This window comes from Vicia villosa, linkage group LG2, assembly GCF_029867415.1.
Source record: "Vicia villosa cultivar HV-30 ecotype Madison, WI linkage group LG2, Vvil1.0, whole genome shotgun sequence".
NCBI lineage: Eukaryota > Viridiplantae > Streptophyta > Magnoliopsida > Fabales > Fabaceae > Vicia > Vicia villosa.
In genome coordinates this window covers 33560161-33632249 of record NC_081181.1, presented here as the reverse complement: position 1 = coordinate 33632249, position 72089 = coordinate 33560161, and the positions used below count along the sequence as shown (strand labels likewise).

Below are 72089 nucleotides of genomic sequence, written 5' to 3'. Positions count from 1 at the left end.
AATATTTTTTTTTATTGCCCCCTTGAAATATGAAAAGCTCTATGATTTACCCCCTAGGACCCCCCCTGTAAACTTGTTTTTTTTATTTACCCCCCTGGTTTTTCACTGTTTTTTACACGCTTAGGGGGGTACCCTAAAAATACAGGGGGGTAATCCAAAAAAAAAATTAATAGGGGGGTAAACCGAATCTCGCCTATATGACAGGGGGGAAATGTCTATTAACCCTTTTTTAATGCATGTAAAAACATGTAAATTTTGTCACACTACTTATTTGAGTCCTAAATGAACATGGATATCATGAGATATTTTAGGTTTATTGTAACGCCCAGAAATTCGATTATTCGCTTAATCTAGACGTTCAGAGTGTTCAGTGAAGTTTTCGTATTTTGAGACGATTTAGTCGGTATTAGTTCGGGATAGCGAATTGATATTTAATCAAGAGTTTTGATATTTTCAACATTAGAAATATTATTGGAATAATATTTGAAGTTTTGGGAATTTTCTAAGTAATATAATTAAGATTAGACCAGAAATATGATATGTTGGTCGAATTTGGATTGTCGGTGTTATTTAAGGGCACATTTGGAATTATTAAATTGAAGTCGGGAAATACTATTAAGAATAATATTATTTATAAGTCGGAATTATTATATCGGTGGAATTTTAGTAAATGAGGTATTGGTTATTTAGAGTTATTTATCTTATTGGGCCTAATTAATTTGTGAAGAATAATAAAAAGGAAGTGAAAGACTAAGCCCAATTAGAATGATAAAATTAGGGTTTTAGAGATGAGAAAGAGTGGTTGTCATTTTTGGAGAAAACAAGAATAGAAGAGAAAGAGGCATGTTTTGGAGAAGATGAACAAAGCTTGAAGATTTCCATCTATGGTGCCCAATCAGAAGTGTGAATCGGAGACCCATTGAGTTGCTTCAATTGATAAGGTAAGGGTGGGGTTCTCTTCCTATAATGGGGCTTATGAACAATTGTATGTGGGAACTTGGGTATGTAGATTTATTGCATTATCTTGTGTTGATTGTTGCTGGAAAAAGAAAAATGAAATTTGTTTAAGATAATCTGGAAATTGAGTTGTTATGTGTTTATGGATGTTATGAATGTTATGAATGTTGAAATTGATGGATGATTGGTTATGCAATTGATGTAAATGATATGTGTATTTGAATATTTATTTGATACCAATGTTAGACTTGAGAAATTGTGACTTAAAATGAGGTTTTGATGTTTGAGAAATGGGGTTTTGAAGGTTTAAGGAGAGGGAATTCGTAGCAGCAAGAAATATGGGTTTTTGGGGTTCTGCAACAGTGGGAACAGGTTCCCAGTTTGGAGGAACCGGGTTCATGGGTGTTCTGTTGCATAAAAAATGCATTTTAATGGATGGGAACCGGTTCCCAGTTTTAAGGAACCGGGTTCCACTGTTCGAAGTTGTTTCAAAACTTCAAAAAGCCATAACTTTTGACTCGGGTGTCCGTTTGACGCACCGTTTGGACCGTTGGAAAACTAAAATAAATTCCTATCTTATAAGAATGGATTTAGGACCATTAGAATATTATTTAATATGAATTATACTTTGGTATGTGCTTGATATGTATGAAATGATAATGATGTTGTATATTATATGCAATTATTTGTACATCTTGATAGGTATGAGTTGGTAATGTTGCCTTGGGATGAATTAACAATAAATATGTTTTTATTAAGAAGTTGAATATGTCACATTATGATGTTAATTGAATTGTGGAATATGATGATTGTGTTGATGTTGTTATTAATAAGATAAATTGTTAATGTTTATTGTTAATATGATGAATGTGATAATGTTGTTGTTAATAAGATGAACTGTTGATGTTTGTTGTTAATGTGATTAATGTGTCGATTTGTTGTGATGACTTTGTTAATTCGTGAAGCGGAGTAATTGTGCCGATGTGTCGAAACATGATGATGTTTGTGATGAATTGTAATACGCGATGTTATATATATATATATATATATATATATATATATATATATATATATATATATTTGTGATGATGATTTTGTGACTAAATGAAGGTGAAATATTATGGTGGTGTGAATTACCTCAAATAAATGGTAATGTGATTGTGATATAGGCTTATGCCTCGTGACGATATGTGATTTTGATGAGTATGTTGTGTTGTCTTGTTTGTCGAGTCACATTCCATATGCATACTCTATGACGGCCTGAAAACTATGGCAAACATAACGGACCAAATAGCAATTGGTGACGGGGGCTGAAGCTCTGATTGGTACCACATGCATATACATGAGTCATGTCCCATGTGTCTTATGTGATTCATATTTGTGACATTTTGTGACTATATCGTGATTGTATTCCGTGACATGTTAAATGAATGAGATTTATATGTAATTGATGTGAATATGATCTATGGTGACTTGTTGTGAGATGCAAAGTATGTGATATTTGTAAATTAATGAAAGCATGAAGTATATAGCAATATTAATACTTGAGATGTGATGACTATATATGTCTGGATCCTAATATAAAATTTATCATGCACTCACTTATATGATTTGATATCTCACTCTTTTCTCTTGTTTGAAGTTGCCTTTATATTGGTAACGTGCAGGTGTTCGAGTATGAAGATTTAGTTGTCGCTAATCGAGTCGGTTGTCGCTCTGATACGTAGCACTCGGGGGGTAATTTATGATTTTTATGATTGTTGTTGTTTATTGTTTTATCTTAGCTGAATACCATGTTATTTGATTCAAAGATTAAGAATTATGATTCCTCTATATTCCAATAAAAGAAGTTACCTTGTTTTGAAGAGTATTATATGTCGAGTATTTGTTTTATTGATCAAAGAAAGTGTTATGTATCCGCTAAATGCGATTATGTGATTTGTTATTAAGTGAATATGTGACGCCTCATTTATTTGTTGAGAAATTTTTAAATACTCTGATATTTTCCGCATTATATTTGTCGGGTATAAATGGGGTGTTACATTTATTAGACTTGCTTTGAGTTCCTGTTCTTAGTGTTTCACTTGGAACTAATCTTCAAGCTACACTAATGATGCTTGGAAGGTGAGTATTTTAGTTTTGATCAATTTGCTTTTCATAGCTATTTTAATTGATGCATATACTCATCCCCAGTTTATCTTTGATGTGATGAAACCGCTACTTATCAAATAGTTGATGGACCAAGATGTAACACCCTTCTAAACCCCCACAGCAATTAAAATAAAAATCAGAGTAAACATAAAACAAGGGTGCCACAATTAAGAAAATAATGAAACCATAAGTCGTTCGTCATGCTTTATTAGGAACGGTTCACAAAAATTATCAAAATACATCATCGACACAGCGGAATGTCATTCAACGGTATCGTAAGACATCACCAAAACATAAACCAAACGATACATAATCCAAACAGTAAAATAGAGTATCATAAGTAACTCTTAAGTTTATCGTTCCCCAGTGTTACAAATCAGAGCATGACTCGACACGGACTACAGACTAGCCTATGAGCTATCCTCACCAAACCAAGATGCCGCTACTCCTTAATCTGAAAATATCAACATGTAAGGGTGAGTCTCATTCGAATTAACAAGTATTATACAATCATAAGTAATAAAACATCATAGGATTATCATTCACCCAATCACAACATGTATTCAGATTTATAACAACTGATCAAGCACCAAACACAAACACATCACCAAGTATAATGCACAATCATTTGATCATACTATATTATCATGCACATGAATGAACTGACACTATGCATATGGTACCATACATGGGCTAAACCCATCCAACTGATCTTTTCCTCATCAAGATACAGTCCAACCGACACAAATTCCGCACAATGGGAATTATGCCCACCATTTGATCCACAACATCACCGGGATCCATCACCAAAATGAGTATGAATGAATGAACACATATGACATACTTACAACATCACCGATCCGATGAATAACATCGTCTCACATAACTCCACATAGTTATCACCAACAAGTATGTACATGTATTATGCATCATTCAAAACAAATCAAACATCATACGATCAAAACAATCACCACAGGTTCATGTTATACACACATTATCAACATTATAATCATATTGTCACAACATCACCACTGTACCAAAATGAACAATGTCATCATCAATAACTCACCAAAAGCAACACCGAATGATATATTCGATTTCAACACCATCCACAATTATATCACACATAATAATATCAACATGTATTCAATTCTAGCATCATCATTATTCAATTATATCACATATATTCATGTCAAAACACCACCCAATCACAATGAATTCAAAGTGGTTACATCACCATACAACACATTGTTACTTTCACACATATATGTACACAATGCTACAATTCATCAACTAAATTAAATCAACATTTAAAATAAAATAGGGCCACTGCCCATTCATCAATTCATCACATAAAGCTTTAAATTAGCTTCGCAACGCTCAAAACGGCACTCAAAACGAATTTACGGTTTGAAAGTTATGCCCTTCAGAAAATTTGTCAAAAATTGGCTGCCATGCGTCGACGCAAACCCCCTTCAGGTCGACGCATTGGATTTTCTGTCCCCCTCGGGTATGCGCACGCTGACCCTATAGGTCGACGCATACTGTCACCCAGGTCGACGCAAACTGATACTTAGGTCGACGCGTCTGACGCTTAGGTCGACGCATTCTTCACAGATGCAGAATTTTTCTGCGATTTAAACATATTTCTTCTCCCAATCTCATCCAAATCGCACCAAAACGGTCTCATACCAAAAACTCCTCAATTAACATAACATAACAAAAATATAACACGTTTTAGAAGTCATCTAACACCAAACCATTCATCAAATTCATCAATTGCATCAAATCAACATAAACAACCTAAATTCCTCAAAACCCCAAAAACCAAAACATGCAATCGAACCAAACAACAATCCCAATCAGTTCACTACTCCTGATTATATAATAATCACTAACCCGAAGAGTCCCCCCTTACACCACTTGGAAATGGGTATGATCACACCGTGAGTCACCTTTTGATGGCCAGCGTGAACAGGCGCCATATCAAGATTACATTTGTAGTCAACACGAATAGACCAAGCAATAGTTCCATTGGTTTCGAATGCGAGAAAGGTTTTATGAGAACAAACATAGATTCTTCCATCGTCTCCAATGAGAGGTTTTGAAAGCCAATGACGTGTGGAAGAAGAACGCAGAGAAGGAATAGATTGTAACAATGCGAGGAGAAGAAGTAACAGAATCTTTGACATCGTGGTAATAAAGAACCGAAAATTTTCATCTCAGGGGAGAAATAATAGTTATGAAGCAGTTTCATAACTGGAAAAAAACGGTTGAAGAGAAAAATTCAAATATTTAAATAAATGGGTAAAAAAGGAAGGAAAAAAATGTAAACCTTGTTTTGAATGGGTATGATCACACCGCTCAGTCTGCTGAAGCAGAAGAAGATGGTCTGAGTGTTGCAAAGACTGTGGTTGGTAAATCAAGACCTACCACAAGCCAACTCAAGCTTAAAGTGCCAGATTACATAGTGCCCAAAGCAACAGAGTTTTTTTATAGGGTCTTTGTTTCAAGAAGTGACTGTCGACAAATAAAAATGTCATTTTGTTCCTTCGTTAGTTTTCCCCTTTTCTTTTTTCAGAAATTGGTAATCCTAAAAAAACACCCTTAAAAAAACATCAAAACATTCCATTAACTGCATACACCGAGTATTCCCTCGTTGTCTAAATAAAATTCACACATATGCAGATTAATCATAAAAAAAACCCATTGAAATGTGCAATCACATGACTTCTCCAAACTTTGAGTTTCCTGTATTTGAGGCAGAGGAAGAAGAAGCCAAAGAATTAGCAAAAGATATTTCTCGCTTACTTCAACAAAGGGAAGAGGACATTGAGCCATACTACGAGCCTTTGGAGATCATTAACTTTGGTTCGGATAGAAACAGAAAAGATGTTAAGATTGAAGCTTCGCTCAGTTCAGAAATCAGAGAACATTTGATACAACTGCTCAAAGAATTCTCAGATGTGTTCGCTTGGTCCTATCAAAATATGCTAGAGTTGGATACCAGTACAGTGGAACGCCACTTACCATTGAAACCAGAGTGCCCTCCAGTCAAGCAAAAATTGAGAAGAACTCACCCGGAGATGGCCATGAAAATCAAAGAGGAAGTTCAAAAGCAAACCAATGTTGGTTTCCTCGTCAATTCAGAATACCCTCAGTGGTTAGCCAACATTGTTCTCGTTCCCAAGAGAGACTGAAAAGTCCGCGTATGCACCGACTATAGAGATTTGAATAAAGCTATCCCCAAGGATGACTTTCCTTTACCACATAGTGACATGTTGGTTGACAGTACAGCAAAATCCAACATTTTCTCGTTCATGGACGGATTTTCAGGATACAACCAAATCAAAATGGAAGCTAAAGATATGGAGAAAACAACTTTCATTACCCCTAGGGAACAACTTTCATGACTACATTTTTCCACGACATGATGCATAAGGAAGTGGAAGTCTATGTGGATGACATGATTGCCAAATCAAAAAATGAGGAAGATCATATACAAAATCTGACAAAGCTATTTCAACGCTTACGGAAGTTTCAGCTTTGCCTGAACCCCAACAAATGTACCTTTGGTGTTTACTCTGGAAAACTCCTTGGTTTCATCGTCAGCAAGCGAGGAATTGAAGTATATCCAGACAAAGTCAAGGCAATTCAAGAAATTCCTTCACCCAGAACCAATAAATAAGTTAGAGGATTTCTTGGACGTCTAAATTACATCTCGAGATTCATATATCTCAAGACCGCAACTTGCGCCCCAATTTTCAAGCTTCTAGAGAAAATTAAAGTTGCGTTTGGACAAACGATTGTCAGAAAGAGTTCGATAACATTAAGGAATATCTGCTCAAACCACCCATCTTGTCTCCTCCAATAGAAGGAAGACCTTTGATAATGTACTTAACCATCTTAGAAGATTCCATGGGTTGTGTCCTTGGGCAGCAAGACGAGACAAAAAGAAAAGAGTAGACCATTTATTACCTGAGCAAGAAATTCACTGACTGTGAATCCCGCTACTCCATGCTCGAGAAAAGCTGTTGTGCTTTGGCCTGAGCTGCCAAGCGTCTCTGCTAATACATGATTCGACATACTACTTGGTTGATCTTCAAGATGGATCTAATTAAGTACATCTTTGAAAATCCTGCCTTAACCAGAAGAATTGCCCGCTGAGAGATGTTGTTATCAGAATACGACATTAAGTATCACGCTCAGAAAGCCGTGAAACGGAGCATCCTAGTTAAGCACTTGACTCACCATCCACTCAATGATCATGAATAAATTAGATTTGATTTTCCGGACGAGGGCGTCATGTACCTCAAGATAAGATTACGACGAACCACTACCAGACGAAGGACCTGAGATAGGATCCCAGTGGGGCTTAATCTTGGACAGAGCTTTCAATGCTTATGGACGAGGAATTGGGGCAATCATAGTTACACCTCATGGAACCCATATTCCGTTCACCGTCAGATTAACTTTCACATGCACAAACAATGAGCCCGAATATGAAGCATGTATCATGGGTCTCAAAGAAGCCATGGATCTAATAATCAACACTTGGATGTATACGGAGATTCTGCTTTGGTCATCAATCAAATCAAAGGAGAATGGGAAACATGCCAACCTGGGCTAATCCCTTACCAAGACTACGCGAGAAGATTGTTACCATTCTTCGACAGGGTAGATTTTCATCACATTCCTCATGAAGAAAACAATTTGGTTGATGCACACTCTCCTCCATGATTAGGATAAATCATTGGAACGACATTCCTCAGATTGATGTTATGCGCTTGGATAGGCCCGCTCATGTTTTCACAGCAGAAGCGATCATCGAAGACAAATCGTGGTATCACGACATCAAAAACTTTCTTCAAAGGCAAGAGTACCCTCTTGGGGCATCAAAGAAAGATAGAAAAACTTTGAGAAAGTTACCTGGCAGATTCTTCCTGAATGAAGATGTTCTGTACAAGAGAAATTTCGACATGGTTCTGCTTAGATGCGTTGATAAAAACAAAGCAGAAACACTAATGAGAGAAATATATGAAGGTTCCTTTGGTACTCACACCAACGGATACACCATGTCAAGGAAAATACTGAGAGTAGGATATTATTGGCTGACAATGGAGTCAGATTGCTACCAGTATGCAAAGAGGTGCCACAAATGTCAAATCTACGCCGATAGAATTCACGTGCCACCATTTCTTCTCAACATACTCTCTTCCCCTTGGCCTTTTTCCATGTGGGGAATCGACATGATCAAAATGATTGAGCCAAAAGCGTCCAACGGACATCGCTTCATCTTGGTAGCCATAGACTATTTCATCAAGTGGGTCAAAACAGCTTTATATCCAAACGTCACAAGACAAGTTGTCATCATATTTATCAAGAATCATATCATTTGTCGCTACGACATTCCTAGCAAGATAATCACTGACAATGGGTCAAATTTGAACAACAAAATGATGAAGGAAATTTATGAAGAACTCAAGATTGAACATCACAACTCATCTCCTTACAGACCGAAGATGAATGGAGCTGTAGAAGCAGCTAGCAAAAACATTTAGAAGATCATTCAGAAAATGGTCACCACTTACAAAATTGGCATGAAATTCTCCTGTTCGCTCTTCATGGTTACCGTACGTCTGTACGTACTTCGACTAGAGTAACTCCTTTCTCCCTTGTATATGGCATGGAGGCAGTCCTCCCCATGGAGGTTGAGATCCCATCAATGAGAGTCTTGATGGAGGCAAAATTAACAGAAGTCAGTGGTGTCAAAACAGATTTGATGAGTTGAATTTAATCGAAGAAAAGCGAATGACATCTTTATGCCACGGACAACTATATCAACAAAGAATAAAGAAAGCTTTCGGGAAAAAAGTCCGACCTCACACAATTAAAGAAGGCAACCTTGTGCTCAAAAAGATTCAATCTTTTCTCACAGATTCGAGGGAAAAATGGACTCCCAATTATGATGGCCCATACGTGGTCAAGAGAGCTTTCTCGGGAGGTGCCTTAATACTCATGACTATGGATGGAGAAGAATTTACCCGTCCTGTAAATGTCGATGCAGTTTGTTGCACCCCAATTTTTGACCACTTAGATCCCACCATACCCCAAGTATTAGGATAATCATTTTCATCATAATCATCATGCATTTATCATTTGCTAACCAAAAATACAAAAAAAATTGTTGTTTGTTGCTTGTGTCCTAAGACAGGAGACTGGTCAAGGAGAAGTTGAGCAAATTAGGGTTTTGAGGCCCACAAAGAAATTCAACATTCCTCTATGATTCAATCAACAAGGCCCAAGGATAGGTCAATGCAAGATCAATCACCTTCAAGTTCGTCAGAAGCTCCAATTAGGGTTTTTGACCTAATTTCTCTATAGGGTTGAGTTTTAATCAGGAGATGGTTCTAAGACTCAAAATATGATTCAAGGGCATCCAAATCAAAATTATAGTCCATTCACATCATTCATTTGAAGAGGAGAGCTTGATTCATTTGGAAATTACAAGACAAATTCATTTGGAAAAAATCAACTGTGCAAGTCAACCTTTGACTTTTGAGGAAAATAGTAAACCATGGACTTTTAAGGATCCAAATCATCATCATATGGATATTGAAGATATTTGATCACAGAAAATTCAAAGAATTCATCAAGGATCAAAAAGTCAACAAAAAGTCAAACTAGAGTTTTTAAGTGTATTTTGACCTAGTTCATGGATCTCAAAATTTTACCTACACAACTCAAAAAACTCCCAACATAAAAGTTGTAGATTTTGGCAAAACAAACAACTTATCATATTGGAACTTTTTTCAAAAAGTGATTATTTTGAGAGATATGGAATTAAGAAGATAACTTTAAAAGGACTTGGAAATTTTTTCAAGTGTTTTACTTGGATTTTTTCTTAACTTTATGGCCAAATTTTCTCAATGATCCAAAAGGAGTTTGAGGAAACTTTCAACTACTCATTTGAAGTATGTAGCAAGGGTTTCCCAAAGAGCTAAGTAGCATGAAAATCCATGGCTCCAATAATGAGATATGATTTTGTCAACATGGCACCATGAACACCTGAAATAAAAAAGTTTTATGAAGAAAGTGAAGAACAAAGACTAAAACCCCTGCAAATCTGTGGGAAACTCTCAAGTAAAGCCATTTTAACTTGTTCAAATGGCCAAACTCAGATGATTTCACTTGCTTTTGAGCTATGGACCAAGTGTTTTAAGCATTGTCCAAGTTTCATGCCATTTTTGGAACTAAAGTTCACACTTCCATTCTTGTAAAGAGGCTTTATGCATAAAGTCCACTCTCCTTGAGCCTCTCCCATGTCTCCTCTGCAGAAAAAGCAATACAAATCCAACAAGCAAGCCTCTAAGATCATATAAAGCATGCTTAAAGTTTGTACTCGCCATGAGAACCATAACTTTCTCATTTCTTCACAAAGAAACAACATGGTACGAGATCACATGTGAGCTTCAAACTTATGAGTTTTACCCTCCCACAAACCCTAAATCTTGCCTATAAATAGAGGGCATTTCTCATTGGATCACTTAAACCAGAATTCTCCAAGTGACCTATCAACTTGAAATTCTCCTTTTCTTATCTTTGCACTTTTATAGTGATTCTGAGTTCTAAGAATTCTAGGTGTCAAACAAGGGTTTGAACAACTTCTAAATACCATTTAGAAGCTGTCCATACCTTCCTTAACCTCTCTAAGGGTCCATAACCAAAAATCACCGTTTTTGGTTCATTTTCAAAGCTTTTAAGCACATAACTTGTCCAAACTCAAACCAAACACTTAGCCACTCAAATAACCTTTCAAATAGCTTCTATATTACATATAGAAACTGTCCATAACACTCAAACACCTACCAAAGGCCTTGAACCAGAAATTACCATTTCAAAACTCCATTAAAGGACCTTTGAACTCAAACTTGCCAAAACTAAATCTACTCGTGCATTTTCAGGCCTTTTGTGTTTGTTAGCTTCTAAACATCATATAGAAGCTAACCAAACAACTTTTGTGGATCTGTAACATCATTTTCATAGCACACTAACCATAATTTTTTCTCTTTCAAGTGGAAACCGAATTTTTATTTTCAAGAAAAAATAATATTAGAAACATTAGAAGACATAATAGAAATTTTTTTTGAAGAACATGAATTGAAATGTCTAGTCAATAATTTAAATGAATTCACTTCCACTTCACTTCATTTAGATTTTTTTGAAGGACATTTTTATGGAGATCATTCACAAGTATACTACAGAATGAGAAACCATAAAAAAATTCAACCAAGAATAACTATAAATTTTAGAAGGTTTAATCCAACAAATCCTAACGGTTCTATAAATTTTGATGAAGATGGATATGAAACAGACTAAATTCCCTGCACATAACTCTGATCACATTTATAACTTGTCACACTTAAACTTTTACTCACTTTACATTTGCACCCTCCATTTTTATTGGTATCAGAGCCTGAGATCTGAGCCATAAATGGAATCCAATATAAATTACCTCAAAACTTGTTTAGATAAACAAGAAAAGAAATTATAAATTTTAGAACAATTATTAAGAGAAAATATAAATTATAATAAATTTTTTTTAATGATTTTAAAGGAGTGGGTAAATAATAAAACTCCAATTAATGGGTCAGAAGAGTTAAAAGTATCTATAGATTCTTTAGCTGAAAAATTCTCACAAATAAGTATTGAAAGATTAACAAGGATTACCAGAACCAAAAACTTCTTAACTTATAACACAGAAGAAGTTAAAAAACATTTGAAAATATGAATCCTTTTACTGGCCGACCTAGAACAATAATGGATGAGGAGACTAGGTCATCTATGACTGCCACTTTAAGACAAACTCAAAACACTTCCCACTTAAATAAACTTTTAGATAGGAAAGAAAATAAAAATGCTTATCAAATAGAACAAACTGTGGACACTAATAAAGACTTAGAAATTATGACAAATGACCACATTAATCTCGTAAGATCAACTCAACTATATAGGTCTGGATTTCTTGAAAATAATTCAAGCCTAATTAGAACACATAGGTCAGAAATGCTAGAATTACTAGATGGTCATATTGAAGAAATTGGATTATTAATAAATGACAGTATAAATCAATAATATATGCTTTTCAACATGCTTAGTCTCAATTTCCCACACTAAATTCCTTATTCGTGATTCCTATTGCTCTCAAAAGGTATGAGTTTTTAAGCAATTAGTTAAACTTGTTTATGTATGTTTATTTTTATTACTAGTATTAATTCATGTTTATCTCACAATCAAAATACGTAAATCTTGCTTGAACCGAATGTGTTCTAGTCTAAAGAAATAATCCGATAGGGAAAATCCATAAGAAAAAATAGTACCGCTAGGATGAAGTTCTTAGACGATAAGGAACATTGACACAGAGGTTGTCTCTGGAAGAAACTCTGTGGAAGTAGGTTAGGGATGAAAATGTGAGATTCTTAGATAAACAAGGACTATTTACTAGTAATTAGAATAAACATAAATAAATAATTTTAATAAATGTGAAGAATCCATACCTCAAGAGAAACAAGCAGTAGGAAGAAGGAATATTAATATAAAACAAAAACACATTTCACTCAAAAGAAAATAAACTTACATTATGGAACCCAAAAATAAAAATTCTAATTTCACAACACAGAGCTGATCTAGTTATAATTATTCTATGGAAATTAAAATTTTCTTATTAGCAAGAAAAAATAACATTAGAAACATTAGAAGACATAATAGAAAAAGATTTTGAAGAACATGAATTGAAATGTCTAGTCAGTAATTTAAATGAATTCACTTCCACTTCACTTCATTTAGATTTTTTTGAAGGACATTTTTATGGAGATCAATCACAAGTATACTACAGAATGAGAAACCATAAAAAAATTCAACCAAGAATAACTATAAATTTTAGGAGGTTTAATCGAACAAATTCTGATGGTTCTATAAATTTTGATGAAGATGGATATGAAACAGACTAAATTCCCTGGCACATAACTCCGATCACAACTCTCCACTCCGTGTCCTGATAATAAAATCCACAATGGTAAGGTGAGAAGTGTTTTCCTAATACACCCCCTCACGCCCAACACTCTTTTTGGACTTGGTGCGTGAATATTAATGGTGGGTGGCCCATGGTCCGATCGATAGGGTCTGATACCATATTAGAGTTTGACCTAATTCATTCTTACAAAACCAGTTGGTAAGGTGGGGAGTGTTCCTCTATATATATTCTTTCAATGCTCTATCTCCAACCAATGTGGGACTTTAGGATCTTCCTAATATTTTCATATCAATAAAAAAATCATTTAATATGTTAAAAAGAATGATCAAAATTAACGATTTTTATGAAGTTTTGTAAGAGATTAATTTTTATGCATCTTGTTAATATGTCAGATGATTTCCAATTGATGTTAAATTGTATAGACATGATTTAAATGATAATAACTTCCACTGCAACAATGAATTTTAGTATACAAATATATGAAAAAGAATTATAGGATATTTCATCTTACTATGACACCTTGTATTATTTAATTCTGTTATATATTACATGACTGATTTTTTTTTTCTAGTAAATTAAAATCAAACGACATGTTGTATCAGTATAGATGGGATAATCTAGGCCATTCAAATAAACAGACGCTGCCAAATCGTTTATTTCTTTCTAGAACCATCCGCCATATCTCTCCATAAACCCTTCTCTCGCTTTCCACTCTCCAAAGGGTTTTTTCATTTCCAATTACCACTCAACAGATAACGTTAACAATAATGGCTCCTGTGCTTAGCAGAAGCATGGCAACCGCCTCCCTCGCCACCCTCCCTTCCTCCTCCTTTACTCTCTCCAGATCTTCTCCCTCTCTCAGAACCGCTTTTCTCCCCCCTCTACCTCCCAGGAAGTGTTCTTCTTCCAACGCAACCGCGTTGAAGTGTAAGCACCATGATAGAAGACGAAACGGCAGACTCTCCGTGCGTTGCGAGGCTGCTGTTGCTGAGCCAGAAGAGGCCACCGGTGAGAAGTTTGAGTACCAAGCCGAGGTGGGTTTTGAGTTCTCAAGTGATTTATTAGCTTATGTACTTTTTAGTCCTTATGGGTCGCGGTTTTTGGGTTGTTAGTTGGTTAAAGTTTCATTTTTAGTCAATTGTTCAAATTTCTACAAATGAAAGGGTTATTCTATAAAGCTTTGGTGATTTTTGCTTGGGAATTCAATGAAAGTTTGTTTTTTTTTTCTTCCAGGTGAGCCGGTTGATGGATTTGATTGTTCACAGTCTTTATAGTCATAAGGAAGTTTTTCTTCGAGAACTTGTGAGGTAATTTGAAATTTTACAACCTAATCCATTTCATTCTTACACTGATTTGAAGAATGTTATGGTTGACTTAATTGTTTACTGCTTTTAGTTTATGAATTCTCTGTCTTTGTTGTGTGGAACTTCATTTGTGTTTGTTTGTTACTCTTGTTTATTTCCTCTCTATCTAGCATCCACGGGCACTTGTGATTGCTGTTTAATTTGTTATTTTTTTCAAATTATTACCAAAGTCGCAGTGTCAGTGTTGTGTTTGAAGTGTCTGTGCTTCATAGTTTCCTCTTTGACTTTGTCTCTTCCGTATTTGACTTTTGCACCAATGTTTCACTATAATTACATGTGTGTGCAGTGCAATGCAGCATTTTGATTCTGTTTTATTGTTTTTTTTTCTTCTTCTTGAGTTCAGCAATGCTAGTGATGCTTTGGACAAGTTGAGGTTTTTAAGTGTGACAGAGCCATCTTTGCTTGGAGAGGCTGGTGAACTAGAGATACGCATCAAGGCTGATCCGGATAATGGAACTATTACTATAACGTATGTGTGTTTATTCTTGTGGTTTCTATTTTGCTTTATTTTTCTGGGATCGTGTAAGGTTAATTTAACTGTGATTTCGCAGAGATACTGGTATTGGAATGACCAAAGAAGAGCTCATTGATTGTCTAGGAACTATTGCACAGAGTGGTACCTCAAAGTTTTTGAAGGCTCTTAAGGTAATTTGGTGTTGATGAGAAAGGTCATTCTGTATGGTACTTTGATGATTCAAATCTTTAACACTGTTTTGATTTTTCTCCCATTTGTTCAGGAAAACAAGGATCTAGGAGCAGATAATGGTTTGATTGGTCAATTTGGTGTTGGATTCTACTCTGCATTTCTTGTTGCTGATAAGGTATGGCGTGGATTTCACAAGTGTTTTTCACTATGGTTGATTTTTCTGATTTCAATACTAAATTTTATTGTTATTGATTTGGTATATATATGAAACTGTCAATGGCATTCAGGTTGTTGTTTCTACAAAGAGCCCTAGATCAGATAAGCAATATGTATGGGAAGCTGTAGCTGACAGCAGCTCTTATGTGATAAAGGAAGAAACTGATCCAGAAAAGCTTCTGCGCCGTGGTACACAGATTACACTTCACTTAAGAGTGAGTGATATTTTTTTTTTATTTTTTCATTTTTCTAGTAGACAGTTTCTGTGTAATTTAAGATTACTATCATCTCAAATTCATGTGTTAGATATGGTGTTAAATTACTCGATCACTCAAATTCTTGGTTTATTGGCCCAGTGAATGATAATTGATAAGAATGCATTTTCAAATGTTATATTTAGTTATATATAAGTTATTATATTCATTAATTGTTGAACCTTTTTTATTTTGTTGCTGTCCAGCCGGATGACAAGTATGAATTCTCAGAGCCAACCAAAATTCAGAGTTTGGTGAAGAATTATTCGCAGTTTGTTTCCTTCCCCATCTATACATGGCAAGAAAAATCTAGAACTGTGGAGGTAAGAAACTTTCTTGTTACAGATTCCTGTCACGCTATTGGTTGGGATAATTATTTTGCTAATTTTTGCATGTGCTAGTCGTTGTAACAACACACACACACATCTATATCAGTATTAAAAGTATGAATACATACACACACATCTATATAGATATTAAAAATACAAAAACCTAAGCCACTTATCATAAAAATAATGAAGTTCACAAAAAAGTACTAAAAACTCGAAACTAATAAATCCTCACAAGAAAACATTCCAAGCCTAAAGGCTAGACCAAATCATGAATGTGCCAATTATATCAATATTTTTTTTGTAATGTACTGGTGAATGGGTGCACTTCCCTGTAATTTTCCGTCCAGATGTATATGATGTTTAATAGCAAAATGTGTTCTTTTAGAAATTTGTTTCCAACTTTAATGTGAGCATGCTTTTTTCCCTTCTTATATACAACCTTTACGTACGATGATGGAATGGCACTTGAATCATCTCTTAGTTACCATTAATTAATTTGAAAATTACCAGGTGGAAGAGGAAGAAGAACCTAAAGAAGGGGAAGAACCAAAAGCAGAGGTAGCTAGTGTGGTATTTCTGGATATCTGTGTTGTACTTTCTTTTTTCAACTGTCATTAATACCAAATCTATTTTTTTTTTTTGTTGCCGTTTTATCAGGGTGATGCAAAGAAGACAAAAAAGACTAAAACTGAGAAGTATTGGGACTGGGAGTTAGGCAACGAGACAAAGCCAATATGGGTGAGTTTGAGCTATATTATTGGAGTGTCAACACGCACTTTTCGACTATGCCTAAAATTAATTTTTAGTGCCTCTATGATTGACCCACTTTTGCCTCTCAATTGTAGATGCGTAATTCAAAGGATACTCAGAAGGAAGAGTATGATGAGTTTTACAAGAAGGCTTTTAATGAATTCTTAGAACCACTTGCATATACCCACTTCACTACTGAGGTAAGTTGATAACTTTCGCTCTTAGTAAAGATCATATCCACTGGGTGTTGGTCAAATTGACTGAGTTTCAAATTGTGCAGGGTGAAGTTGAGTTCAGAAGCATTCTATATATTCCAAGCATGGGACCTCTCAACAATGAGGAAGTAGCAGAAATCATGCACCATAATAAAAGTAAAACGGCCACCAAGGCCGACAACATTACATAATAAGGATTACGGCCACAAGGACCGATTTGTTCGAAGGTTACATAGAAAAAGCAATCCAAAAGCCTTAAAGTTGTTTTTCAAGTTATCGGGTATATTGAACAGGATTCTTCTTCCTTTCAGAATACCTTCTAGCTGGAGCTGGAGGCACAACAGTCTTGTTACCTGTAGTTGGACCTGGAGGCACAACAGTCTTGTTACCTGTAGTTGGACCTAAATCCTAAACCCTAGGTAACAACTACAGGTAACAAGACTGTTGTGCCTCCAGGTCCAACTACAGGTAACAAGACTGTTGTGCCTCCAGCTCCAGCTAGAAGGTATTCTGAAAGGAAGAAGAATCCTGTTCAATATACCCGATAACTTGAAAAACAACTTTAAGGCTTTTGGATTGCTTTTTTTATGTAACCTTCGAACAAATCGGTCCTTGTGGCCGTAATCCTTATTATGTAATGTTGTCGGCCTTGGTGGCCGTTTTACTTTTATTATGGTGCATGATTTTTGCTTATTGTTTGCATGTTTTATTTTCTGCTCGTCTGATGGGGACGTTTTATTTATTTTATAGCCAAGTATTTTGTATGATGCTTGTGTATAGGGGTGTGTAAAATATCCGGTTCTGAGGACTAAATCTAAATCCGTTTTAAATATTCGGATATAATTGAATGATTATTAGTTGGTTTAGTTTATTGAATAATAATATAATTTTAAAAATTAAGTATATAAAATACATGATTAAGATTCTATCATAGAGACATAGAAGTGGAACATTTTTCCCAATAAAATTTTTCCTAATAAATTTTTTCCTAAACTAACAAAAACAATAGTAGATTGAACAATTTGAAAAGCTATCGATCCAATCAGATATATATAAAGACCAGGCCTCATCTATAATAGAATCCACTGGGTCTCATTTTTAAATATTTTTGTAGCAATCAAGCCAAGTCACAATTATTTTAAGAAATAAGTATATTAATAATTATTAAGTTACATATCTAAAAGAAACAGAATTAGAATATAAATTGTACATGATTATTTAACTAGGAGGGGTTATGACTCTAGTTACCGTGAACTGTTTTTAAAATAAAATTAATTGACAAGCATTTTGAACTTAATTTCTAGGTTTGAAATTTATTTTCATCTTTTTCCTCATTTTAATTTAATTAATCATGCATTAATCATAATTAAAATAAGTCATAAAAAATCCAAAAACATTTCTTTATTTTCTTGCAATTTAAATTCCTAGATAAATGTATAGGTTGTCAAATTCATGTAAATAGCGTAGTTTACATTTCCTGCACAATCGATGTAATAGCGTAGATTTACTTTCCGCATTTTACATTTCCGCATTTTAAATTCCAGCACATATAAACTGCGTGTATGTCAAAATAAAATTGAACCGTTAGATCACTAACTCCAAAAGATAAAATATCTGAATTCAAACACAATCACACTTGCACCTCTTAAGGTAATCTTTTCTCATTCTTTCAAAAAATTAAAAAAAAATCAAATTCTACTGTTCGAGTACAAAATCGAACCTTTTGTTTATATCCGATGAAAGGATAGATTTTTAAAGGAAATAGGATAAAGACCTTATAACTCAGGGTAGACCTCCTAATTTGCTTGCTCAAATTAAAACAAACAAAATTCTCATACACTGTTGTGTTTCAAAATAAACTTTCCAAAAAGACAATACTTTGTATATATCCAAACAAGGATCATTACGAAGTTAACGTTCTTTTTTCAAAAAACATCTTTTAAAAGATAAAAAACACTTTGTATACATCCGCACAAGGATCATTACAAAATCAATTTACAAAGGTATTTCAAACCACATACGAGCATTTCAGAGCAATTGAAAACAAGTGAGCTAAGCAAATTAAAGAGCCCATGGATAACCATGGATACAAAGGGTGCTAACACCTTCCCTTTGTATAACCTACCCCCTTACCCAGAATTTCTTAAAGGTCTTTTTTCTGTTTCTTTTATAAACCTTTCCTTAATTGGATAAAATAAAAGGTCGGTGGCGACTCTCTGAATTTTCAAATGCGAAAGCAGAAAAAAAAGTCAATTCACGTATCTCTCCGCGAGGTATGGCCGAAAACGGAGGTCCACACCAGTATAGTGGAGCGCCACTTACCATTGAAATCAGAGTGCCCTCTAGTCAAGCAAAAATTGAGAAGAACTCACCCGGAGATGGCCATGAAAATCAAAGAGGAAGTTCAAAAGCAAATCAAATGTTGGTTTCCTCGTCAATTCAGAATACCCTCAGTGGTTAGCCAACATTGTTCTCGTTTCCAAGAAAGACTGAAAATTCTGCATATGCGTCGACTATAGAGATTTGAATAAAGCTAGCCCCAAGGATGACTTTCCTTTACCACATAGTGACATGTTGGTTGACAGTACAGCAAAATCCAACATTTTCTCATTCATGAACGAATTTTCAGGATACAACCAAATCAAAATGGAAGCTGAAGATATGGAGAAAACATCTTTCATTACCCCTATGGAACAACTTTCATGACTACACTTTTCCACGACATGATGCATAAGGAAGTGGAAGTCTATGTGGATGACATGATTGCCAGATCAAAAAATGAGGAAGATCATATACAAAATCTGACAAAGCTATTTCAATGCTTACGGAAGTTTCAGCTTTTCCTGAACCCCAACAAGTGTACCTTTGGTGTTTACTCCGGAAAACTCCTTGGTTTCATCGTCAGCAAGCGAGGAATTGAAGTATATCTAGACAAAGTCAAGGCAATTCAAGAAATTCCTTCACCTAGAACCAAGAAACAAGTTAGAGGATTTCTTGGACGTCTGAATTACATCTCGAGATTCATATATCTCATGACCGCAACTTGCGCTCCAATTTTCAAGCTGTTACAGAAAAATCAAAGTTGTGTCTGGACAAACGATTGTCAGAAAGAGTTCGACAACATTAAGGAATATCTGCTCGAACCACCTATCTTGTCTCCTCCAATGGAAGGAAGACCTTTGATAATGTACTTAACCGTCTTAGAAGATTCCATGGGTTGTGTCCTTGGGCAGCAAGACGAGACAAAAAGAAAAGAGCAGGCCATTTATTACCTGAGCAAGAAATTCACTGACTGTGAATCCCGCTACTCCATGCTCGAGAAAAGTTGTTGTGCTTTGGCCTGATCTGCCAAGCATCTCTGCTAAAACATGATTCGACATACTACTTGGTTGATCTCTAAGATGGATCTAATCAAGTACATCTTTGAAAAGCCTGTCTTAACCAGGAGAATTGCCCGCTGAGAGATGTTGTTATCAGAATACGACATTGAGTATCACGCTCAGAAAGCCGTGAAAGGGACCATCCTAGCTCAGCACTTGACTCACCATCCACTCAATGATCATGAATAAATCGAATTTGATTTTCCGGACGAGGACGTCATGTACCTCAAGATAAGATTACGACGAACCACTACCAGACGAAGGACCTAAGATAGGATCCCAGTGGGGCTTAATCTTTGACGGAGCTTTCAATGCTTATGGACGAGGAATTGGGGCAATCATAGTTACACCTCATGGAACCCATATTCCGTTCACCGCCAAATTAACTTTCACATGCACAAACAATGAGGCCGAATATGAAGCATGTATCATGGGTCTCAAAGAAGCCATGGATCTAAGAATCAACACTTGGATGTATACGGAGATTCTGCTTTGGTCATCAATCAAATCAAAGGAGAATGGGAAACACGCCAACTTGGGCTAATCCCTTACCAAGACTACGCAAGAAGATTGTTACCATTCTTCGACATGGTAGATTTTTATCACATTCCTCGTGAAGAAAATAATTTGGCTGATGCATTAGCCACACTCTCCTCCATGATTAGGATAAATCATTGGAACGACATTCCTCAAATTGATGTTATGCGCCTGGATAGGCCCGCTCATGTTTTCACAGCAGAAGCGATCATCAAAGACAAACCGTGGTATCACAACATCAAAAACTTTCTTCAAAGGCAAGAGTACCCTCTTGGGGCATCAAAGAAAGATAGAAAAACTTTGAGAAAGTTACTTGGCAGATTCTACCTAAATGAAGATGTTTTGTATAAGAGAAATTTCGACATGGTTCTGCTCAGATGCGTTGACAAAAACGAAGCAGAAATAATCATGAGAGAAATATATGAAGGTTCCTTTGGTACTCACACCAACGGATACACTGTGTCAAGGAAAATACTGAGAGAAGGATATTATTGGCTGACAATGGAGTCAGATTGCTACCAGTATGCAAAGAGGTGTCACAAATGTCAAATCTATGCCGATAGAATTCACGTGCCACCATTTCTTCTCAACATACTCTCTTCCCCTTGGCCTTTTTCCATGTGGGGAATCGACATGATCAGAATGATCGAGCCAAAAGCGTCCAACGGACATCGCTTCATCTTGGTAGCCATAGACTATTTCACCAAGTGGGTCAAAGCAGCTTCATATGCAAACGTCACAAGACAAGTTGTCATCATATTTATCAAGAATCATATCATTTGTCGCTACGACATTCCTAGCAAGATAATCACTGACAATGGGTCAAATTTGAACAACAAAATGATGAAGGAACTTTGTGAAGAATTCAAGATTGAACATCACAACTCATCTCCTTATAGACCGAAGATGAATGGATCTGTAGAAGCAGCTAGCAAAAACATTTAGAAGATCATTCAGAAAATGGTCGCCACTTACAAAATTGGCATGAAATTCTCCCGTTCGCTCTTCATGGTTACCGTACGTCTGTACGTACTTCGACTAGAGCAATTCATTTCTCCCTTGTATATGGCATGGAGGCAGTCCTCCCCATGGAGGTTGAGATCCCATCAATGAGAGTCTTGATGGAGGCAAAATTAACAGAAGTCAGTGGTGTCAAAACAGATTTGATGAGTTGAATTTAATTAAAGAAAAGCGAATGACATCTTTATGCCACGGACAACTATATCAACAAAGAATAAAGAAAGCTTTCGGGAAAAAAAAGTCCGACCTCACACAATTAAAGAAGGCAACCTTGTGCTCAAAAAGATTGAATCTTTTCTCACACATTCGAGGGGGAAATGGACTCCCAATTATGACGGCCCATACGTGGTCAAGAGAGCTTTCTCGGGAGGTGCCTTAATACTCATGACTATGGATGGAGAAGAATTCACCCGTCCTGTAAATGTCGACGCAGTCTGTTGCACCCCAATTTTTGACCACTGAGATCCCACCATACCCTAAGTATTAGGATCATCATTGTCATCATAATCACCATGCATTTATCATTTGCTAACCAAAAATACAAAAAAAATTGTTGTTTGTTGCTTGTGTCCTAAGACAGTAGACTGGTCAAGGAGAAGTTGAGCAAATTAGGGTTTTGAGGCCCACAAAGAAATTCAACATTCCTCTATGATTCAAAAGGTTCTACAATCAATATCAAGGCCCAAGGATAGGTCAATGCAAAATCAATCACCTTCAAGTTCATCAGAAGCTCCAATTAGGGTTTTTGACCTAATTTCTCTAGAGGGTTGAGTTTTAATCAGGAGATGGTTCCTGTAACACCCCATAATTTCAGTTTATTAATTTAATTTGGATTTAAATTAAATAATTGGAATTTTAGTATTTTTATTTGGAATTATTTGGAAAATGGTGAAATATTGACATTTGGGCCTAGAGTGGTGATTAGCAGAAGAGGGGGTGTTGACTAAGCAAGCCCATTATAATATTTATTTTTATTTTTCATAAAATAAGGAATTTGGGGAAAAGAGGAAGGAGAAGCAGGAACTGAGTCTGAAGAAAGGAGAACACGTGAAAGTGAGAAGAGCCAAAGGGGAAGAGAACCTTCGAAGTTCGACTCTGAGGTAAGGGGGGATTCTTCGGGTTAGTATTCCTTATGTGATTGTAGGTAGTATGATTGATTAGGATTGTGGTCTAGTTCAATCGTACGTGTCGGGTTTGGGAATTTTGTTAGGTTTTGATGAAATTGTGTGAATTACATGGTTCTGTTAATACTCATGTTATATGCTGTTAATACTTGTATAAAACTTGTCTGAATTATGTGATGATGTGCAAATTGATGGTATTTGTGTGCTATGTTCGTATGTACCTGAAATTGGGGGAATGGGATAAGGTAAATGCTGTCAAAATGGTGAATTTGGATGTGCAGGTACGTAGGAACCGGTTCCCATGTGGGACGAACCGGTTCCCCCTTGTAAAAACAGAGAAATATGGATTCTGGGTAGCTGGGAACCCGTTCCCACGTAGGGACAACCCGGTTCCCCATAGTAAAAACCAGAGACGAGACTTTTGAAGCTGCCAGGAACCGGTTCCCACGTAGGGACAACCCCGTTCCTGCAGCACTTTTCCTGAAAATGTTTTATCTTTAAAAACCCGTAACTTTTGATCCGTGTATCTGTTTTATGTGCCGTTTTGGGCGTTGCGAAGCTAATGAGATGCTTTATTTGATAAAGTGATGAAATGGGCAGTGGCCAACTTTATTTTAATTCGATTTGATCGTTGATGAATTGGAATATAGTATATGTATATGTGCTTATTTATATATGATTATTGATACATGTTTTGTATTGGTGATGGGATCATGATATTCATTGGGTGATGTTGGTTTATAACATGTCGTAAATGAATACATGTTTTGTGATTATGTTGTTGAGTTGTTTTATCAATTTATTACATGGTGTGTAATGATGATAGATGTAACGATGTATGATGATGGTGATGATTGATGATTGTGAATATTAATATATTGTTAATATTAAAATGTTGGTTATGGTGGCAATTAACATTAATATGATGTGTATGTTAATTGTGATGATGTGATGTATGGATGTGAATGATTGAATGATGCTTATACATGTACATACTTGTTGTGACCTTATTGGTAAGAGGTGATAAGCGATGTTAAGCATCGGAATGATGATGATGTATAAAGATGTAAGTATGTGTCATGTGTGCATTCATTCATAAATCATTTGCATTGGAAGGCTAATTCCCATTGTGCGGAGATTAGCGGGAAGTCATCGTGTGCCCATGTGGGGTGTGAGCGATGAGGCAGTAGTCGTGTGCCCATGTGGGGTGTGAGCGACTAGAGGGCAGTATCAAAGAGAGAAGTCCTGTGATATGATTCACGAATTTTTGGTACCACATGCATAGTGTCAGTCGAATCATATGCATTGGTTATAACATGATTGGATGAGATCCAGTGTTATGCCTTGGTGTGTTTTTACATGGTTGATGTATTAAGAAGATGTTGTTAATATGACTTGATCCTTGATGAAATTGATGAGTTGTGGGCCGATGGCCAATATTGTTGGATGATGCTTACTTGTTGTAATAATTCCGATTATATGTATGATTGAGTGGATGATAATTACTATGAGATTTTATTGCTTATGATTGCATAATGCTTATTAATTCGAATGAAACTCACCCTTACTTTGATGATTTCAGATTAAGGATGTAGCGGCGTCTTGATTGGGTGAAGATAGCTTGTAAGCTAGCCCGTAGTTCGTGTCGAGTCATGCTCTGATTGTAACACTGGGGAACGATAGTTTAGAGACGAATTATTATGTCGGTCTTGTTGTTTTATGATTGTTTTAGAATAACTTGCATGGATAATGAATATGCAATGTTATGGATTATTGTCCGCTGTGTTGAACATGAATTGTAATTATGTTAAGTGGTTCCTCGTGTAGCATGACAAATGACTATGGTATTTTTCTGTTAAAGAAGTTGTGACATCTTTGTATTTCATGTTTACTCTGGATATTATTCTATTTTTCCGCGGGGGTTTAGAAGGGTGTTACAATAGTGGTATCAGAGCATAGTCGGTCGTGTGACCAGAGTCTTGTTGTTAATTTTTCCTTTCGGTATGCGACATGTGTGTGAAACACTATCGGTACTCAGTGTGTTCTAACTGTTTGCCTGCAGAAGTGGGATTGAAACTAGTGGGGGAGAAGTCATGCTTCTCGGATATGTCTCAGATGCAAGATGTTAGAGTGATGCGTAGGGCAGCAGTAAAAGAGTGTGGAGTTATTGTTTTCTGAAGTGAAGGTGACATGGGCTGAAGACTATGGTTGTTATTCAGTCGGAGTGTCTCGGAGTAGATGATGGTTATTTCTGAGAAATGGAGTTTCGAAGTTGTGATGCTTCAAGTGCTACTGATGGACTGTGATGTTGTTGTGTGAGTAGCCCTATGTGAAAGGTCGCTGTTGAAGCAGTGATTAAAGGAAGTATTATCGTAGACCTTGTCGTAGGATTACTAGTAAGTAATTGAGATGATAGTAGAGGTTATCGATGTTGTTGAGAAAGTTTCGAAGTGCGAGTAATGCAAAGAGACGAATATGATCCCAAGGATAAGAAGGTTGATGATGGCGTACATGAATTTGGTTTCAGGATGTTGCAGAAATCGAACTTCAGCGATGAAATGTGTAATTTAAGTTATAAGAAGTTTGGAAGCGAAGAGATGTGATAAGATGATGTTAATAATGAGATTAATTGAAAAGGATGAGTTTTGGAGCAGAATTTCCGTAAGCAAATCGCATGAAGATTGCTGAATCGTTATGAAATTTCGAAAATTCATAACTGGAGTTCTGGACATCCGATTTGAGTTCCGTTTGAAGCGTCGGAAAGCTAAAGAGATGGAGTTTGTTATAAAAATGGTTGCAGCAGCTGTAACATATTTAATTGTGACCGGGTGTTGTTGGAAAGAGGTGAAGTTACGGTTACACTTGTCCTTAGAACTAGATTGTTCGTTGGTGCGGCATGGGATGTCAGTGTCAGAGTTAAACAGAATAAAGGAATAATGAGGAGGCTTGTTGAGAAGCAATCTTAGAGATTAAATGTGCCAATTGAGAAGTTTTGGATATGTCGTATAGGGTTTTGTTGCATGGTGTCGGTATTGTATCTTGAGTGACGATTGGGAACATACATGTTTTGAGCTCTGAGTGTCGGATTAATGTACCGTTTGAACCCATGAAGAGGAGAGATTATGTTATACCTTATGGAAGAGTTATAAATACCATAGAGTGGTCCTATGAGGAGATATTATGATGTTGGATAAAGAGGCCTAGACCAGTGTTGAAATAGGAATGCTTATTACCGTGATTGTTCGGAACGAAGTCGAGTAGAATATGTCCTTAATAAATAAGCGGATAAAGATGATTTAAATATTAATGGATTTGAGTGATGAGGGAATCAGTAGAAAAAAAAAGTGACATAGACTTTGGAACCATTTGTGGTATATTGTGATGCGTCGTTGATGGGTTTGGATGGTATATTGATGTAAAACCAGTAAGTAGTAACTTATGCGTCGGGACGATTAAAAGCGCAGGAAATGAATTATCTGACTCATGATTTAGAATTGGCAGCCATGGTTTTGTTTTGATGTTGCAGTGACATTATTTGTATGGTTCGAGGTTGCCTCTAAAGATGTCGATGCTGATGGTGAAAGAGTTGGATTTAATTGAACAATTCAGAGAATTAAGTTTGGTATGTGAAGGTGCTCCTACTAATGTTGGATTTGGTATGCTGAGACTGACTAATGGTATTCTAGACGAGATTAGAGAAAGTCAGAAAGCCGATGTTGAGTTGATCGATAAGTCGACCTTGAATTACAAAGGTAAAGACAATGAATTCAAAATTGACGAGGATGGTGTAATGAGGTCTAGAAGTTGCAGTTGTGTTCCGGATGTTACCAAGCTGAAAAGGAATATTCTAGAAGAAGGACACCATAGAGAATTATTAGACTATGAAAATGTTAATGAGTTTGGGTGCAAACTCGGAAAAGACACTATTATGTAGTAACGACGGTTTATGCTTAAATATGATTGTCGGCTATCTATTGACAAATTGAGGACTTGATCACCCTTAATCTCTTGTTGATAGTAGGCGGAATCATATAGATAGTATGAGATTGCTTGTTACCTTAATGGTATAAGATGTGATGAAGGTTGAGAGGTGAGAATAACCACTCACCATATTGTGGGAACTTATGAGAAAGTGAATATGAAGGGGTGCAAAGCATTGGACGGTGACTTAAGATGAGTAGTCGTAGTCGTACAGCGAAAGTATGATGTAAAGTGGTGTTATGAGTGCTACTCGTGAGCAGTGAGGAATTAATATGTCGGAATCCTACATGGAGAATATATGTTGATCTATAGGTTGGATTTGGAATCTCGTAGACATAAGGATGTCGAGCCAAAGGATTAGAACCCTTTTGAATAATTGCTGAGATGATGGATATCCTATTATGGTTGAATGTAGTTAACGAGTATGTATTCGGAGAAGTTAAGACGAAGAGTTGATGCTACATGATGCTATAATAATCTTGTGATGTTGTAAGGTGTTATGTAGATTTCAAAATGTAATGAGGGATTATACTCTATGAAGGACGAAGCTGATTTGATTCTTAATGGAGAGTGGGACTCAGTTGAGTTATTTAGTAAGCAATGGTATATTAAGGTTGATGAGCTGTGTAATTATAAATGCTTGTGGGTACTCGTTCCGATGGTGCGAATGTTTTAATAGATGTAGTAACTCAGGAATTGTTTTGAGTAAGTGTAAATGTTACTTTACCGCTCAAATGGAAGAGTGTGTCTAAGGTTGGTACGTGGGTAGATGGAATCCATTACTGCAGTGTTGATCAGTTGCGATCATACCATAGATCGTGTAATTGTATTATTCAGTTGTTGAGCGTATTGTATGGAACGCACCTTGAAGTTTCATTGTTGTTAACCGTTGGAATTATAGCGAGTGGTACACTTGGGATGGTCAATTGCAACGTAAGAACTCAGATTGAATGCATGAGATATGCTTATGTTGGTTATGTCAGATGAATTTTGAGACTCGACTAAGAAGGTGTTAACGGAGAATGGGAGAGTCAAATGAAGTACTCTTATCTGGGACTTTTACTTGAAGTATATTTTCGAGGACGAAAACTCTTTTAGTGGGGGAGAGTTGTAACACCCCATAATTTCAGTTTATTAATTTAATTTGGATTTAAATTAAATAATTGGAATTTTAGTATTTTTATTTGGAATTATTTGGAAAATGGTGAAATATTGACATTTGGGCCTAGAGTGGTGATTAGCAGAAGAGGGGGTGTTGACTAAGCAAGCCCATTATAATATTTATTTTTATTTTTCATAAAATAAGGAATTTGGGGAAAAGAGGAAGGAGAAGCAGGAACTGAGTCTGAAGAAAGGAGAACACGTGAAAGTGAGAAGAGCCAAAGGGGAAGAGAACCTTCGAAGTTCGACTCTGAGGTAAGGGGGGATTCTTCGGGTTAGTATTCCTTATGTGATTGTAGGTAGTATGATTGATTAGGATTGTGGTCTAGTTCAATCGTACGTGTCGGGTTTGGGAATTTTGTTAGGTTTTGATGAAATTGTGTGAATTACATGGTTCTGTTAATACTCATGTTATATGCTGTTAATACTTGTATAAAACTTGTCTGAATTATGTGATGATGTGCAAATTGATGGTATTTGTGTGCTATGTTCGTATGTACCTGAAATTGGGGGAATGGGATAAGGTAAATGCTGTCAAAATGGTGAATTTGGATGTGCAGGTACGTAGGAACCGATTCCCATGTGGGACGAACCGGTTCCCCCTTGTAAAAACAGAGAAATATGGATTCTGGGTAGCTGGGAACCCGTTCCCACGTAGGGACAACCCGGTTCCCCATAGTAAAAACCAGAGACGAGACTTTTGAAGCTGCCAGGAACCGGTTCCCACGTAGGGACAACCCCGTTCCTGCAGCACTTTTCCTGAAAATGTTTTATCTTTAAAAACCCGTAACTTTTGATCTGTGTATCTGTTTTATGTGCCGTTTTGGGCGTTGCGAAGCTAATGAGATGCTTTATTTGATAAAGTGATGAAATGGGCAGTGGCCAACTTTATTTTAATTCGATTTGATCGTTGATGAATTGGAATATAGTATATGTATATGTACTTATTTATATATGATTATTGATACATGTTTTGTATTGGTGATGGGATCATGATATTCATTGGGTGATGTTGGTTTATAACATGTCGTAAATGAATACATGTTTTGTGATTATGTTGTTGAGTTGTTTTATCAATTTATTACATGGTGTGTAATGATGATAGATGTAACGATGTATGATGATGGTGATGATTGATGATTGTGAATATTAATATATTGTTAACATTAAAATGTTGGTTATGGTGGCAATTAACATTAATATGATGTGTATGTTAATTGTGATGATGTGATGTATGGATGTGAATGATTGAATGATGCTTATACATGTACATACTTGTTGTGACCTTATTGGTAAGAGGTGATAAGCGATGTTAAGCATCGGAATGATGATGATGTATAAAGATGTAAGTATGTGTCATGTGTGCATTCATTCATAAATCATTTGCATTGGAAGGCTAATTCCCATTGTGCGGAGATTAGCGGGAAGTCATCGTGTGCCCATGTGGGGTGTGAGCGATGAGGCAGTAGTCGTGTGCCCATGTGGGGTGTGAGCGACTAGAGGGCAGTATCAAAGAGAGAAGTCCTGTGATATGATTCACGAATTTTTGGTACCACATGCATAGTGTCAGTCGAATCATATGCATTGGTTATAACATGATTGGATGAGATCCAGTGTTATGCCTTGGTGTGTTTTTACATGGTTGATGTATTAAGAAGATGTTGTTAATATGACTTGATCCTTGATGAAATTGATGAGTTGTGGGCCGATGGCCAATATTGTTGGATGATGCTTACTTGTTGTAATAATTCCGATTATATGTATGATTGAGTGGATGATAATTACTATGAGATTTTATTGCTTATGATTGCATAATGCTTATTAATTCGAATGAAACTCACCCTTACTTTGATGATTTCAGATTAAGGATGTAGCGGCGTCTTGATTGGGTGAAGATAGCTTGTAAGCTAGCCCGTAGTTCGTGTCGAGTCATGCTCTGATTGTAACACTGGGGAACGATAGTTTAGAGACGAATTATTATGTCGGTCTTGTTGTTTTATGATTGTTTTAGAATAACTTGCATGGATAATGAATATGCAATGTTATGGATTATTGTCCGCTGTGTTGAACATGAATTGTAATTATGTTAAGTGGTTCCTCGTGTAGCATGACAAATGACTATGGTATTTTTCTGTTAAAGAAGTTGTGACATCCTTGTATTTCATGTTTACTCTGGATATTATTCTATTTTTCCGCGGGGGTTTAGAAGGGTGTTACAGTTCCAAGACTCAAAATATGATTCAAGGGCATCCAAATAAACATTATATTCCATTCACATCATTCATTTGAAGAGGAGAGCTTGATTCATTTGGAAATTACAAGACATATTCATTTGGAAAAAGTCAACTATGCAAGTCAACCTTTGACTTTTGAGGAAAATAGTCAACCATGGACTTTTAAGGATCCAAATCATCATCATATGGATATTAAAGACATTTGATCATAGAAAATTCAAAGAATTCATCAAGGATCAAAAAGTCAACAAAAAGTCAAACTAGAGTTTTTAAGTGTATTTTGACCTAGTTCATGGATCTCAAAATTTTACCTACACAACTCAAAAAACTCCCAACTTGAAAGTTGTAGATCTTGGCAAAACAAACAACTTATCAGATTGGAACTTTTTTCAAAAAGTGATTATTTTGAGAGATATGGAATTAAGAAGATGACTTTAAAAGGACTTATAAATTTTTTCAAGTGTTTTACTTGGATTTTTTCTTAACTTTATGGCCATTTTTCTCAATGATCCAAAAGGAGTTTGAGGAAACTTTCAACTACTCATTTGAATTATGTAGCAAGGGTTTTCCAAATAGCTAAGTAGCATGAAAATCCATGGCTCCATTCATGAGATATGATTTTGTCAATATGGAACCATGAACACTTGAAATGAAGAAGTTTTATGAAGAAAGTGAAGAACAAAGACCAAAACCCTTGCAAATCTGTGGGAACCTCTCAAGTACAGCCATTTTAACTTGTTCAATTGGCCAAACTCAGATGATTTCACTTGCTTTTGAGCTATGGACCAAGTGTTCTAAGCATTGTCCAGGTTTCATGCCATTTTTGGAACTAAAGTTCACACTTCCATTCTTGTAAAGAGGCTTTATGCACAAAGTCCACTCTCCTTGAGCCTCTCCTATGTCCCCTCTGCAGAAAAAAGCAATACAAATCCAACAAGCAAGCTTCTAAGATCATATCAAGCATGCTTAAAGTTTGTACTCACCATGGGAACCATAACTTTCTCATTTCTTCACAAAGAAACAACATGGTACGAGATCACATGTGAGCTTCAAACTTATGATTTTTACCCTCCCACAAACCCTAAATCTTGCCTATAAATAGAGGGCATTGCTCATTGGATCACTTAAACCAAAATTCTCCAAGTGACCTATCAACTTGAAATTCTCATTTTCTTATCTTTGCACTTTTATAGTGATTCTGAGTTCTAAGAATTCTAGGTGTCAAACAAGGGTTTGAACAACTTCTAAATACCATTTAGAAGCTGTCCATACCTTCCTTAACCTCACTAAGGATCCATAACCAAAAATCACCATTTTTGGTTCATTTTCAAAGCTTTTAAGCACATAACTTGTACAAACTCAAACCAAACACTTAGCCACTCAAATAACCTTTCAAATAGCTTCTATATCACATATAGAAACTGTCCATAACACTCAAACACCTACCAAAGGCCTTGAACCAGAAATTACCATTTCAAAACTCCATTAAAGGACCTTTGAACTCAAACTTGCCAAAACTAAATCTACTCGTGCATTTTCAGGCCTTTTGTGTTTGTTAGCTTCTAAACATCATATAGAAGCTAACCAAACAACTTTTGTGGATCTGTAACATCATTTTCATAGCACACTAACCATAACTTTTTCTCTTTCAAGTGGAAACCGAATTTTTATTTTCAAGAAAAAATAATATTAGAAACATTAGAAGACATAATAGAAAAAGATTTTGAAGAACATGAATTGAAATGTCTAGTCAATAATTTAAATGAATTCACTTCCACTTCACTTCATTTAGATTTTTTTGAAGGACATTTTTATGGAGATCATTCACAAGTATATACAGAATGAGAAACCATAAAAAAATTCAACCAAGAATAACTATAAATTTTAGGAGGTTTAATCCAACAAATCCTAATGGTTCTATAAATTTTGATGAAGATGGATATGAAACAGACTAAATTCCCTGCACATAACTCTGATCACATTTATAACTTGTCACACTTAAATTTTTACTCACTTTACATTTACACCCTCCATTCTTATTGGTATCAGAGCCTGAGATCTGAGCCATAGATGGAATCCAATATAAATTACCTCAAAACTTGTTTAGATAAACAAGAAAAGAAATTATAAATTTTAGAACAATTATTAAGAGAAAATATAAATTATAATAATTTTTTTAATGATTTTAAAGGAGTGGGTAAATAATAAAACTCCAATTAATGGGTCAGAAGAGTTAAAAGTATCTATAGATTCTTTAGCTGAAAAATTCTCACAAATAAGTATTGAAAGATTAACAAGGATTACGAGAACCAAAAACTTCTTAACTTATAACACAGAAGAAGTTAAAAAACATTTGAAAATATGAATCCTTTTACTGGCCGACCTAGAACAATAATGGATGAGGAGGCTAGCTCATCTATGACTGCCACTTTAAGACAAACTCAAAACACTTCCCACTTAAATAAACTTTTAGATAGGAAAGAAAATAAAAATGCTTATCAAATAGAACAAACTGTGGACACTAATAAAGACTTAGAAATTATAACAAATGACCACATTAATCTCATAAGACCAACCCAACTATATAGGTCTGGATTCCTTGAAAATAATTCAAGTCTAATTAGAACACATATGTCAGAAATGCTAGAATTACCAGATGGTCATATTGAAGAAATTGGATTATTAACAAATGACAGTATAAATCAATAATATATGCTTTTCAACATGTTAGTCTCAATTTCCCACACTAAATTCCTTATTCTTGATTCCTATTGCTCTCAAAAGGTATGAGTTTTAAAGCAATTAGTTAAACTTGTTTATGTATGTTTATTTTTATTACTATTATTAATTCATGTTTATCTCACAATCAAAATACGTAAATCCTGCTTGAACCGAATGTGTTCTAGTCTAAAGAAATAATCCGATAGGGAAAATCCATAAGGAAAAATAGTACCGCTAGGATGAAGTTCTTAGACGATAAGGAACATTGACGCAGAAGTTGTCTCTGGAAGAAACTCTGTGGAAGTAGGTTAGGGATGAAAATGTGAGATTCTTAGATAAACAAGGACTATTTACTAGTAATTAGAATAAACATAAATAAATAAGTTTAATAAATGTGAAGAATCCATACCTCAAGAGAAACAAGCAGTAGGAAGAAGGAATATTAATATAAAACAAAAACACCTTTCACTCAAGAGAAAATATACTTACATTATGGAACCCAAAAATAAAAATTCTAATTTCACAACACAGAGACATTCCCATACCATGATCTAGTTAAAATTATTCTAAAGAAATTAAAATTTTCTTATTTTCAAGAAAAAATAACATTAGAAACATTAGAAGACATAATAGAAAAAGATTTTGAAGAACATGAATTGAAATGTCTAGTCAGTAATTTAAATGAATTCACTTCCACTTCACTTCATTTAGATTTTTTTGAAGGACATTTTTATGGAGATCATTCACAAGTATACTACAGAATGAGAAACCATAAAAAAATTCAACCAAGAATAACTATAAGTTTTAGGAGGTTTAATCCAACAAATTCTGATGGTTCTATAAATTTTGATGAAGATGGATATGAAACAGACTAAATTCCCTGCACATAACTCCGATCATATTTATAACTTCTCACACTTAAATGTTTACTCACTTTACATTTACACTCCCCCATTCTTATTGGTGTATATGAGATATGCTCAAACAATCGGTGTGTCAAACTTAATAACATGACATTTCCGATAGCTCTTCACTCCGTGTCCTGATAATAAAATCCACCTTTGAATTAAAACTATTATCATATAGATTATGTGTTTTTTACTCACTTTACATTTACACTCCCCCATTCTTATTAGTATATATGAGATATGATCAAACAATCGGTGTGTCAAACTTAATAACATGACATTTATGATAACTCTTCACTCCGTGTTCTGATAATAAAATCCACCTTTGAATTAAAACTATTATCATATAGATTATGTGTTTTTCTATTATAGTCTTTATATATTCTTACAAAACCGGTTGGTAAGGTGAGAAGTGTTTTCCTAAAACACCCCCTCACGCCCAACACTCTTTTTGGACTTGGTGCGTGAATATTAATGGTGGGTGGCCCATGGTCCGATCGATAGGGTCTGATACCATATTAGAGTTTGACCTAACTCATTCTTACAAAACCGGTTGGTAAGGTGGAGTGTGTTCCTCTATATATATTCTTTCAATACTCTATCTCCAACCAATGTGAGACTTTAGGATCTTCCTAATATTTTCATATCAATAAAAAAATTATTTAATATGTTAAAAAGAATGATCAAAATTAACGATTTTTATGAAATTTTGTAAGAGATTAATTTTTATGCATCTTGTTAATATGTCAGATGATTTCCAATTAATGTTAAATTGTATAGACATGATTTAAATGATAATAACTTTCAATGCAACAATGAATTTTAGTATACAAATATATGAAAAAGAATGGGTTATTACCATTTTACCCCCCTGCCATATAGGTCTTTTCTGGTTTTGCCCCCTGTAAATTTTTTTTTTGAAAAACAACCTTGTCATTTCAAAAAGCTGACTTTTTAGCCCCTAAAGTCAAAATCCGCAGGAAAATCTGCAGGTTTCCTGCGGATTTTCTTTCGGATTTTCCTGCGGATTTTGACTTTAGGGGCTAAAAAGTTAGCTTTTTGAAATGACAAGGTTTTTTTGAAAAAATTTTTTTTACAGCGGCAAAACCAAAAAAGACCTATATGGCAGGGGGGTAAAATGATATTAACCAAAAAGAATTATAGGATATTTCATCTTACTATGACACCTTGTATTATTTAGTTCTTTTATATATTACATGACTGCTTTTTTTAGTAAATTAAAATCAAACGACATGTTGTATCATGTATGGCTGAGATGGGATAATCTAGGCCATTCAAATAAACAGACGCTGCCAAATCGTTTATTTCTTTCTAGAACCATCCGCCATATCTCTCCATAAACCCTTCTCTCGCTTTCCACTCTCCAAAGGGTTTTTTCATTTCCAATTACCACTCAACAGATAACGTTAACAATAATGGCTCCTGTGCTTAGCAGAAGCATGGCAACCGCCTCCCTCGCCACCCTCCCTTCCTCCTCCTTTACTCTCTCCAGATCTTCTCCCTCTCTCAGAACCGCTTTTCTCCCCCCTCTACCTCCCAGGAAGTGTTCTTCTTCCAACGCAACCGCGTTGAAGTGTAAGCACCATGATAGAAGACGAAACGGCAGACTCTCCGTGCGTTGCGAGGCTGCTGTTGCTGAGCCAGAAGAGGCCACCGGTGAGAAGTTTGAGTACCAAGCCGAGGTGGGTTTTGAGTTCTCAAGTGATTTATTAGCTTATGTACTTTTTAGTCCTTATGGGTCGCGGTTTTTGGGTTGTTAGTTGGTTAAAGTTTCATTTTTAGTCAATTGTTCAAATTTCTACAAATGAAAGGGTTATTCTATAAAGCTTTGGTGATTTTTGCTTGGGAATTCAATGAAAGTTTGTTTTTTTTTTCTTCCAGGTGAGCCGGTTGATGGATTTGATTGTTCACAGTCTTTATAGTCATAAGGAAGTTTTTCTTCGAGAACTTGTGAGGTAATTTGAAATTTTACAACCTAATCCATTTCATTCTTACACTGATTTGAAGAATGTTATGGTTGACTTAATTGTTTACTGCTTTTAGTTTATGAATTCTCTGTCTTTGTTGTGTGGAACTTCATTTGTGTTTGTTTGTTACTCTTGTTTATTTCCTCTCTATCTAGCATCCACGGGCACTTGTGATTGCTGTTTAATTTGTTATTTTTTTCAAATTATTACCAAAGTCGCAGTGTCAGTGTTGTGTTTGAAGTGTCTGTGCTTCATAGTTTCCTCTTTGACTTTGTCTCTTCCGTATTTGACTTTTGCACCAATGTTTCACTATAATTACATGTGTGTGCAGTGCAATGCAGCATTTTGATTCTGTTTTATTGTTTTTTTTTCTTCTTCTTGAGTTCAGCAATGCTAGTGATGCTTTGGACAAGTTGAGGTTTTTAAGTGTGACAGAGCCATCTTTGCTTGGAGAGGCTGGTGAACTAGAGATACGCATCAAGGCTGATCCGGATAATGGAACTATTACTATAACGTATGTGTGTTTATTCTTGTGGTTTCTATTTTGCTTTATTTTTCTGGGATCGTGTAAGGTTAATTTAACTGTGATTTCGCAGAGATACTGGTATTGGAATGACCAAAGAAGAGCTCATTGATTGTCTAGGAACTATTGCACAGAGTGGTACCTCAAAGTTTTTGAAGGCTCTTAAGGTAATTTGGTGTTGATGAGAAAGGTCATTCTGTATGGTACTTTGATGATTCAAATCTTTAACACTGTTTTGATTTTTCTCCCATTTGTTCAGGAAAACAAGGATCTAGGAGCAGATAATGGTTTGATTGGTCAATTTGGTGTTGGATTCTACTCTGCATTTCTTGTTGCTGATAAGGTATGGCGTGGATTTCACAAGTGTTTTTCACTATGGTTGATTTTTCTGATTTCAATACTAAATTTTATTGTTATTGATTTGGTATATATATGAAACTGTCAATGGCATTCAGGTTGTTGTTTCTACAAAGAGCCCTAGATCAGATAAGCAATATGTATGGGAAGCTGTAGCTGACAGCAGCTCTTATGTGATAAAGGAAGAAACTGATCCAGAAAAGCTTCTGCGCCGTGGTACACAGATTACACTTCACTTAAGAGTGAGTGATATTTTTTTTTATTTTTTCATTTTTCTAGTAGACAGTTTCTGTGTAATTTAAGATTACTATCATCTCAAATTCATGTGTTAGATATGGTGTTAAATTACTCAATCACTCAAATTCTTGGTTTATTGGCCCAGTGAATGATAATTGATAAGAATGCATTTTCAAATGTTATATTTAGTTATATATAAGTTATTATATTCATTAGTTGTTGAACCTTTTTTATTTTGTTGCTGTCCAGCCGGATGACAAGTATGAATTCTCAGAGCCAACCAAAATTCAGAGTTTGGTGAAGAATTATTCGCAGTTTGTTTCCTTCCCCATCTATACATGGCAAGAAAAATCTAGAACTGTGGAGGTAAGAAACTTTCTTGTTACAGATTCCTGTCACGCTATTGGTTGGGATAATTATTTTGCTAATTTTTGCATGTGCTAGTCGTCGTAACAACGCGCACACGCACACATCTATATCAGTATTAAAAGTATGAATACATACACACACACACACACATCAATATAGATATTAAAAATACAAAAACCTAAGCCACTTATCATAAAAATAATGAAGTTCACAAAAAAGTACTAAAAACTTAAAACAACTAAATCCTCACAAGAAAACATTCCAAGCCTAAAGGCTAGACCAAATCATGAATGTGCCAATTATATCAATATTTTTTGTGTAATTTACTTGTGAATGGGTGCACTTCCCTGTAATTTTCCGTCCAGATGTATATGATGTTTAATAGCAAAAGGTGTTCTTTTAGAAATTTGTTTCCAACTTTAATGTGAGCATGCTTTTTCCCTTCTTATATACAACCTTTACGTATGATGAAGGAATGGCACTTGAATCATCTCTTAGTTGTTACCATTAATTAATTTGAAAATTACCAGGTGGAAGAGGAAGAAGAACCTAAAGAAGGGGAAGAACCAAAAGCAGAGGTAGCTAGTGTGGTATTTCTGGATATCAGTGTTGAACTTTCTTTTTTCAACTGTTACTAATACCAAATCTATTTTTTTTTGTTGCTGTTTTATCAGGGTGATGCAAAGAAGACAAAAAAGACAAAAACTGAGAAGTATTGGGACTGGGAGTTAGGCAACGAGACAAAGCCAATATGGGTGAGTTTGAGCTATATTATTGGAGTGTCAACACGCACTTTTCGACTATGCCTAAAATTAATTTTTAGTGCCTCTATGATTGACCCACTTTTGCCACTCAATTGTAGATGCGTAATTCAAAGGATACTCAGAAGGAAGAGTATGATGAGTTTTACAAGAAGGCTTTTAATGAATTCTTAGAACCACTTGCATATACTCACTTCACTACTGAGGTAAGTTGATAACTTTCGCACTTAGTGAAAGATCATATCCCCTGGGTGTTGGTCAATTTGACTGAGTTTCAAATTATGCAGGGTGAGGTTGAGTTCAGAAGCATTCTATATATTCCTAGTATGGGACCTCTCAACAATGAGGAAGTAGTGAACCCTAAAACAAAGAACATACGTCTGTATGTTAAGCGCGTGTTCATCTCAGATGATTTTGATGGTGAACTGGTGAGTTTACTGCGAGCTTCAAAGTGGAATTTAGTCATATATTATGTCAAATCACAAGTCATTTGTTTGCATCTGCATGTTTAAAACATTTGCAAAATGTAAGTTAAGTCATGTTTATGCTTAGATGCTTCTTGCATACACCGAAAAAAGATGAGCAAGAAGCATTGTAGAGCACAAACAAGACATAAGTTAGCACACGTGTTCTCCAATGTTATGCTTCTATTCATTGTTCAGTCGGCCTTTGCTTTAATTTTTCTGTTATTTTGCAGTTTCCGCGTTATCTGAGCTTTGTGAAGGGTGTGGTTGATTCAAATGACCTTCCTTTGAATGTTTCCAGAGAGATCCTTCAAGAAAGCAGAATTGTAAGAAAACTACATATCTTATCCTGATAATATGACCGACTTTTCATGTGATGAATATGAATGAAAGATATGCCTGTTTTAGGAATCATATATGCATTTTCCTTTTTCTTTCGCAATATTTGGTGCTGATATTGTAATTTCAGGTAAGGATAATGAGAAAGAGACTTGTCAGGAAGACTTTTGATATGATTCAAGACCTTTCAGAAAGGGAAAATAAGGAGGTTGGTATCAACCACTCAGTTTCTCTATTTTTTCAACCTGTATCGAGTGTCTTTATGGACTAAATATATAATCTACCGCGTTTTCAGGATTACAAGAAATTCTGGGAGAACTTTGGTAGGTTTATTAAATTGGGATGCATTGAGGACAGTGGAAATCATAAGCGCATAACACCACTTTTGAGGTTTTACACTTCCAAAAGTGAAGAGGAACTTAAAAGCCTAGATGAGTATGTTGAAAACATGGGTGAAAACCAAAAGGCCATCTATTATCTAGCAACTGACAGCTTGAAAAGTGCAAAGACTGCTCCATTTTTAGAGAAATTGGTTCAGAAAGATATTGAGGTATTTTCAGTCATAAATATATTGTTTATGTACTTATATGTCTTACTAGAATGCATACTTTACATGTTAATTTTACTCATGTACTTGTCTGTTTATTATTATTATAGGTTCTTTATTTGGTTGATCCAATTGACGAGGTTGCTATTCAGAACCTACAGACATACAAAGAAAAGAAATTTGTTGATATCAGCAAGGAAGATTTGGAACTGGGTTTGTATTATTTTTCTACCTTGCTTACAAATGCTTAAATACTAGGAGTATTTGCTAATTGCTAATTGGGATTCAAATGTGGTTATCACCCTATTTTCTTATATTAGGTGATGAAGATGAAGTCAAAGACAGGGAAATCAAGCAAGAATACACTCTACTTTGTGATTGGATAAAACAACAGCTCGGTGACAACGTGGCAAAGGTTCAAGTCTCTAATCGTTTAAGTTCATCTCCTTGTGTGCTTGTATCTGGCAAGTTTGGTTGGTCCGCAAATATGGAAAGGTTAGTCATGTTCTTTAAAAACCATGCTATGTCACAAGAACTTTATCATTCTAGTTGTATAAGGCTTACACATCCGCGATTTCTGTTTTTCAGATTAATGAAGGCACAGGCTCTTGGAGACCAGGCAAGTTTGGAGTTTATGAGAGGGAGGAGAATATTGGAGATTAATCCAGATCACCCCATTATCAAAGATTTAAGTGTAAGTTATCATTATTAGTTTGGATTTATTGATCATTTTGCTACGCTCATTATTTATCTCTAGCGTTCACAATAATGCATGGCGGTAACATTACTTGTGACTTTGACCCTATTTAATGATTTTTGTTTTTCTTTTAGGCTGCCTGCAAAAATGCCCCTGACAGCAATGAAGCTAAGACAGCCGTAGACCTCTTATACGATACAGCGCTAATTTCCAGTGGATTCTCTGTAAGTAGAAAATGGAGATTTAGTTTTTCTTCACTTAAGAACGTAAGTAATATATAATAACTACTACTGATGGAGTTTCTTAATTATGCAGCCGGAGAGCCCCGCCGAGTTGGGAAATAAAATTTATGGAATGATGGCGTTGGCGTTGGGAGGAAGATGGGGCAGAACAGAAGAGGAGGGAGATGCACCAGCTGAGGCTGCTGGTTCAAATGAAAGTGAAGGCACAGAGACTGAGGTTTTTGAACCATCTGAAGTTATAGATGAAACCGATCCCTGGAAAACAGATTAAGTGTCTTACCCCTCTCAGTTAAATTAGTTATAAGTTTTGGCAATATAGTGGTTGAGTGATGCATACTGAGGCAATAGGAATGGGAGAGGCCATGATTCTTCATATGATTTTAGTGCTGAAAGAAAACTTGTAATATCATGTATGTCATAAAGGAGTTACTCCTAGGGGCCCTTTCCCTATAAAATTATGATCCAGTGTCTGATTAGCTTAGAACATTTTTGTTACTTGATGTGGTATTCTATCATTCTTTAAGGGGTAGAATGTTTGATTGAAATGTGATAAATTTTAGAAGTATTTTATGCAGTTGTGCTTGCTGATTTTAATTACTTTATATGAAATAATGGGTTGTTACAACACAGGGTTACTTATGTATTTTGGATCGAGGGACATATAATATCTTTTAGGGAAATGCACTGGTTAAGTGATTAAAGTGGTAAGTTTTTTAGAAATGCGTGCATTCAATGCAATGAAAATTCATTGGAAATTGAAATCATGACTTTTATAAATTGTGATTTTATAGTGACAATAATATGGTCTATATATATTTTCCCGCCTTTACTTATCATTTATTTCTCCTGAAGTAAAATCCTATTAAATCTTTTCATTTTTAACTAGTGATCGTCCGTATTAATTAACTCATTGTGGATATGAAAAAAAAGTGAGGAAATATGTTATAGTTTCTATTTTCTATATTCCTCGTTTAAACTAACTGACTTTCTATAGATTAAAGTATTTTGGTAATTCATTATAGAACAATTTTTTTATATAGATTAGTTATTTTGGTAAGGAAAGAATTAACGATAGCAATGTCTACCCTCTGATTTGTATTGACAATAGTTTAGATAACCAAGTGACAGCTATTTTTTAACAATGGTTTGAAATTGTATTTTTCTCATGGTTAGACATGGCAATAAAACCCAGACCCACGGGTACTCACCCGAACCCGCCCCAAAGTTGACGGGGAAAATCCGCTTTGACTGGGTTTGGGTTCGAGTTTGGGTTTTTCTCGATTAGAAAACATGGGGATGGGTCGGGTAATGAGGACACTAGTACCCACCCCGAACCCGTCCCGTTTATTTCAATATGTACATTATTATTTATATTTCATAATTTATATTATTAAATATGTGGCTAATGTTTTAATAATTTGATTTGTATTTATTATTTTGAATATTTGAAATATATGTATGAAATTTTTTGAGATTGTTTTATTTTGTTATTTATAAGTTTGATTTTTGAAAAAGTAAATATTTTTATTAAAAAAATTGATTTTACGAAATACATGGTGGCGGGGCGGGGATACCCGAACCCAACCCGAACCCGTTAAGGACGGGTTTGAGTTTTAATTCCCCATCCCCGTTTGGGTTTGAAGCGGGTAACGGGGATTGATTGAGGATTCGGGTTTGAGTTTGGGGGAGGTAAAAACCGTTCCCAACCCGCCCCGTTGCCATGCCTACTCATGGTGACACTCTCTAGTGCTATTTTACTCTCGATTTAAAATGGAAGTAGAATTTTTTTCCAATATTTACATCATTAGCATCTTGCAATTGGTGGCATCTACCTTTAGACCAGTGGGAGAAACCAATGTCTTGTAACCCAATGTTCAAGTACAATCGACAATTCTCAGGTACAAAAAACAGCAGAGTTTGGCCGGCAAACAAAAACAACTTTAAGGGACAACTTATACATATATATACATATGGTGAATGATACTTTTGCCTAAACAACAAATTCTAGAGAGAAATTATGGCTTCATTTTCAGTGGAAGAATTCATAGGAAATGGGGTTTTAAAGGAACTGCTTCAAAAACTATTGGAAGAAGGTTGGGATGATGTACCAACACTGAAGATTATGGGTACAGAAGACATGGAATTAATATACATGACACAAAAGCAAAAGGTTGGTCATAGTTATCAATATCATATTTTATATTTTACCTAAAACTATATTCTTCTAAAACTGTTTTTCCTTTAACACCATAGGAAGTACTTGGAATGAGATGTTACCTACATGATAAAGGACTGATGCAATATGCAGATAAGATGGAGGAAAGTGGCGAAAATCTGCTGGAGCTTCTCAAACTAAGCACTAATGATCTTGTTTCCAAGTTCGAAATGAAAAGAGGCCACGTTGCCCGATTCATTAACAAAACACGACGCGATGATTCTCTTAAACTACAAAAACTTCCTCTAAGAAGAAGAACAAGCATAGTAATTCATGGAGACGATAGCATCATCCCGAAGAGTAATGGATCGAATTATACGTCAAGTAACAGTAGTACTACAAGATCGAATACGAGAAGTAATGCAGGTTCGGATGAGCAATCAATGATTAATGATATGAAGATTAAAGACGGATATGTTTTTAAAGGGATTGTAGCTTCTGAACCAGCTGAGCCTAGAGCATGTGGTTGTCTCAAACCACCTCAAGTTAGTGACCAAGTTGCTAATTATTGTGCTGTTGAGAATATTTCAGTTCAGAAATTAACTCCCGAGTATAAGATTGGTATGGAACCATTGTTAAAATTTAAAACTCCACCATTGAAGGCTTCTGAACTTTGGCGAAATAAACCGGCTGTTTTCTTGTGTCTTCGACGACCAGGGTACGCCTTTTCTTAACGACGAATGTTAGTATTGTTAGTAATAGTATTATGTTGGGATGAAGATCAAACTATTATGTAAACTTTTTCTTTTAGGTGCATCATGTGTAGAGCTGAGGCACACCAGCTTTATTTGAGAAAACCAATATTTGATTCACTTGGTGTTCAACTGTTCGTAGTTCTTCATGAGGACATAGAATCAGAGGTAATAAAAATCATTCTTCATTCCATTCATGTATTGTATCATTCTTCATAGGTTTGAACTATATATTATCATTGTAAAACAGGTAAAAGATTTCTGGCCTAGATACTGGGGAGGAGTGGTAGTTCTTGATCGTAGCAGGGAGTTCTATAAAGCTCTTGGTGGTGGAAAACTACTTAAAGAGAATTTTATATCAGGGTTTTTGCTGAATCCGAGAGCACTTTCGAATTACAAGCGATCGAAAAGTATGAACATTGAGTATAATTTTAAAGGTGAAGGTGAAATAAAGGGAGGACTGTTTATTATAGGGAGTGGAAAGAGTGGCATTGCTTATCAGTTTATAGAGAGAAACTTTGGAGATTGGGCACCATTAGCTGAAGTCATTGAAATATGTACTCAAATGCAGAAGGTAACAAGAGGGTGAAAGGGAGTTTATGCTACATTGAAAAGTTTCAAGCAATTGAATATATTGGAGCTTGACATGCATTTATTTATTTACTAAAATTAAACTGCTTGCTTCTAGTTCCATCACTGGAGCAACTAGGATACAATTTTATCAATAATGTTTTTTTTCTTGATTTTGTGCAATGTTTTTCAACTTTAATTTTACAAGAAATATGTGATTGAATGTTACTTAAAGATAATGTAAAGTGCATAATTTTAGAGGCATAAAGATCAACAACACATAAGAATTATACTAGGTCTTCTTATCAATCAATGATACATCTAGTCCCTCTACTTCTTAGAGGATTTTGTCCTATATTTAGATCTGGGTACAAGTTTCACACCAAGACTTCTTTACAACCTTCTAACACATACACAAATACCAAACTTTATGGTAGACTTTGAATCACCTCGATTCAAAGAATCTTTTCACAATCACCAAACACTAGGATGATCCTCACAAAATTCAGAAAATACATCACTTACTATTTACAAATACTTTTCACCAACACACAATGATGAAAAACACAAGCACTCAAACTGTTATTGAGAAATGAAAATATGTTAAATCCAATATTTGGATTATAGACTTTATCTTCTCAATATCACAATTCAAAGTATATCATTCAACGTCTCAGAATCTATTTTGATATAAGAAACTTTTTTTAGTTTATGAAAGTTCACATAGTTTCAAACCATTTGAAAAATGAAGAACATTTACAAGTGATATTTGATTCTTATTAATTTGATTTTGAAAGTTAGTAATTAGTTTTTTATTTTATGATGCTTTATATGTAATTAAGAAAAATGGTTCTTTAAGGGTATGCATAGATTTTCGTGATTTAGATGCAGCAACTCCTAAGGATGAGTATCCAATGCCTGTGGCAGAAATGGTAGTTGATTCAACTGCAAGATTTGAGTATCTTAGTATGTTAGATGGATACTCTAGATATAACCAGATTTTCATTGCTGAGGAAGATGTGTCCAAAACAGCTTTTCGATGCCCTGGGGCAACAGGCACCTACGAATGGGTAGTTATGCCTTTTGGCCTAAAGAATGCTGGAGCAACGTACCAAAGGGAAATGAATTCAATATTTCATGATTATATAGAAACCTTTATGCAGGTGTACATAAATGACATTGTGATAAAGTCTATATCAGACGAAGCTCATCTAAATCATCTTCGCCAATCATTTGAAAGAATGTGAAAGTATGGCTTGAAGATGAACCCTCTTAAATGCACCTTCTTTGTGCAGGCTGGAGATTTCCTAGGCTTTGTGGTCCATAAAAAGGGGATAGAAATCAACCAAAACAAGACAAAGGCCATCATGGAAACAAAAGCACCATCAACAAAAAAGGAGTTGCAGTCACTATTAGGAAAGATAAACTTTCTGAGAAGATTCATCTCCAATTTAAGTGGTCGAACTCAAGCTTTTTCTCCCCTCTTTTGCCTGAAACAAGGAAAGTTTGAGTGGAATAAACAACATCAAGAAGCCTTCGAAAAGATTAAGCAGTATTTGATGCATCCACCCATTGTGTCACCCCTTAATGCGAAAAAACCTATGAGATTGTATATATCAGCCTCTGACACTACCATAGGAAGTATGTTAGCACAAGAGGATGAAGATGGCGTCGAAAGAGCCATTTATTATTTAAGTAGAGTATTAAATGATGTAGAGACAAGATACACTGCTATAGAAAAGCTTTTCCTCTGTTTGTATTTCTCATGTAAAAAACTTAAATATTATATAAAACCTGTTGATGTTTATGTTTCTTTATATTTCGATGTTATTAAACATATGTTGTCAAAGCCAATATCACACAGTCGAATTGACAAGTGGGCTTTAGCCCTTACTAAGTACTCCTTAGCCTTCTTGCCCTGAAAAGCAATGAAGGGTCAAGTAGTGTCAGATTTCATTGTGGACCACGTAGTGGTCGAAAACCATCAACACATTGTTGAATTAAAACCTTGGAAATTGTTCTTTGATGGTTCCACAAACAAAGATGGTAGTGGAGTTGGAGTTCTGATAATTTCTCCTGAAGGAATTCCAATAAAACTCAAGTATAGAATCAAAGGCCTTCTATGTTCAAACAACGAGGCAGAATATGAAGCCTTGCTTGCAGGACTTAAAGCTTTGTTGGAACTGGGGGCAACCAGAGTCGAAATTAAAGGGGACTCTGAATTGGTAATAAAACAATTAACGAAGGAGTACAAAGGCATAAAGGAGAATCTGATTATGTACTTTGTTATGGCAAATAGGTTACTTAATTTTTTTGAATATGTGGATATAAAACATGTCCCCAGAATAAAAAATCAAGAGGCAATGATCTGGCACAAATAGCATAAGGATATAAAGTGTCGAAAGAAAGATTGGAAGAGTTGGTCGAAGTCAGAGGGAAAACAATGGCTACCAGATTATCTCCTACATATTTGGAGACTACATAGTTAGGCTTTGCTAGCCAAGAAGAGTTTGAAGTATTAACTGTTGACACTCTAATAGATACAGATTGGAGGAGTCCAATTATCAATTATCTTAGAGACCCTTCGACAAACACAGAAAGGAAAATTAAGCATAGAGCATTGTCTTATTTCTTAATGGGAAGTGTATTCAAGATAACCCCTGAGGGAATCTTATTGAAATGCTTAGAAGAAAGTGAAGCATATTTAGCCCTATCTAGTGTCCATAGTGGAGCCTGTGGGGCCCATCAAGCAGGCCACAAGATGAAATGGTTGCTATTTCGTTATGGAATGTATTGGTCCACTATGTTGAAATATTGTATAGAGTTTGCTAAAGGATGTCAAGAATGTCAGATGCATGCAAGTGTCTAACATACTCTTGCAAGCAAACTTCATTCAATTATCAAGCCATGGCCTTTCAGAGGTTGGGCATTGGACTTAATTGAAGATATTCGACCTACTTCATCCAAAGGCCAAAGATACATCCCGGTAGGGATAGATTACTTTACAAAGTAGGTTGAAGTCATACCTTTAGTAAATGTAGATCAAGAGATTGTTATCAAATTTATTCAGAAACAACTACTCTATAGATTTGGAATCCTAGAAAGTATAACAACATACCAGGGATCAGTCTTTACTGGTCGAAAGATGCAGGAATTTGCAAAAAAAAATAGGTTTCGAACTGCTAACGTCTACACCTTATTATGCTCAAGAAAACGGTCAGGTCGAAGCAGCCAATAAGGTGATAATTGGCCTTATAAAGAAACATGTGGGGGAAAAGCCAAAGAATTGGCATAAAACTCTAGATCAAGCACTTTGGGCTTGTCGAACGTCACCTAAGGAAGCAACTAATACTACACCTTTCCAACTTACGTTTGGACATGATGCGGTGTTGTCAGTCGAAATATACTTGCAATCAGTTAGAATTCAAAAGCAAGAGGAAATTTCTCCAAATCTTTATTGGGAAATGATGATGAATGAATTGGTAGATTTAGACGAAGAAAGATTGCGCGCTTTAGAAATGTTAAGAAGACAAAAAGAAAGGGTGGCCAGAGCATACAATAAAAAGGTCAAAGGTAAAGCTTTTATTATCAATGATTTGGTTTGGAAAGTTATTTTGCCTATAGATCAAAAAAATCAAGCTTTAGGTAAATGGTCCCCACATTGAGAAGGGCCTTTTCGAATCCTAAAGTATTTTCAAATAATGCTTATGAGATAAAAGAGTTAGCAGAAGATCGAACGATCCTAAAAGTAAATGGGAAGTACTTAAAGAAGTACAAACCATTCTTACAGGAAATCAGAATATTGACGAAATAACAATAAAAGAGATCATGCATAGCCAAAATGGTACAGGAATAAAATTAAAGGATGCCAAAATGGCTTTGTCTTGAGTACTTGAAACATAAATAAAATACATCAAAGAAGAATTACACATTAAAATTAAAAAGGCATGGTAGTCTTCATCCTGTCATACTTGATCTTCGCCAAACTGAGTTTGTAATGGACATCAGCCTGTATGCCTTTGAGGCGAGAAATTTCTTCATTCATAGTCGCAGCCTTTTCGAGATGCGCTACACTTTCTTTCACCAGGGCATCAGCCTCAGTAGTATCCAATCTTGTGATAGATGCTTTCTTTGTTTTGGCCTCAACAATCTTCTTCTGCAGATCTAGGGTGTGAGATTCCCAGAGCTTGATCGAAGTTGTGTAAGTATCATACTCTGTATGGGCTTTCTTCCTTGAGTGCGCCAAGTCTTCATATGCTTTGTAAGTAGTGAGAGCGTTATCAAATTCGACAGTCTGTGCCTTTTCTGCAGCTTAAAGCTTCGATTTGGCATCCACCTATATTAAAGTTTTGGATATCAATCAAAGCCTCACCTATATTAGTGGGGCATGCAGTAATGTTGATTCGACTGATCTGCTTTTTTATCCCAAAAGAAGTAGTAAGGTCTTTCTTCAGGACTTCGAACAAGTCAACTTCGAAGACAACCGTCTTCACTTGTTGGAGAAGATCATTATAGGAGGCTTCGTTTGCACTAACACCTGACTGGGTAGAAGTTCTAGAAAAGCTTTTTTTAGAAGAAGACTCCTTTAGAGCAATCATCAGTTTGGCATATTTAAGAGGATCACTTGCTTTGAGGGCAACCTTTTCTTCTTCAGTAAGGGGTGTGACTGGTGCCTGGACGGAGATTGGTCGAACGTTTGCTGGATCATGGTTTGATTTTTCAGTTGCATCAAGCTTCGATTCCTTATTTTCAGGACTTTGTTCTGTCTCCTCATCCATATCCTCATCATCAAAATACTTCTCAATATTATCTGAATATTGCTCATCATCTTCGACATAGTCTTCAAAGAATTGAGTCTTTTTTGGAGGATAATTTCTAAGATCATCTTCAGTTTCTTTACCTTCCTCCATTGCTTCCTCGCCAGCTTTTGCAGACTTTTTTGGAGCATCTTCGCCGGGAGAGGAATTTTCGCAGAAGAGTCAGGAGGAGTGTTTGGTTTATCCTACAAAAAATGGAAAAACATTAGATTGAGAATCGAAATCATTTAGAAGGAAATTAATTATTAAGCGAAAATTATACATTGTGATCATCAGGATTAGAAGCATTGCTTCCAATATGCTCTAGAATCACAATCCCAGAGGGTTGAGGCCCATCATCCTTTCGAGAAGGGGGGAATTTTTTCTCTTGAATGTCCTTTTGATTGGTGGCTTGATACGAGGCATCTGTCGATGCCTTATTTTTCTTTTTCTTCTTGGTTTTGAGGGGAGTAAGAGGAACTCCTGTATCATCATCTTCAATGACTATTGCTGCATCTCCATCAAGGGCCTTTCGTTTCTTAGGTGTAGCAAGAGGTAAGCCATTATCCTGGAAAATGAACATATTATAGTTAGAAGAAGATTTGGAAGATAAAAATAATAGAGTGGTTTAATACCTTTGAACCCTTCGCCACTTTCTTTGGAGAAACACCCTTTGCAAAAGGAGCCCCATGGCTAGAAGAGGTTGTTGGTTTTGATGCAGTAGTCGAAGTAGTCTTCTCCTTCTTAACTGCTTTTCTTTCAATAGCTGAAAGGAAACACATGCAAAGTTAGTTAAAGAGTTGTGTTTTAAGAAAGAAAAATAAGTAAAACCAGGAATTCCTTCGACTCCACACCTTCACATGTCGGAGATACAATTCTCACTGCAGACATGTCATAGTGGAGGAAACCTTTGAAACTGTCCTGAGTATGCTTAGTCGAAATTACCCTCTTGACACGTTTTTGGGATTCATTTTTTAATTCGTTAAAAATATTTCCACAAGTTAACCAATCTGGGTAAGGTGGAGAAAATGCCAAGGCAAAATCAGCACTAGGCAGCTTTGGAAACTTGGGTGGTTGAAGTTCGAAAGTTAGATCATACATGAGTTCAGGTTTTACAGATCGAGGAATTTTTAATTTTGGAAGTGATTTAGTAAATTTTTCTCTTAAAGTATGTGCTGCTTCTTGAACCGTTCGACTAAGCTGGGTAGGATCATAGATAGTTTCAAATTAATCCTGGAACGCTTTGATTTCTTCGCAATGTGTTGTCTTACCTTTGTACACATTTTCCTGCACAAGTGAGAAGGCTTTCGTTAGATGATCATTGATTTGAGTAGTGTCGAACATGTTGTTCGAATATAAGTCCGTCTACCAGGTATAAAAACCATTGGTTGTGTAGAAAGCAGGTTGAAAAGGAATAAGATTAAATTCAACAAAAGATGCATGGTATTCTCGGTGTTTTGCAATATCTCGAACAACATAATCTACTCCTGCAAAGCAAATCTCTCGCTTTTGAGTAAAAAGAGGTTCAGGGATAAGTTGGTATAACCTAAATTGTTGAGAGACAAAGTTAGGTTGATAAGCCAACAGGCAAACATAACTCTTCACCGGTAAGATCCTGGAAACCATCAATCTGGGTAAAAGGAGTGCACGCCATATGTCTTCGACCTTAGTGTTTGCATCCTTTACAGAATTCTCAATTGATGAAGTGAACCAGGTTGGACCACGAGTCCGACTGGCGAAAGAGGCCATAGAAGAGGTGAAGTTGTGACGCTTTGAAAATGTCAGTTTATATTTAGTGAGACAAGTCTGAAGATTCTCCATATCATCATTGGGATTCAGTTATAGAAGTCTAATCCCTTCGATGCTCAGCTTGGCTATCTCAGGATCTTTTTCATTGATAGTGCCAAAGGTTCGAAGGGAAGGCTCAAATGTGGCATTCAACCATAATTGAAGGAGCCAATAGGGTCCAGACAAGAGTAAGTTGGTACCAGCTTCATACTCCTTGAGTTTGGTGGTGGCAGAACCTAGACTTTCATACAGGCTAGCTAGAAGTAGTTCACTTATGCAGACCTTTCGACCAGCGTGTAACTGATTGGCTAAAGTCAGAAATCTCCTAGCTACTTGCAAAGACTTATAGCAAAAAATGAATTTTGATAGCCATAGAGCTAAGAAAGCTATGTGTTCAACATCAAAAACATCCTCCCCTTCGACATGGTAGAGGTTAATGTAAGCACCAAAGGAAGCATTTTTGACATTAAAGTCAATAGTGTTATCAGAGTTAAGGTAGGGATCAAAGGTTTCCCCAGTGGGAGAAAGTCCAGTTATTGCAGCTATGTCAAAGAAGGTTGGGGTTATCATCCCACAAGGAAGATGGAAGGTATTATTAGTGCTATCCCTGAAATAAAGGGATGATAGCAACAAATGTTGTCAATAACTAAAGCCTAGTTTCGACATTTGAATTAAGTCGAAAATCCCTAAATCCTTCCAGGTTGGGCTTTTCTTCTTTTCGACTTTAGTAAGCCAGGATAAGTAAGATTTGTCCAAATTTGGACATGATCGAAAGAGCCTAAAGTTTTCAGTGATATAATCCAATTGAAAGACTTTTCTCTCTACTTGGGGTTTCAAGTTACCTTCAACATTTTTATCCTTAGAGGATTTACTAGGTTTCTTAACTGAATCTTCAAGATTTTCTTTATGGGGATCAATTTTGTTCGCTATAGGTTTTGTGACATGATAAGTTGGGAAAAATTCTACATACTTCTCTAAATGTCCTGCAGCAATTAAAGGTCCTAAGAATCCTAGGGTTTTTCCAGAAAGTAGAGAGGGGATTAGTACATGGGAAGCATAAATTGCTTTTTGTTCTTGAGTGAGTTTAGGAGGCGTTATGAACTCCTGATTCCCAGAAGTAATGAGCTTGCTGGTTGGAACATTTTGAGAAGACGAGTCTTTAGAAGTTCCTCTGCTCTTGGATTTCTTCTGTTTGTTTGGTGACATTGTTGCAGAAGCTGAAACTTTAATGAAGTTTTGTGAAGAAAATGAGGAGTGTGAATGAAGAAGAAAGAGTTTTTCTGGGTTGTTGTTGAAAAAGAGAATTGGAAAAAATGAAGAAAAGGGTTTTTATAGTGGAGTGAAGGCAAGGGCAGTTACACCTCACCAGAGTAGTGAGACACGTGTTTGGATCCTGAAAGAGAAGATATGGAGATTGTCAATCAAATCACCTTGGAAGTTGATACTCATGATGAGTAACTGCTGCATGCAGGTCTTGAATAGACGTTTTCAAAAAGCAAATCACAATTTCTTATGACGTCATGGCCTGAAGGTTATTGATAGGTCTTTGGTCGAAATTTGGTGATTACAAGACATGTCCATTTCTGCATTCATTCAAAATAAACATTTATTGGGGGCAATTTGTTAGCTGGAAATTTCGACCCTTGATCGAAGATGATTTAAAGATGTCATGTTCCAAGTAAGTTAGCATGAGAAGTGGCTTCATAAAGACTATTTCTTCTTTATATTTATCCTTGTGAGAACTTAATATGTCAAAGTAAAATATAAGATCAAGAGTCTGATTGAAATATTTTAAATACGGAGAAGTGTGCTTCGACAGATGCGTTGGATAATTTCAAAAAGCTTCGAGCGGGAAAGTTTGAAATTCAAACTTGCTTCTTTTCGCTAGAAAGACGCATGGTGTCATCAGAAGATCTTGTTATTTGAAATATCAAATGCGGCGCACATCTGTGTAGAGACTGTTAGGGTCGAATTATTATAAATAGGAGTCTTAGATGTTAAGATTTGTGTGTTTTGCATTGTATACAAGAAATCACTCAAATACTCGAAGAGAAAAGAGTCTGTTGATCATGTATGTATAGCAACACCATTGTTTTTCCTTTAAAGTTATTTACAATTTCATCAATACTAGTCTTTCGTCATTTATTTCTCTTTACTTTAAATTAGGACCTTTTACATTTCTGTCGAACCTTTACTTTTCTGCACTTTACAATTCCTGCAACCCTTTAAATTCAACCTTTACATTTTACTCAATATTTACAGTCGAAGGCTGAGTCTTTTAACTTAGATAATATTAGTTTCTCTTACCAAGAAATCTTATTCACATTAATAAGTCAGAATCATGTTCACTTATGAAGTAAACTTAGAGAAGACTAAAACATTAAGACACATGTCCTAGGATCAATCTAGTCGATCCTGTGAATTACCAAATTATAGAGTTTGAAGAACTAGCGGTTGTTTGTCAGAAATTACTGGTAAACAGATGGAAATGCAATTAAGAGTGTTAATAGACATATTATATTCTTAGTTACGTAATTGATTTCATAAAAATTTTCCGTAGCCTATCTAGATTAATTATATTTTTTATGTAATTAATACAATATACTCTAAATTTCACTATATATAATATAATCTCCGTGGTGCTATTCAAACACACAGTTTTATTAAAATATCTCTTAATCTCTCTCATTTCAATCGATATTAACTAATTAAAGGCTCTGAAAATAAATTATTCAAGAATATTCTTTTAGATCCTAAGACCATCCAAATAAGACTTCCCCTTTATCCTGCTTGAAAGGTTATTCTTGACAAAATCTTCAATAGAAATTGTTTTGAACAATGCAGGAGTTTCAGGAGTAACAAGGCTGGGTGTTGGACCTACATATCCACCCATACGAGGAAAATGAAATGCAGCAAGAGAGATCCTTTCCTTCATTGAATTTACAGTTACTCGATGTTCAATGCTCTTGTAAATTCCATTGGTTAGTACCTGCCACACAGTGTTTAAAATATTAATCAACAACAAATCTCTTAAAATGTTGATAGTAAATTTTAATTCATTAGGTGTGTTTAGTTACCTCCAAAGCATCTCCAACATTGACAAGAAAAGCGTTGGAGAGAGGTTCGACCGGAATCCACATTCCATCTTTTTTGATCTGCAAGCCTTGTACTTGATTAACTTCAAGAAGAATTGTAATGGCAGAAGCATCAGAATGAGGATTAAGTCCAATCACATGCTCTGGTTGAGGACATGGAGGGTAGTAACCCATCCTCATTGCTTGAGATCCATCCTCAAACAAATCAAGCAATTCATTTGGTTTGATCTTCAATGCTTTTGACATAAATTCCATGATTGAGATACTCAGTTTTTTCATCTCAAGAGAATAATTCTCAAAATCATCCCTGCAATACACCAAAGTAAAATTGTTTTTCCGTGCATACAACTTACAAGACAACATTTAAAACATAAAGGAGTGAGTGAAAAGAAAAGAAAAGAACCTGAATGGTTGAGGGATAGAAGGAATTAAATGGGGATGCCTTGTGTGCAATGGAAAAGTTTTAACGAAAAACATATCTCCCCATCTTAGCTTTTCTTCTTCTAATGTAACATAAAGTTGTCCAAACCCTTGCATTTCTTCCGGTGTTTGCCAAAACTTCTTTTTCTCTTCTATTGGAATCTTGAAGAATTCTTCTATACCAGTTTTCACATTTTCTATTAGTAAAGGATCCACTCCATGATTCATTAGCTGTAATCAAGTTAAATATGTATCTTTTATTAAAAATATCTAATACATTTTTAGCACAATATAAAGATTAATCAAAAGTTGAAACCTGGAAGAAACCCCATTCTTTACATGCACGGTCTAGTTTCTCTATCTCAGTTGCATCTTCACATAACAGTTTACTTAGCTCAATGACTGGGAGTTGTGGTAAGGGTGTTGTTGTATCCGAAATAACAACAGGATCTTGATTTAGTTGAAGATATTGTTGTGGAACTTTTGAAATGTTATGCTTTACCAACTCTTGGACAGAGGGAGCCATGTTAATGGTATCACCCATTTGATGCTTGAAAGGATTTCAAGAGTGAAGAATTGAATATGTAAATGAGGTTTATAAAGAAGAGGGAATCATTATTTTATTGAAAAAAGAGTTTATAATAGTTGTGATTAATTTGTAAAATTTCCACATGTTTCTTGCTTATGATTGTTACGGTACCAATAATTCTAAAAGTAATACCAATAATTCTATAAAAGCATTTTACATCATCATTGAGACATTTTCGTTTATTAATATTTGTCTTCTACCGTCCGGGCATAATAATTTATAGACTAGTGGCACCACGAGACGCAACTTAAAAGTTAAACAGTGCGGATGAAACAAAAATATTGAGAATTTATATAGTGGTGAAGTACGTTACTTTACTATTTTGAAAAGATATGTCGACAAAATGAAGAGGGAATTGTGTCACCTGACGATTTATACTCCTACATTAGCCTTAGAGGGTTTTTTTGGTCTCTTTAACATAAGTAGTTCCGAAAGAGTATATAATATATATATATATATATATATATATATATATATATATATATATATATATATATATATATATATATATATATATATATATATATATATATATATATATATATATATATATAGCGACATAATCTTATTTCTTCTGCATCAACAAAATGCTGATGTGTCAATCTCCTCATTCATTTTTTTTTCTCATCAAATATCTACCATTTACATTATTTTAAACGTATTTTCACTCATAATAATGTTTTCATTTAATATTTTTCAGATACAAAATTAATTCATTTTTTACAAATCCATTTTTTTATAGATTAAATCAATCTAAGAGGTCCTTCGGAATCAATTATCTTTTACAAATTCACCATTGATTATATTTCTCATACTTCTTATGCTATGAAAATATCTTATAGATTGTTTTCGTCACAAATAAATTAATATGTCAATTCTTCTTCAATCTCTACAAACTCGTTATAAAATTGTTGTTATTGAGATATCTTACATGTCCACTCATGTTTAAACCCTATAAGTTATTTCAATTATGTTCATATATTATTTTATTTTATTTTTCTTTTTACATTTGTATATTTCAACTTAATTTTAGATGAATGTTCTAAATTTAATTCAACTTAGCAATTTTAATTTCTTAACATCCATTTACTCTTGATTGACTAAATTAATCTAAAAGATATAAAGAAATATATTCTTACCTCTTAACTCTTAATTTGTTATTCCCTCTTATTTGTTTTAACATAAACACTATTTTTCATCTTAGATTTCTATAATTTGTATACAGAAAAAACTATTTATATTTATTAAATAAATTATTTTACCAACTTTGTTGTTTTATCTTCAATCTATTCACACTATTTTAATAAGCTTTTTGATTACATAAGGCATACGAGTAATCTTTTATTATTATTTAATTTGAATTTAAAAATTTTAAATACATAATTTCATTCTTTAATCTAAAATTTTTAAAAAAATATATTAAAATGTGATTTTTTTAATTTTTAATTATTACTATTATATATAATATGTGTTTCCATCCAAATAATAATCTTAAATTATAATAACATTTATGGTCTAATTTTATTCAATAAAATTACGTTAATATCTGAAACTTGGAACCACTTGTTATTTGAATGCAGGAAAATGCATGATATATGGAAGAAAGTTTTGATGTTGATACAGATGAATCACACTCCTCAAAGATGGGACCAAAAGATGAATTGGATCACTCACAAGAGTAAGAGTAAGAGTTGGAGAACCAAGCTATTAAAGACTGCTTCTGCAGTAACAGTGTATACTGCTATATAGAAATGAGATGGTGTATAGTGATGATGATAGGCATAAGGATAGGAAAAGAAGTATACATAGTGAGATCATAGATACCATAATACACAGGATGTGGAGAAAATCAAACCTTAGAGGAAGGATTGCTCATTTTCTTTTATGAGTTGGTTTTTTTAAGGTCTGTTTAGTAGTTGTTTGCTAGACCCTATGGGTCGCTTTGTACATATCTGTTTTTGGAATTATATATAATTTCTTATTCTTTCAAAAAAATGCATTATTATTAGTATTAATACCATATTATTTGAGTGTACTATTTAAATAATATATATATATATATATATATATATATATATATATATATATATATATATATATATATATATATATATATATATATATATATATATATATATATATATATTGTAATACGGTGGGAGAACTGACTTTTTGAAATGTTCGGTTAAGCAAAAGTCACCACCGACTTTTATTTTATCCAATATATAGAAAGGCTAAAAGAACAGGAAAAGACTTTTTAAAAAGATTTTGAGTTCGGGGGTTAAGTTATACAAAGGGAAGGTGTAAGCACCCTTTGTATCAATGGTTATCCATGGGCTCTTAATTGCTTAGCTCACTTTTGAATTGTTTGAAATGTTTGAAGTGTCGTGTGTGTTTAGAAAAACTTCGTTAAGGACTTTAGCTTGTAAATAAGCGTAGCCTTGTTTTTGAAAGTATTTGAAAACGAGTGGGAAAAAGAATTTCGAATTTTGAATTTGAATTTGAGTAGAGCAAGCAATCAGGAGCACCTACCCTAAGTTAGAAAAATTGTTCTTTTAGCTTTTCAGTTTGACAAGGCTATCCATACCATAAGAGGGTAGGTAGTTTTTTCATTGGATGTAAAAAGGGTCATCGAAATTATCGTTCGCCACAAGACTGTCCCTGCCATAAAGAGGGCAGGTAGTCTTAGGGAAGGATATAATAGTCATTTTAGGCAACAGGCGAGGATACCTTAGCAATTGGGACAATCATCATTTACAAGGCAACCTCGAGGGACAAAATGGATGATGATAATGAACTGAGGCAACATTTGTTTTGCTTTAGGTATCCTCGGAATCGAGGGACTTTGACTATTTCAGAATCATAATAATAAAAAGGCAATAGGCAACAAAAAGAGGTTACCTTAAAGGTGTGTGCGTGTCACAATCAGGTGATTCAATTCAGTTATATTATCTTGTAATTAGTTAGCTATGTTAATTAACAGGCTTGCACTCCCTAGGATTACTAACCACACGCAGTTAAAGGCAAACTTTAAAAAGTCCTATGCTATTACAATAAACACCTGTGGGCGGGAAAATTAAAGGCAGAAAAATAATCCTAATTACTATTACAATAAAACCCTTGAAGGGTAACAGAAAATAAAAGGCAGAAAGAAAGGTAGAACACTTTTTGTACATGGCTTTGGGGCAGATACATTATAAATCAAGAATTATAGAATAATAAGGCAAAAGGCAAATAAAAGGTATTGATAAAATAGATTAAAATAAAAGAGGTTTTGGAAAAGGCAAAAGGTTTTGAAAACATTCAGGGTAAACCCTGATTTTTTAGGAAATTAGGTTTTATGAGAAAAGTCGATGCATTAGTTAATGGACGACACCTACCTAAAAACCTAAGGATACTAGGATTTCTAAATTAATCGAGGCTAACAAACCTAAAAATTAATTATTGGTTTTCAACCTAGTTAATTTTAAAATCGGCTAATCCTGATTAAATTAATTTTATGAATCCTAATTTATTTAAATCACCCTAAATTAATTAATCCTAATTTTAATTAATTAAACCTATTTTTTAACTAATTAAAACTAAATTAAATTAATTAAATGGACAAATTTTAATTAATTTTAAAAAAAGAATTATTTGAATTAATGATTAAAAAAAAGCAAATGTTTTGATTTTATGAAAAAAAGTTTTTTTTGTTTTTATATGAAGAGAGTAATTAAAAGGAAATTAAAAAAAGTTTTTAAATTAAAAAGAAAATAAATAAATAAAAAGGAATTATGCAATTAAAATTAAATAAAATTAGAAAACCTGGCGTATGATCCTGTGTTGCACACCTGGAGAGGATCATGATACACCTTAGCTTCGCACACGTTGGATTGAGCTGATGATAAAATGGACGGCAGCGATGGTGAGGGAGTACGATAGTGCATGCGTCTTAACGCGTGAGATCCCTGGGTTTTGAAACAAGTTTCGCGTGCATTCCAGCCAATGAGGGAGTGACGCGTAGTCGTCTTCAACCTCTGGCCTTCGTCTTAGGCCAGACCTATACCCACGGTTGCTTCATGCCGTAGCTATAAACCTGCATGTTACAAATACAACAAAAACGCACCAAAAATGTTTCGCGACCACACCATTGTGATCGTCCAAGTCTCACGAGTCCATTGATACCTGAGATTAGGTCTAATTTTACCTAATTAAGAAAACCCTAATCAGAAACTTAAAACCCTAACAATGCTGAAACTCACATAACAACGTATTAATGCAATTAAGTTTCCAGAATCAATCAGAGCATCAAAATAAACATGAATATGCAACCAAAATACAATAATTATGCGTGTATGATCGAATCCGATTCAAAGTTAAAAGGCTACAAAACTTGACTTACAGTGGGGTGTTCTTGAGGCTTTAAGGTCTGGGAACGATCGAGACAGCTTCAGGGAAGATCAAGGAAGGTGTTTGAATGCTTAATTCTCCTTGAATTGGCCTGCAATTAAGAATTCGATCTTGGAATGTTCTTGACTTTTTGTGAACTCGGTTAGGACTCTTGAGGCTGCAAAAACGTCCCTTAGGGGTCTGCAATCCTAGTGCTTATGTAATGGAATGAATTAGGTTGAATTTCTGGGCTTGGATTCACTTGAATCTTGATTTGCAAGTTAGGGAGATTTGATTTGAAATATGGTTCCTAATCTTTCTAATTTTGTCCAAAATTTGATTCAATTATTCCAATCTCTTTAAATTAGAAAGATTGCATTCAAGAATCAATCAATTTCCAATCTCTTTAAATCCACCAATATATGATTCAATTTCAAAACCCTAATCAATCTCCTATACATATATAAACTTGGCAAACCCTAAGGGAGGAAAAAGAGAAAAAGAAGGGTTCCGAAGTGCAAAAAAATAAAAGAAAGGTGAGGAATTCGTTTTCCTTGTTCCAGCTCTTTCCAGGTCCAAGCAACCATCCCAAAGCGTTTCAGAGGTAATATAGGGTAAGGTAGAATCATTCTCTAAGCCATGTGACGTCTGGAACATGCGCATCATGCTCACCATATTCATTCATGTGCTAAGTTTTCATACGTTTGTTTTGCCATGTTTCAATTCGATCTAACCGCATATTTGAGTTCAGGACGAAGATTATAGACGATTAAAACCATTAGAGAAAAGCTTTGACGCAAAAACATGGAACCACCATTGTTAGGGCACAAGAAAGCTTCGCCTTTGTTTTCACCTTTACGTGCCGTATCTGCCAAAACTAACTCCACCACGAAGCGCGCAAGGCCTCGTTTATATGACCTGGGCAATTATTTGTTTGGTTTGATCGCTGTTTGCATGTGGTAGGAAATCCAGCGTTAGCTGCGGAAAAAATGGCAAGTGAATTCGCAGCTAATATGGGAAAGAGATGATGAACGGTAACCAAGGGAAGCGTGCATGCGTGTGTATGGCTCCTATTGGCCGGTCAGCGCAGGCAATCTCTCTCTCCAGGCGTGCCCCATTCTCATTGGCTGGTCAAAAGATAAGGCTTTCTCTTCCTCTTCTTCATTGGACACTAATGCACGGGTGGACCCCACGCTTTGACTTGTGAAAATTCCACTCACTTCATTATTTTGCTTATTTATTTTATTTAATCAACTAACCAACAAATAGGGGTGGAAATAGGCCAGGCCGATAACAGGGGCCTACAGGCTAGCTTATATAGGCTCAGGCCAGGCCACACATTATTTTTAAATAGAAAAGGCCTAGGCTTTTTTATAAGCCTATTTAGTTAAAAAGGCTAGGCCTCGGGCCCTAAAAGAAGCCTTTTAAGCCTATCAGGCCGGCCTATTTAAATAAATATGAATACTTTTTTTATTATCATTATGTTATGTTTTATACTTTGAATTAAAATACATAAATAAAATTTGGTTATCTTAAAGAACTTGTAATAATAAGATGAAAACATCTGATGAACATTGTTTTCATAAGTTCTCTTAAACAAATAGTCTTGTAAAAATTATACTAAGAGATAAGTTAAAATAAGTCAATGCAAACAAATTTTTGGTCTCTTGATCTTTTAGTTAGTTAGTCTATTTAAACATTATTTTAATTGCTTATATACATATGTCTAAAACAAATAGGCTTTATATAGGCTAACAGGCTAACCAGGCCTTCGAAAAGGCCAGGCTCAGGCCTAAAAAATAAGCCTACGACAGGCCACAGGCCAGGCTTAGGCTTCAGTTTTTTTGACAGGCCAGGCTTAGGCTTGGCAAAGCCTAGCTCGGCCCAGCCTATTTCCACCCCTACCAACAAATAACGTGATTGGCGCAAAAGGCAAGAGATTGGGCGTTTTATTTTAACAATTATTTGCTCTTGTCTATTCAAAAGAGGTCCAGTACAATCATCTTCATGTACACATGGTGCAACCTCCAACTGTAGCCATCAGATCCCTGTGCAGTCTGATCCAACGCATCTGGAGGCAACAATCCACCATGGACCATCCAGGATGCATACACACAGAATCCACGCCAGGTTCCATTAATTTTTTTTATTTTTTATTTATTTTATTTTGTTTTATTTTGGATGACTTGTTGTTTTCTTTTTCTTCAAACCAATTTTCTTTTTTTAATAAAACAAAAATCATGTATAATAAAAATAAATTTTAATTTTAATTTAGTTTAGTTTAGGCTAATAATTATTTTTAGGATAATAGTTTAATTTTAGGCTAATTAATTAATTTTAGGTTTTCAAACCCTGATTTTTTTTTAGGCTTGTTAAAAATAACTATAACAATAATTTTAGGTTTTCTCTAAGATTTAAGATTTATCACCATGAACACTTCATTTGCCTTCAAACCTTGAATTTCTAAAATGCGCAATTTCTCTTCTCATCCCTTATTCTGTGATTGTCGAATGCCTTCGGTTTAATATTTGTCTGCCTTTTAATTTTGCCTTTTAATTTCTGCCTTTTATTTAATTTTGCCTTTTACTTTCTGCCTCTATTTTAATTACTCTTTATTAACTTTGGTTTTGTTCGTTTATCCTTTTAGTTGCCTCAATACTATTGCTTGCTATTATAAATCATGTAACTGCTCACAGGTTGTATTGCTTGCTTAGAATATTCTCTTATATTTTTCCTCGTATTTTTTACCAGTTATGTAACTGCATTCGGGTTGTATTGCTGTGGCCATAAGGCTTTATTTTCCGCCTTTTAATTCCTGCCTTTGATTTTTGTTTATTTTAAACTGCATGGTTAGTAATCCTAGGGAGTGATAAACCATGAACTGAACGTAGAACCACGAACTTTACAAGATAAATGTCATCGAAATTAATCACGTGATTGTTGCACCCACACACCTTTAGGGTAATCCCTCGTGTTGCCTTCGTTGCCTTATAATTCTGTTGCCTCTAACTATACTAAATAGTCAAAGTCCCTCGATTCCGAGGATACCTAAAGCAATGTTGCCTTTAAAGTTATTGAAACTCCCTCGAGGTTGCCTTATAAAAATATAACGATTGTCCCATTGCTAAGGTATCCTCGCCTGTTGCCTAAATGACTATTCTATCCTTCCTTAAAGACTACCTACCCTCTATATGGTAGGGACAGTTTTATGGCGAACGATACTTCCTCGATGACCCTTAAACATCCAATTGAAAGACTTCCTGCCCTCTCATGGTATGGATAGACCCTTTCGCCCTGAAAACCTTAAAGAACAAATTTTTAAACTTAGGGTAGTTGCTATTAATTGCTTGCTCTTTTTCAAATTCAAATTCAAACTCAAAATCTTTTCCCACCTCTTTTCAAAATCAAATTCAAAAAGACTACGCTTATTTACAAGCTAAAGTTCTTCTTCAAAGTTTTCACTTTTCACACCTCCTTTTCAAACAATTCAAACAAACAAGTGAGCTAAGCAATTAAGAGCCCATGGATAACCATGGATACAAAGGGTGCCTTACACCTTCCCTTTGTATAACTTACCCCCCGAACTCAAAATCTATCAAAGGTCTTTCCTGTTCTTTTAGCCTTTCCAATTGGATAAATTAAAAGTCGGTGGCGACTCTTGCTTACCGCAACATTTCGATATTAAAGTCAGTTCACCGTATTACAATATCCAACTATTCTGAAGCAGAACAGTTTTATGTGACCAAATCTGCCACAGTGATGACACCTCCATTTTTGGAACCTTTTCTTTGAATGCCTCCTTCTTATGTTTCCTTGATGTTGTGACATTTGGATTGACATCTGGTTAGTCACACAGGTCTTGGGTTCTGTCCTCCTGAGTCCAGAGATTAATTCCTCTTTAGTCACAAATCCCACTCCAGACATGTCTCCTGTTCTTTGTCCAAATTCCATAGTTTCTTCTAGAGAATCAGATACATTGTTCTGCATTTTGAATGACTTGGTCATTTGATCAAGTTTGTGGTTCAACATGCTTACTTCACTACTGAAGGAGTCTATGGTTGCAAGATGTTTATTCTTCTAAGTTTCTAGCTCTCTTATGATTATCTCTTGCTTCTCCACTTGTTTGCAGACTTTAGCATTCTCCCTACAAAACTTATTGTACGAGGCATCTAGTTCATCAAAGGTTAGCTCATCATCAGATTTATAGATTCTTGTTGAAATTGTGACATGTCTTGCAGTTTCTTCTTCTGAATCTGAGTCTTCATCAGACCAAGTAACAGTCAGTTCTTTCTTTTGCTCCTTGCGGTAGGTAGGACATTCAACTCTAATGTGTCTGAATCCTTCACATCCATGACACTGAACCACTTTCCCTAGATAGGGCTTCTCCTCGGCTTTGAATCTTTTGCTTGAGTCATAGGTCTGACTGATGTCATTGAAAGTGTTCTTGACATTGGGTCTGGACTTCTAATCAACTCTTTTAATAAGTCTGTTGAATTGTTTTCCAAGCATGGCTATGGCGTCTGATAAATTCTCATCACTTCCACCATTGCTTTCTTTTGAATTATCACTTGTGTTGGTGACAAAAGCGATGCTTTTGTTCTTCTTTTCAACAGGCTCACAGATGCTTGACTCAAAGGTTTGTAGAGAACCAATAAGTTCGTCCAGCTTCATGTTGCTGATGTCTTGAGCTTCCTCTATGGAAGTTAACTTCATGTCAAATCGCTTAGGCAGTGATCTGAGGATCTTCCTTACTAGTTTTTCTTCAGTCATTTTTTCTCCTAAGGCTGCTGAGTTGTTTGAAATCTTACGGACATTCATGTAAAATTCATAAATGGTTTCATCCTCTTTCATCTTGAGATTTCAAACTTAGTGGTAAGAATTTGAAGTCTCGACATCTTTACCTTGGGCGTGCCTTCATGTGCTGTTTTGAGAATATCCCAAGCTTCTTTAGCCAGCTCACAGTGTTGCACAAGTCTGAATATGTTCTTATCAATACCATTGAACAGTGCACTTAGGGCCTTGGAATTGCCCGAAGCTAACTCTTCTTCAGATTTGCTCCATTGAGTTTCAGGAATTAGAACAGTGGTTCCATCTTCCAGAATTTTCTCAGGATGTTTCCATCCGCTTTCAACAACTCTCCAGGCCTTGTTGTCCACTAACTTAATGACTGCTACCATACGAGGTTTCCAATAGTCATAGTTAGAGCCATCCAGGATAGGTGGTCTGTTTCCAAACACTAACAGTTCCTTCTCCATAGTACCAGAATTTTGTTATCCCTAGATCTCACCCAGATGTAAACAGGCAGGGTGCATGCCCTGATGCCAATTGAAAATTCTAGTAACACATGCTCGATGTCAAACTGGATGTTAAGACATCCACAATTATGCAGCACAGACAATAATAACAAAACAGAATAAAAGCAATAAAGAACACACAAAATTGTTTACCCAGTTCGGTTCAAACAACCTACTCTGGGGGCTACCAAGCCAGGGATGAAGTCCACTATCAGTAGTATCAATTCAAAGCTAAACTCCCCCATTTATAACCTCTAACTTAATCACTACCCAATGACCCTTCTACCTAGGATCTACCTAGATATGGAATATCTCCATTCCACTCCCCCTTAATCACAGTAGTGATTACACATAAACAATAAACAATTACAGATAGAAGACACTCTTCAAAAACACACCTTGATCTGCTTAAAAGCTTCAATCAAGAGACACACACTCGAGCTTAAAAGCTTAGAGTGACATTACACAAACACAAACTAATTCCAACGCAATCATCAAGGTCAATTGCTTGGATCACACGAGATAGTTACAGATCAACAGTTTTTCACAATACACAATCTTCTATCTGCTTTCCAAAATAGGATTGCAGTCCTTTTTATATGCAGTCTCGGGCCTTGGGCTTTTTAAGAAACAGATTAGGGTTAACAAAGTTACCTAATTCACACGCCAACTGTCTGTTACATAATGTGCTGTCAGTAGGATTTTCTGGACGAAATATGCAGCACTCAATAAAAATTTTCCTAAACTGATAAAAGGGATAAATCAGGAAACACATTTAATAAACAATAACAGATCCTACTGTCACACACGGATGTCGTGACATCGATCATGACATTCACTACAAAATCTGTATTAGCTTCACACATATGCAACCTGTATAATACAATAATCAACCGGGTATGTTTTACCATTAATGCAGCCAACATGAAAAACACCTTCAAGAAGAGTCAGGAGGAGTGTTTGGTTTATCCTACAAAAAATGGAAAAACATTAGATTGAGAATCGAAATCATTTAGAAGGAAATTAATTATTAAGTGAAAATTATACCTTGTGATCATTAGGATTAGAAGCATTGCTTCCAATATGCTCTAGAATCACAACCCCAGAGGGTTGAGGCCCAACATCCTTTCGAGGAGGGGGAAGAATTTTCACTTGAATGTCATTTTGATTGGTGGCTTGATATGAGGCATCTGTCGATGCCTTATTTTTTTCTTCTTCTTGGTTTTAAGGGGAGTAAGAGGAACTTCTGTATCATCATCTTCAATGACTATTGCTGCATCTCCATCAGGGGCCTTTCCTTTCTTAGGTGTAGCAAGAGGTAAGCCATTATCTCGGAAAATGAACATATTATAGTTAGAAGAAGATTCAAAAGATAAAAAGAATAGTGTGGTTTAATACCTTTGAAACCTTCGCCACTTTCTTTGGAGAAACACCCTTTGTAGAAGGGGCCCCATGGCTAGAAGAGGTTGTTGGTTTTGATACAGTAGTCGAAGTAGTCTTCTCCTTCTTAACTGATTTTCTTTCAATAGCTGAAAGGAAACACATGCAGAGTTAGTTAAAGAGTTGTGTTTTAAGAAAGAAAAAGAAGTAAAACCAGGAATTCCTTAGACTCCACACCTTCACATGTCGGAGATACAATTCTCATTGCAGACAAGTCATAGTGGAGGAAACCTTTGAAACTGTCCAGAGTATGCTTAGTCAAAATTATCCTTTTGGCACGTTTTTTAGATTCATTTTTTAATTCGTTAAAAATATTTCCACAAGTGAACCAATCTGGGTAAGGTGGAGAAAATGCCAAGGCAAAATCAGCACTAGGCAGCTTTGGAAACTTGGATGGTTGAAGTTCGAAAGCTAGATCATACCTGAGTTCAGGTTTTACAGATTGAGGAATTTTTAATTTTGGAAGTGATTTAGTAAAATTTTCTCTTAAAGTATGTGCTGCTTCTTAAACCGTTCGACTAAGCTGGGTAGGATCATAGATAGTTTCAAATTATTCCTGGAACGCTTTGATTTCTTTGTAATGTGTTGTCTTACCTTTGCACACATTTTCCTGCACAAGTGAGAAGGCTTTCGTTAGATTATAATTGATTTGAGCAGTGTCGAACATGTTGTTCAAATAGAAGTTCGTCCACCAGGTATAAAAACCATTGGTTGTATAGAAAGCAGGTTGAAAAGGAATAAGATTGAATTTAGCAAAAGATGCATGGTATTCTCAATGTTTTGCAATATCTCGAACAACATAATCTACTCCTGCAAAGCAAATCTCTCACTTTCGAGTAAAAAGAGGTTCAAGGATAAGTTGGCATAACCCAAATTGTCGAGAGACAAAGTTAGGTTGATAAGCCAACAGGCAAACATAACTCTTCACCGGCAAGATCCTGGAAACCAGCAATCTGGGTAAAAGGAATGCACACCATATGTCTTCGACCTTAGTGTTTGCATCCTACACAACATCCTCAATTGATGAAGTGAACCAGGTTAGCCCATGAGTCTGACTGGCATAAGGGGCCATAAAAGAGGTGAAGTTGTGACGCTTCGAAAACATAAGTATATATTTGGTGAGACAAGTTTAAAGAATCTCCATATCATCACTAGGAGTCAGTTGCAGAAGTCTAATCCCTTCGATGCTCTGCTTGGCTATCTCAGGATCTTTTTCATTGATAGTGCCAAAGGTTCGAAGGGAAGGCTCAAATGTGGCATTCAGCCATAATTGAAGGAGCCAATAGGGTCCAGACAAGAGTAAGTTGATACCAGCTTCATACTCCTTGAGTTTAGTGGTGGCAGAACCTAGAATTTCATACAGGCTAGCTAGAAGCAGTTCACTTATGCAGACCTTTCGACCAGTGTGTAACTGATTGGATAAAGTCAGAAATCTCCTAGCTACTTGCAAAGACTTACAGCAAAAAATGAATTTTGATATCCATAGAGCTAAGAAAGCTATGTGTTCAACATCAGAAATATCCTCCCCTTCGACATGGTAGAGGTTAATGTAAGCACTAAAGGAAGCATTTTTGACATTAAAGTCAATAGTGTTATTAGAGTTAAGGTAGGGATCAAAGGTTTCCCCAGTGGAAGGAAGTTCAGTTATTGCAGCTATGTCAAGAAGGTTGGGGTCAAGGAAGATGGAAGGTATTATTAGTGCTATCCCTGAAATAAAGGGATGCTAGCAACAAAGGTTGGCAATAACTAAAGCCTAGTTTTGACATTTGAATTAAGTCGAAAACCCCTAAATCCTTCCAGGTTTGGCTTTTCTTCTTTTCGACTTTAGTAAGCCAGAATAAGTAAGATTTGTCCAAAGTTGGACATGATCGAAAAAGCCTAAAGTTTTCAGTGATATAATCCAATTGAAAGACTTTTCTCTCTACTTGGGGTTTCAAGTTACCTTCAACAGTTTTATCCTTAGAGGATTTACTAGGTTTCTTAACTGAATCTTCAAGATTTTCTTTAGGGGGGTCAATTTTGTTCGCTATAGGTTTTGTGACATGATAAGTTGGGAAAAATTCTACATACTTCTCTAAATGTCCTACAACAATTAAAGGTCCTAAGAATCCTAGGGTTTTTCCAGAAAAGTAGAGAGGGGATTAGTACACGGGAAGCATAAATTGCTTTTTGTTCTTGAGTGAGTTTAAGAGGCGTTATGAACTCCTGATTCCCAGAAGTAATGAGCTTGCTGGTTGGAACGTTTTGAGAAGACGAGTCTTTAGAAGTTCCTCTGCTCTTGGATTTCTTTTGTTTGTTTGGTGACATTGTTGCAGAAGCTGAAACTTTAATGAAGTTTTGTGAAGAAGAAGAGGAGCGTGAATGGAGAAGAAAGAGATTTTATGGGTTGTTGTTAAAAAAGAGAATTGCAAAAAATGAATAAAAGGTTTTTTATAGTGGAGTGAAGGCAAGGGCAGTTACACCTCACCAGAGTAGTGAGACATGTGTTTGGATCCTGAAAGAGAAGATAGGGAGACTGTCAACCAAATCACCTTGGAAGTTGATACTCATGATGAGTAACTGCTGCACGCACGTCTTGAATATACGTTTTCAAAAAGCAAATCATAATTGCTTATGACGTCATGGCCTGAAGGTTGTTGATAGGTCTTTGGTCGAAATTTGGTGATTACAAGACATGTCCATTTATGCATTCATTTGAAATAGACATTTATTGAGGGCAATTTGTTAGCTAGAAATTTCGACCCTTGATCAAAGATGATTTAAAGATGTCATGTTCCAAGTAAATTAGCATGAGAAGTGGCTTCCTAAAGGCTATTTCTTCTTTTATATTTATCCTTCTGAGAACTTGATATGTCAAAGTAAAATATAAGATCAAGAGTCTGATTGAAATATTTTAAATACAGAGAAGTGTGCTTCGACAACTGCGTTGGATGATTTTAAAAAGCTTCGAGCGGGAAAGTTTGAAATTCGAACTTGCTTCTTTTCGCTAGAAAGACACGTGGTGTCATCAGAAGATCTTGTTATTTGAAATATCAAACGCGACACACATCTGTGTAGAGACCGTTAGGGTCGAATTATTATAAATAGGAGTCTTAGATGTTAAGATTTGTGTGTTTTGCATTGTATGCAAAAAATACTCAAATACTCGAAGAGAAAAGAGTCTGTTGATCATGCATGTATAGCAACACCATTGTTTTTTCCTTTAAAATTATTTACAATTTCATCAATACCAGTCTTTCGACATTTATTTCTCTTTACTTTAAATCAGGAGCTTTTACATTTCTGTCGAACCTTTACTTTTCTGCACTTTACAATTCCTGCAACCATTTAAATTCAACCTTTACACTTTACTCAGTATTTACAGTCGGAGGCTTAGTCTTTTAACTTAGATAATATTAGTTTCTCTTACCAAGAAATCTTGTTCACATTAATAAGTCAGAATCATGTTCACTTATGAAGTAAACTTAGAGAAGACTAAAATATTAAGACACATGTCTTAGGATCAATCTAGTCGATCCTGTGAGTTACCAAATTATAGAGTTTGGAGGACTTGCGGTTGTTTGTCAAAAATTAATGGTAAACAGATGGAATGACAATTAAGGGTGTTAATAGACATATTATATTCTTAGTTACGTAGTTGATTTCATAGAAATTTTCCTTAGCCTATCTATATTAGAATACATCGTAACATATTTTTTATGTAATTAATACAATATACTCTAAATTTCACTATATATAATATAATCTCCGTGCTGCTATTCAAACACACAGTTTTATTAAAATGTCTCTTAATCTCTCTCATTTCAATCGATATTAACTAATTAAAGGCTCTGAAAATAAATTATTCAAGAATATTCTTTTAGATCCTAAGACCATCCAAATAAGACTTCCCCTTTATCCTGCTTGAAAGGTTATTCTTGACAAAATCTTCAATAGAAATTGTTTTAAACAATGCAGGAGTTTCAGGAGTAACAAGGCTGGGTGTTGGACCTACATATCCACCCATACGAGGAAAATGAAATGCAGCAAGAGAGATCCTTTCCTTCATTGAATTTACAGTTACTCGATGTTCAATGCTCTTGTAAATTCCATTGGTTAATACCTGCCACACAGTGTTTAAAATATTAATCAACAACAAATCTCTTAAAATGTTGATAGTAAATTTAAATTCATTAGGTGTGTTTAATTACCTCCAAAGCATCTCCAACATTGACAAGAAAAGCGTTGGAGAGAGGTTCGACCGGAATCCACATTCCATCTTTTTTGATTTGCAAGCCTTGTACTTGATTAACTTCAAGAAGAATTGTAATGGCAGAAGCATCAGAATGAGGATTAAGTCCAATCACATGCTCTGGTTGAGGACATGGAGGGTAGTAACCCATCCTCATTGCTTGAGATCCATCCTCAAACAAATCAAGCAATTCATTTGGTTTGATCTTCAATACTTTTGACATAAATTCCATGATTGAGATACTCAGTTTTTTCATCTCAAGAGAATAATTCTCAAAATCATCCCTGCAATACACCAAAGTAAAATTGTTTTTCCGTGCATACAACTTACAAGACAACATTTAAAACATAAAGGAGTGAGTGAGCGAGTGAAAAGAAAAGAACCTGAATGGTTGAGGGATAGAAGGAATTAAATAGGGATGCCTTGTGTGCAATGGAAAAGTTTTAACGAAAAACATATCTCCCCATCTTAGCTTTTCTTCTTCTAATGTAACATAAAGTTGTCCAAAGCCTTGTATTTCTTCTGGTGTTTGCCAAAACTTCTTTTTCTCTTCTATTGGAATCTTGAAGAATTCTTCTATACCAGTTTTCACATTTTCTATCAGTAAAGGATCCACTCCATGATTCATTAGCTGTAATGAATTTAAATATGTATCTTTTATTAAAAATATCTAATACATTTTTAGCACAATATAAAGATTAATTAAAAGTTGAAACCTGGAAGAAACCCCATTCTTTACATGCACGGTCTAGTTTCTCTAGCTCAGTTGCATCTTCACATAACAGTTTACTCAGCTCAATGACTGGAAGTTGTGGTAAGGGTGTTGTTGTATCCGAAATAACAACAGGATCTTGATTTAGTTGAAGATATTGTTGTGGAACTTTTGAAATGTTATGCTTTACCAACTCTTGGACAGAGGGAGCCATGTTAATGGTATCACCCATTTGATGCTTGAAAGGATTTCAAGAGTGAAGAATTGAATATGTAAATGAGGTTTATAAAGAAGAGGGAATCATTATTTTATTGATAAAAGAGTTTATAATAGTTGTAACTAATTTGTAAAATTTGCACATGTTTCTTGCTTATGATTGTTACAGTACCAATAATTCTAAAAGGTAAGGCCAATAATTCTATAAAAGCATTTTACATCATCATTAAGACGGTAGTAATAACAGGCTGTTTGGGATATTTTCTTTCATTACTTTTTGTCTTCTACCGTCCGGGCATAAATTATTATTGGTATAGACTAAGACTAGTGGCAGTGGCACCACGAGACGCAACTTAAAAGTTAAACAGTGCGGAGGAAACAAAAATTATTGAGAATTTATATAGTGGTAAAGCACGTTATTTTACTATTTTGAAAAGATATGTCGACAAAAGGAAGAGGGAATTGTGTCGCCTAATGATTTATACTCCTATATTAGCCTTAGAGGTTTTTTTGGGTCTCTTTAACATAAGTAGTTCCGAAAGATATTTCCGAAAGAGTATATATATATATATATATATATATATATATATATATATATATATATATATATATATATATATATATATATATATATATATATATATATATATATATATATATATATATATATCATTTGCATTATTTTAACGTATTTTTACTCATACAAATATTTTCATTTAATATTTTTTCGTTTACAAAATTAATTCATTTTCTACAAATCCAATTTTTTTAATTTTCTTTGGACAGAAAATCAATCTAAGAGGTCCTTCGGAATCAATTATCTTTTACAAATTTATCATTGATTATATTTCTCATACTTCCTATGCTTTCATCACAAATAAATTAATATCTCAATTCTTCCTCAATCTCTACAAACTCGTTATAAAATTATTGTTTTTGAGATATCTTACATATCCACTCATGTTAAACGCTATAAGTTATTTTAATTATGTTCATATATAATTTTATTTTATTTCTCTTTTTACCTTTGTTTATTTCAACTTAATTTTAGATGAATGTTATAAATTTAATTCAACTTATCAATTTTAATTTCTTAACATCTATTTACTTTTGATTGACTAAATTAATCTAAAAGATATAAAGAAATATATT

At 35.1% G+C, this 72089-nt stretch overlaps 5 protein-coding genes across 5 annotated transcripts; 3 read left to right on the top strand and 2 right to left on the bottom strand.

The window, feature by feature from the left end:
• Positions 1–13807: 13807 nt before the first annotated feature.
• On the top strand, positions 13808–17141 carry LOC131649951 (heat shock protein 90-5, chloroplastic-like). Its single transcript, XM_058919694.1, has 11 exons — positions 13808–14175; positions 14375–14448; positions 14849–14974; positions 15057–15150; positions 15243–15326; positions 15439–15582; positions 15828–15944; positions 16464–16511; positions 16611–16691; positions 16799–16903; positions 16984–17141. Exons 1-11 carry the CDS (start codon positions 13909–13911, stop codon positions 17107–17109), a joined length of 1266 nt encoding a protein of 421 aa, XP_058775677.1. The 5' UTR covers positions 13808–13908; the 3' UTR covers positions 17110–17141.
• Positions 17142–35325: 18184 nt separating this feature from the next.
• Positions 35326–41073, top strand: LOC131649950 (heat shock protein 90-5, chloroplastic). The gene is made up of 19 exons (XM_058919693.1): positions 35326–35687; positions 35887–35960; positions 36361–36486; positions 36569–36662; positions 36755–36838; positions 36951–37094; positions 37339–37455; positions 37989–38036; positions 38133–38213; positions 38321–38425; positions 38507–38647; positions 38917–39009; positions 39153–39230; positions 39318–39572; positions 39680–39782; positions 39890–40064; positions 40158–40263; positions 40401–40490; positions 40582–41073. Exons 1-19 carry the CDS (start codon positions 35421–35423, stop codon positions 40777–40779), a joined length of 2379 nt encoding a protein of 792 aa, XP_058775676.1. The 5' UTR covers positions 35326–35420; the 3' UTR covers positions 40780–41073.
• A 1025-nt stretch (positions 41074–42098) lies between these two features.
• LOC131648818 (uncharacterized) lies at positions 42099–44004 on the top strand. Its single transcript, XM_058918541.1, has 4 exons — positions 42099–42678; positions 42762–43381; positions 43475–43583; positions 43666–44004. Exons 1-4 carry the CDS (start codon positions 42526–42528, stop codon positions 44002–44004), a joined length of 1221 nt encoding a protein of 406 aa, XP_058774524.1. The 5' UTR covers positions 42099–42525.
• A 9167-nt stretch (positions 44005–53171) lies between these two features.
• LOC131646068 (protein SRG1-like) lies at positions 53172–54703 on the bottom strand. The gene is made up of 4 exons (XM_058916231.1): positions 54401–54703; positions 54068–54315; positions 53647–53971; positions 53172–53558 (listed from the first exon to the last, which is right to left on the bottom strand). The coding sequence occupies exons 1-4, from the start codon at positions 54626–54628 to the stop codon at positions 53316–53318; spliced, it is 1044 nt and encodes a 347-aa protein (XP_058772214.1). The 5' UTR covers positions 54629–54703; the 3' UTR covers positions 53172–53315.
• A 14828-nt stretch (positions 54704–69531) lies between these two features.
• LOC131646067 (protein SRG1-like) lies at positions 69532–71027 on the bottom strand. Its single transcript, XM_058916230.1, has 4 exons — positions 70726–71027; positions 70393–70640; positions 69969–70293; positions 69532–69880 (listed from the first exon to the last, which is right to left on the bottom strand). The coding sequence occupies exons 1-4, from the start codon at positions 70951–70953 to the stop codon at positions 69638–69640; spliced, it is 1044 nt and encodes a 347-aa protein (XP_058772213.1). The 5' UTR covers positions 70954–71027; the 3' UTR covers positions 69532–69637.
• Positions 71028–72089: the final 1062 nt, after the last annotated feature.

Excerpts from the sequence above, each read along its gene's own strand:
- LOC131646067 (XM_058916230.1), bottom strand. The coding sequence starts at position 70,953 with ATGGGTGATACCATTAACATGGCTCCCTCTGTCCAAGAGTTGGTAAAG. Across the intron at positions 70,641-70,725 it reads AAGAATGGGGTTTCTTCCAG|CTAATGAATCATGGAGTGGA; the intron begins GTTTCAACTTTT and ends AATTCATTACAG. Across the intron at positions 70,294-70,392 it reads TCTATCCCTCAACCATTCAG|GGATGATTTTGAGAATTATT; the intron begins GTTCTTTTCTTT and ends GGTGTATTGCAG.
- LOC131649951 (XM_058919694.1), top strand. The coding sequence starts at position 13,909 with ATGGCTCCTGTGCTTAGCAGAAGCATGGCAACCGCCTCCCTCGCCACC. Across the intron at positions 14,449-14,848 it reads TTTCTTCGAGAACTTGTGAG|CAATGCTAGTGATGCTTTGG; the intron begins GTAATTTGAAAT and ends TCTTGAGTTCAG. Across the intron at positions 16,692-16,798 it reads ACGAGACAAAGCCAATATGG|ATGCGTAATTCAAAGGATAC; the intron begins GTGAGTTTGAGC and ends TCTCAATTGTAG.
- LOC131649950 (XM_058919693.1), top strand. The coding sequence starts at position 35,421 with ATGGCTCCTGTGCTTAGCAGAAGCATGGCAACCGCCTCCCTCGCCACC. Across the intron at positions 35,961-36,360 it reads TTTCTTCGAGAACTTGTGAG|CAATGCTAGTGATGCTTTGG; the intron begins GTAATTTGAAAT and ends TCTTGAGTTCAG. Across the intron at positions 37,095-37,338 it reads AGATTACACTTCACTTAAGA|CCGGATGACAAGTATGAATT; the intron begins GTGAGTGATATT and ends GTTGCTGTCCAG.
- LOC131648818 (XM_058918541.1), top strand. The coding sequence starts at position 42,526 with ATGGCTTCATTTTCAGTGGAAGAATTCATAGGAAATGGGGTTTTAAAG. Across the intron at positions 42,679-42,761 it reads ACATGACACAAAAGCAAAAG|GAAGTACTTGGAATGAGATG; the intron begins GTTGGTCATAGT and ends TTAACACCATAG. Across the intron at positions 43,584-43,665 it reads ATGAGGACATAGAATCAGAG|GTAAAAGATTTCTGGCCTAG; the intron begins GTAATAAAAATC and ends ATTGTAAAACAG.
- LOC131646068 (XM_058916231.1), bottom strand. The coding sequence starts at position 54,628 with ATGGGTGATACCATTAACATGGCTCCCTCTGTCCAAGAGTTGGTAAAG. Across the intron at positions 54,316-54,400 it reads AAGAATGGGGTTTCTTCCAG|CTAATGAATCATGGAGTGGA; the intron begins GTTTCAACTTTT and ends ACTTGATTACAG. Across the intron at positions 53,972-54,067 it reads TCTATCCCTCAACCATTCAG|GGATGATTTTGAGAATTATT; the intron begins GTTCTTTTCTTT and ends GGTGTATTGCAG.